Below are 72089 nucleotides of genomic sequence, written 5' to 3' on the forward strand. Positions count from 1 at the left end.
CCATGTGTTCAACACATGAGCCTTTGACAGACACACTCCAACTCCACCAAACCATGGCACAAGTATGCATGGTAATGTACAATGTTTCTTTTATGTTTGTGTTTAAGTAGTTAGCTTTTAAGTGTTAACTAATTATTTTTGAGTAGCTACGTGCCCTTCCTTTAAATATGAGTTCTAGTGAAACCATGGTAGCTTCTTTTCATAAATGTTAAACATTCTCCTTATAATTTAAATTTTTGATAGACTATTTTTCTATAATAAACGTAGTCCCTCTTGTAAGTCTTTGGAGTGGATGTACATCATATTATTCTAAAAATAATAGTTTATTTTAGTCTAAAATGTATTCAAAATTGAAAAACAGACAGATGTGGATATTATTTTAATAAAATCATAGAACCTTTATGGAAGTATAATTGGTAAACCCCAAATTACTGCATGGGTATGCAGATTGTGTAGTAAGATGGAAAGGAGAAAAATTAAACAGGCTATGAGCAGTCTAACAGTCTCTAACTTTTCCTTGCTTTCAGTCTCTCCCCTCTAAAGGCACAAAGTAAGTCCTCAAATGTTCTGCCATTTTCTCAGTCTGATACATCAGCCCTGCCCAAATGACTGATGTCTCCATGAGAACTGACCCCAAGGACACATGGGGTCTCCCTCCTTGCTAAGCTGAGTCCTCAGTGTCCTGGGCTCCACTGTGACTGGTGAAATTTGTGCTTTTCTCAACTCTGTACTGCTTTTAAAACTGGCCCAAAAATCGCTATTTTTTTCTTCTCAGTGGATTTCCATGCCTTGCTCCCACTTTCCATCCTCAAATGCCACAGAAAGCCCTGGCCTTCTGCTTTGTTAAGCATTTCATCATGTCATATGTCTTCGTTTTGACCTGGTCAATGCCAGCTCTGTCTAGAACCAGAGCTTTTCAATCCAAAATCTCTATTAGGGATCATTCATTGTATCTTCATACATAAAATCAACCATCTTCATGAGAGATAAATTATGTTATGCCTATAAAAGATAATTCTTTATACATTACAATCAATTATTTGTAGGTGAAGAAATATGCTTTCTTATATTTACCATCAATTTTGTATATAATTAAAAATGACTAGTGAAGAGATGAAACTCTTCCAACTAGCCTACATTTACCTTAAATGGTCAGCTTTATAGACATCTTGAAACTTCCATAACTACTTACTGAAATAACTGTCATAGAGCCAAGCAACAGCAAATGATTTAGGTATTTACTCACTTAATTTTGTTCTTCATATTATTCCATTCATGTACCATTCTAAAACCATTGCTGAAGTATAAATATGCATAAAGTACACATGTGCTGTTCTTCTTTCTGTGGGAAGCTGTTAACTCTTGGACTAGAATAAATATTTACCTTACCTTCACCTATGGGCAAGTCTGCCCCTATGCTCACCCCCACACCAAGAATGGCACCTCCTTCTTTTCTCTATATCCAGTACCAGGTGTAGCATCTCACACAGAATAGCCAATCACCATGTACCGTTCAACTCATTGCAATGATCATTCCATCATTAAGAAGTTCACTACTATGAATAAAAGCCCAGTATTCCTATTCAAAGAAAAAGTAATAGTGATCAATTCTGCATTTTTTAGTGGAAACTGAGAACATGATCAATCCTTGCACTTTTGGTCAAAGCAGACATTGAATATTTTGACCAGTGCCAATACCTTATCATATTATTCATAACAGGTATGTGTTCTACATGGTGTTTCTATTTGTCTGAGTTCTCCTACAGCTGTAGTTGTGCATATATGTTGAGAAGAAGAGTATCAACTTTTAAATGCCAGCTATTAGGATTATTCAAAGAAGGCACACAGGACTTCCCAGAAAGCTCTCTTTAATCCTGGTCTCACTGCTTCATCAATGTGACTCTGTATGAAGATATGTGATTTTTAACCAAGCGGTAGTTTCTTTTTAAGCCAACTAAATAGCTATTGGGAAGATTTTCTTCTGTCTTCATTAGGATATTTTCCCAGCAATTATCAGCAATGAGTGAGAAAGAGATGAAACTCAACAAGTCAATTTTGAAAAATATTAGCAACTTAATTGCAGACATTTTAAAAATGTAGAAACTATTTAGATATTTGAGGATTTACTGATTTTCTTAGAGATAGCAGAATAAGTGATGTTGTATAATTCATATAGTGTAGACATTAATTTTAGAGGTCAGTTGGAAATACTAAGATATCTGAATTTCAGGGAGTACAAATGGTAAGTCATCTCAACATGAAGAGAGCACTGAAGGAAGAAAAATTAGATTTGCCCAGGTAGAATGTAAATTAACATTTTCTAGTTTATAAAAATCACCTGAACCACTAAGAACATACTCAATCCATTTTCTTAAGAGGAAAAGAACATTTATATCCAGATATTTAATCGTGTTGAAAAGTTATCTCTTCTGTAAAAGCCAATCAGGTATTTGGAATTATTACAACATTAATTTTCCTCACAATTATGTTTCTAAAATCACTGTGAAGGGGGAATATCCCCAGGGACTAACTCACAAATTTATGACATTGATATTAACTTAATGAAATTTTGACAGTGCCTTGAAAATACAACCCTTCACACTATTCATCAGTACTAACAAATATGAAAGTTACTTTTATTCTGTGTTGAAAACTTAGCACGCAGTAAATAAAATATATCCCAAGGAAGGAATAAAATGAGTCCCTAGCTCAACTACTTGTAACAGTTCCACAAATACTAGTAAATTTCTCATTGTTTCAGAGGGCAATATTTGAGTACATCTTCAATAGTACCGCTCATTATTTTAATAATGCAGTACAAATATTGTGATACTGACCATATTAGCATATGAAACTAGGCAACCATAAAAACAGAGGAAATGCTCAAAGCTGGTTTCTACTTTGGAACACAGAGAATAGAGAATAGCTCTTTCACTTTAAGAACCTAATTTTTACAGAATTCATTTGCTTTATAAACCTACTCTTATTTCACAGTACTTTGTATTATCTCCCTTATGCAATAAGTTTTCCTCATTTTGTCTAAATTGATAATTGGAATAGAGAATTAGCACATTTTTACATGCTTCTTCAAATAAGAGGAACAGCTATTCTTTTATTATACATATATGTATAAATGAATATCTAAATATTTCTAAGTTCAAGAATATGAAAAGTGCATCAAAGCACAATCTTTCCAAAGATTTACAAAGATATGAGAAGGGGATCAGGAACTAGTGAAAAGGTCAGGTAGAGATGAATCAGCTTGAGTTGTAACACACTTGTACATGGAAGCAATGCTAGGAATCTCTCCGTATAGCTATACTTATCTCAACTAGCAAAAACGCTTTGTCTCTCTTATTGCTTATGTCTTCTCTTCAAAAAATTGGAGAAAAGTGCAGAACAGGTTCTGCCTGGAAGTGAGGGGGTGTAGGAGGGGAGAGGAAAGGGGCAGGACTGGGGGGGAGAAATGACCCAAACAATGTATGCACATGTGAATAAATAAATTAATAAATTTTAAAAAGAGAAACTGAATGTAAATACAAAAACAAAAGATTGACAAAGAATATTTAAGATATTTAGTGAGTACACTAAATCTATCTTTAGTATAAATTCCTGAAAAAAATTGTAGCATTCATTTTCCTTGGAACACAAAAGTGGATGCATTACATAAGTTGAAAATGAACGTAATGTGCCAAAAATGAAAAAATTGTGTTTTATACTATCATACTATGGTTTGGATTTAAAGATCCAGGAAATCTATCTTAAATGCCTATTTTAAAATGTATCTATAATATATTAAATAGGATAGAGATATAATATGAAAATATTTACAAGTGAAGTCTTATTTTCTTGGTGATTTTGAAACTCATTTGAGTCACTTTCAGTTATCCTAACATATATCGAAAGAAAATCAACCAAAAGTTTAAGAAAAAGGTCTGAGGGCTAGGGAAACTAAGAGAATACTCTCAGTTCTGGGCTGAAGGCCTGAGCATATGGTGGGGAAGGGCGTCACTGGTGCAAGAACCAGTCCTAAGGCTGGAGAACTTGGAGTTTTCCTACCCAAGGGCAGGAGAAGGTGGTGGCGCCAGCTTCAGAAGAGGGAACTGTGCTGGAAATGCTGTTTTCTATGCCTGAAACTGTTTCCCTGGTACTGAACTTAACTGTTCTCTTCTCTTCCCAATGTCACCTACAGAAGCAAGGTCTGAACCCTTGACTAGACAGACCTGCCCTACTAACACTACCAGACTAACACTAACATCTACCAGAGTCACATTCTTCTTGCTCTGATATTAACTCTTTATGGTCTTTCTCCTTTCTTTACACTGTTAGCATTTGGAAAAACAGTCTTTGCCTATCTTGTCCACTGTAATTTTCCAGAGACTGCAACATGGTTCAATACAGGGTAGGAATAAATGGACAAATGCGTACATAATTGAATGAAAGTGAATTGAGATTAATTTGTCTAGCTTACAGATACCTAAAACCACAAAAAAATCCAATATTATTTAAAAGCCTCTTTTAGACACTTCTTTTAAATTATTATTATTATCAATATTATTACTATCTTTCTTCATGGTACGAGGGATTGAACACAGGACTTGTACTTGCTAGGCAAAGCTCTGCCACTTGAGTCACAGCCCTGTTCTTTGTATCTTTCTTTTGTGATAGTGTCTCACTATCATTGCCCATATGCCGTAAGCTTCTTACCCCTTCTCCTCTTCCTGCACAGCTGGGATTATAGGTTTAAATTATTATTTTTTTAGCTTATAATTATGCTGTAAATATATGTGCTAGATTCTGAAGACATAAAAATATGAATAATGTTCTTCTTTCACTTACAGTACTTAAATTCAACACAGAATTTGTTATCTGCATATCAGCATAACCTTAGGAAGAATGTATTCAACAGGGATTACATTTGAATATGCTAAGTGATATCAAAAATACAAACATGTCATTTGATTAGAAATCTGGAGGAAATTTCATTTGAGGTAGACATTAAAAGTCATTAATACTTTAACTGATAGCAATGGAAGGAAAAGGAGTAAGACTATAAGTACTGGTCATGAGGAAATATGAGAAATTATGGTGCACATTTCAGAAGTGAGTGAATTGGTTTTGCCTCACAATAATCATAGTTAATTTTTATGGAATGGTTACTGTGTACCATATAATTTCATAATTTCATATAATATGAAAACAACTATATCTAAAACAATAATTATTAGTATAATTATTTTATAGATGAAGCTGAAGAGCAGGGATTGATTCACCTACAGAAAGACACACAACTATAAATCTGGAAAACTGAGGGTTTAAAACCCATGTGCTTTGGTTTCAGAGGACTATTGAAAAATAAACTGGAAATAATTAAAAGTAATAAACTGGAAAAGAAAGTAGAAACATATTAGAGAAGTATCCTTGAATGTAAGATGCAAACTTGTTTCTTAGGCTGGAAAAGAAATTGACCACATTTTTGAAGAAGGTTATATAGAAACAGCATAAACTGAGATCAGTTATATGTTTCATTCACATGTGCAATTTACACAAACGTAAATGCAATCAGAGACTTGAAGGAAATACTATTGGACGCTAATAGCACTTATAAGTAGGCATATAAAGTAGGGAAAATTGTAGATGTTTTAGTACTTTCTGGATCTTCCTGAATTTTTGTCTTTTTTTTTTTTTTTTTTTTTTGGTGCTGGGGATTGAACCTAAGGTTCCTTGCCACTGAGTCCCACCTGCACCCCTCAACTGCATTTTTATAATTTCAGCATAAAAAAATTAATAATCAGAAAATCAAAATTTCTATTTTGCAACTTGTGCTTAGAGGTGAGGGTCGTCTTCAAGGCAGTGGAAGAATGCGATGGCCTCCGAGCAGCTTCGGAACTCAAATAAGAAACAGCAAGCTTCAAAGAGCAGGTCAGACCAGGTAAAGTCGCCTTGCTAAGTTGGCAGGCACAGGTTCCTGTTAGCCTGTGAAAACACCTACTTTGTTTCATGTGCCATACCAGAAGCTGAGCTCTTTTTTATTTATGAACATATTTTCGGTTTTGTAAATGAAGTTGGGGGAAATTTATAAAACCACTTGTGTGTGTGGTTCTGGATATTGAACTCAGGGTTTTGTGTTCGCGAAACAAGCACTGTATCACTTGAGACACACTCAGAGTCCTTTTGCTTTTAGTTTGTTTTCAAATATGGACTCTAGCTGTTGCCAGGGCCAGCCTCTGACCATGATCCTCCTACCACCTGATTACTGTGTAACCACACCTGGCCCTAGGATACCAATTTTTGGACCTATATGTTTTTTGAGAATGAATTTATTGTGGATACAAAGGTATCTACTTTGAAGCATAGTTTGTTTCATCTCCAAACGTCCTTAGTATCTCAATCTGTAGAGTTCACAATGACAACCAATCTATCTTGGGCCATTAGCACTAAATAAGCTGTAAAGTCTTCTGAGTCTTTTTTGTGATCCAAAAGTTGTACAGGTTGCAAGATTACTAGATGGCAAGGAAGCTATGCTGACAAGTGCAGAAAGTGTTTCATAGAGAAAAAAAAATCTCATGTTTTGCAAGCTGTCTTTTGCTCAGACCTACATTATATGCTTTCATTGTTCTCACCACCAAGTGATGAAAGTATGTTGATGCCTTTTTCTCCTTTAAGAAATACATTCCCATCTGAGTTATGTTTGTCACAAATATTTGGACACACAGCTGTCTCTCTGCAGTAGTTCTGCATACTCATACATTGAAGAATGCATTCCAGTAAACATTCTTTATAAGCCAAAAGTACAGTCTGCAACTTTGTTCCTTATTTGAGCCTTCTTAAATTTAAGGAATTATTGCTTCTGATATGACTAATGGAAAACAGAAATTCAAATATGACTTTGAATTCATAACCTGAAGCTGAGGAACATTGTCACTTTAGCACCCTAAAATTTGAAATACTCTTTATCAATTGCTATTAGAAGAAGAGTTATTCTATCATGAACAATACTGGGTTGTAGGTGAGGGGAAAGGCACAGATGTTCTGTCACAAAGGGTGAGGGGAAATAAAAATATATTGATGCTTTGATGCTTTTAAGTGGTAAGGAACACTTTTAAAGAGGGGTGATTGTCAAGCTTAATTCCACCTGTGGTAAATACAATGCAATGCCCTGTGAACTTCAGTAAGCAGAAGCTCCATTAAAATGTGTGATAAAGGCTTTCCAGCATAGACTGGAGTGAGGTGGGAAACACTGTAATTTAAACTTTTAAAATTTGTGTAATGCAATATGATGGAGTAAAAGTAGCTAGGATATCAAGGTGGTTTCCATATTAAAATATGGCTGTCTTTTTAGAAGTAGGGAATTAGTTGAAAGAATAGAGAGAACTCAAATGATGCACAATTGAATGGAAACCAAGTTTGGGAAGTGGACAGATTACAGGCTCTCCCTGGGATGGGGAGGATTGGTACCAGTGGGAGGGGAGACACGGTAGGGAAAGGGGGTAGGAGGGTAAGTACAGTGCAAAAATATGTACACATGTACATAAGTGAAAAAATGATACCTGTTGATACTGTTCTAGGAATGGAAAGAGAGGGGGATAAAGGAGAATGGTGGAGGGGTGAATGCAAGTATGATATATTTGATACATTATAAGAAACTTTGTAAATGCCACAATGTACCCTCACCCATCACTAAAAAAATGAAAAAAAAAATCCAGAGGAACTAGAGAAGCTGTCAGGAGCCTCAGAGCCACACTACCTGGATCCTCTTCCTACTCCTCTTTCTAGGGCTCAGGCCCTCCATGCTACCTGCTGAACATTCAAACTCTTCTCTTTCCCTGCTCAGCTCACACTCACATTACTTTTTAAATTTTTTTCTTTGTTGAATCAGTGTCTTGCTATGTAGCCCCAGCTTACCTGGAACATAAGATCTTCCTAAGTCAGTGTCCAGAGTGCTAAGATTAGAAGTGTCTGCCATGGTGCCCAGATTTCATGATACATTTTTAACAGTAATTGTTTTGTGTCTTCTTTCTTCTCTTCACCCCAATGATGTTGTGAGAGATATATACATGAGGGAACACAGTCCACACAATGCCAGTCTCACATGTGACAATGAGGTCAAGTTCAAGGAGTTCCTAAGGTTCAATAGTTCCACATCTGACAAGGGACTGATAACCAGAATATACAGAGAGCCCAAAAAACTAAACTTTCCAAAAAAATCAATGATCCAATGAAGAAATGGGTTCATGAATTGAACAAAGCTTTTTCAAAAGAAGATGTCCAAATAGGTGAAAATCATATGAAAAAAAATGCTCGCACCATTGGCCATAAAGGAAATGCAAATCAAAATCACCTTAAGATTTCACCTCACCCCTGTTAGAATAGCTATCATCAAGAACCCAAGCAACAACAAATGTTGGTGAGGCTGTGGGGAAAAAGGAACCCTGTTGGTAGGAATGTAAGTTAGTACAACCACTGTGGAAAACTGTATGGAGGCTCCTCAAAAAACTAAACATAGATCAGCCTTATGATCCAGCAATCCCACTTCTAGGGATATACCGAAAGAAATGCGACTCAGGTTACTCCAGAGGCACCTGTACAGCTATGTTTATTGCAGCACTATTCACAATAGCCAAATTATGGAAACAGCCAAGATGCCCCACTACTGATGAATGGGCTAAGAAAATGTGGTATTTATGCACAATGTAGTTTTATTCAGACACAAAGAAGAATAAAATTTTGTCATTTCCAGTAAATGGATGGAATTGGAGAACATAATCTTAAGTGAAGTTAGCCAGGTTCAGAAGACCAGAGACAACATGTTTTCTCTCATATGTGGAATATAGACCCAAAACAAATACAGCAATATCATGAAAAACAGGTCACACTAAGGGGAGGTTACATTTGAGAGGGGGAGGGTAAAGAAGGAAGTTAAAAAGGTAAATATGTTTGATGTACTCTGTATGCAGGAAGAACTATAGAATTTTTAAATCAGTTGAAACCACCATAAGAAAGGGAAGAAAGGATAGAAAGAAGAAAAATAGAGGGGATAAACCAAGTCCAGCTATAATATATACATACATGGAAATGCCACAAGGAAATCCCCTGTGTAGCTATCTTAAACAAGCAAAAACGTCATTTTTTTTTCTTTTATAAAATTGGAGAACAGGAGGGCATAACAGGTCCTGCCTTGGGGGTGAGTATTATCATTGGGGGGTAGAAAGGGTGTGGGAGGGTGAATATAGTGCAATTACTGTGTATACCTGTATATAAATGGAAAAATGATATGTGTTGAAACTTTTCCAGGAATGGGGGGAGTGGGAATAAAGGAGAATGGTGGAGGGGGGTAAATTCAAGTATGATATATTATAAAAACTTTTGTAAATGCCACAATGTACCCCCACCCAGCACAATGATAAATAATAAAAAAAATAGTTCCTTTGAAGGGCTCATAACACTCACCAACACCTGTCATAATGACAGTATAGTTAACTTCAGGGAAGGGTACACAGATTAAAATCAGCCACAGAAAGTGTTGCATAGAATTCTGGAGAAGTACTAAACCCAAGGCTCCCTTTGTCATCTCCCCAGGGAAGGATGCATTCCCCAGTACTGATGTGTGACAACAGGGACATGTGTCACTCACCAAGGAAATGTGTCACTCACCAACGAAGCATTAAGACAGATAGTACATAATAAGACATTACATGTTCACAATGGCTAGAATGGCACAGCATCAATACACAAAAGGCATTATCCACTTTTTGGTTTTTGACAGTATTGGGGTTTGAACTCAAGGCCTCATGCTTACTATGTAGGTGCTCTATCACTTGAGCCATATCCACAGCCCTTTTTGCCTTTATTTTTCAGATTGGGTCTCATGTTTTTTGCCTGAACTGTTCTGGACTTCAATCTCCTCATTATACTTACCACTAGAATTGCAATGCACAGCCCCACGCCCAGCTTATTGATTGAGGGGGTCTCCCTTACTTTTTTCCTGAACAGCCTCAAATTTCAATCCAATCCTCCTGATCTTAGCTTCCCAAGCAGCTGAGATTACATTAGTGAGCCGTTCTTTCTTTTTGGTATTTTTAACAGTGTCTGCTCTACTGTTTTACAAATTACAAAGTGCCTTTTACTCATATTAGTTACACAGGATCCAAGGACAGCTGAGGTACACAAGCTTCACTTCAACAAGTTTTCTTGCCATGATATATATTAGTCTTTGTTTTAATAACTGGACTTTACACTGTGTTGGAGTTTCAAAGTGCTTGCATGAAAATCTCATTTTATCATTGCAACAGTTCTGTGAATGCCCATTTTGTGGCTGAAGTAAGTGAGGTCGAGAGCTTGAGTCATGCTGCCCCATCAGCAAATGCTAATGGCAGTTAGTCTTGGTAAGGTTATTATTAGGTTGGACCATTTGCAATTGCCACTTTAATATGTAAAAAAACAGTTGAATATCAGCAATTCTCTGTCTTTCAAGATGTATTTATATCTTGAAATAATTAAGTGACAGCACAACACAAAATAAAAAATAATCAATTTCAAAATGAATGATAAACATAATAAGTGCTATGGACAGTCAATAATTACATCAAATCAGAAGAAGCCTAAGAAAGATAGATATCAGTCTTTTCTCCATGTGTATGTCTCTTCTTGACTTTTTCTTCATGGCAGAGCTACCATTTCTGTAGTGTCTTCAGGCAGGTGAATGTTTCCCCTGGAAGATCCTTCTGGAACTCCAGGTACTCTATATAGTGCATTGAAACCAACATCTCCCTATCCATACCTTCAGCCTATCTTCTGTTCCCTCAGTAGAAACTCTAGATTCCTGTGAGCCATGCTTTGCTCTGTCTTTTCCTAAGTTGAAGACCATGCCCAAATGGAGCTCCTTTAAAACATTAGCACTTCAGGTTGTTCTTTGAAAATGCCTGCAGCGTTCAAATTAAGATGTACTTTACCTCAAAAACCAGTAAAGTCATAAGGTTACCTCTTCAACGTAGTACAAATGTGTGAAAGAGAACACCCACATCCTAACCATACAACTCAAAAAGTTTTCTCAAAGCTAGTACACTCTCGGAAACAGCACCTGAGAAGAAAACAAAATGTTAGCAACAAGAAGACTGGACAAGCCTATCCCCAGAAACCATCCTCCTTTAGGTCATTACTATCCCAATCTCTCCCCATGGAGAAATTTTGCCTTTTTTTGAACTTTATATTAAGGGGAATAAAGAGTATGCACTTTTGGGGTACAGTTGTTTTTGCTCATCAGGTTGATGAAATTTATTCCCAAATACACATATTGGAGAAGTACATTCATTTTTATTGCTTTATAGTAGTTCACTGAATGAACACATTGGTTGTGTCTAATTTATGGGTCTTGAGAACCCTGCTGCTCCTAGCATTCCTGAGCATATCTTCTGCACACGTACACTGTTCCCATTGCTGCTCTTGGGTTTCTAACAGTACTGGTGGATATGATAGCTACTGACATAGAAAAGGCCAAGAATACCTCTAAAGTGTACAATAATTTAATTATTCTTTACCAACAGCAAGTCAGTTTTATCACACTAATATCAGATACTCCTGTGGGAGTAGAGTAACACTTCATTTTAACTTGAAGTTCACGAGAATGAATGCGGTGGGATCACCTCATAGTTTGGCCATTTTCATGTCATCTTTTCAAATGCCAATTAAAGTGTTTCCTCCATTTTTTTTTGGCAGTACTGGGGTTTGAACTCAGGGCCTCAAACAGGCTAAGCAAGTGCTCTACCACTTTAGCCTTGCCTCCAGCCCTTTCTTCCTTTTATTGAGAAAGAGTCTTGCTATGTATGCCACGCTGGCCTCTAACTCATGATCTTCCTGCCTCAGCTCCAGAGGGCTGGGGCTATAGATGTACACCAACACACTCATCAAAATGTTTCCTCCATTTTTTTAAATCTAGGCTGTTGGTTCATGCTGTAATCCCAGCTCCTCAAGAGACAAAAATCAGTTACTCTATGGTTTTTTGAAGTCTCCTTTTGATAAGTTGGATTCATTAATTTTTGCAGAGTCTGGTATACCAAACAAACTTTTCATTTTAATTAAAAGGATGTGTGTTTTAGAAATCTTTATGTATCTTGTGTGTAATTTTCTAGATGCTTGTGATTATTAGTTTCAATAATTAAGCAAACATCCATCTACTTATTTCTTGCATATGGTATTAGACAAGGGTCAAGACTCAGAATGACCTAGTAAGACATAAGAAGACTTTGCTCACTATTCTTAGTCTCAATTTTATCATAAAATAACTATAAAATGTTATTATTTGATACACATATGCTATTCCAAATAAATATTAGAATCGACTTAGAAGTTTTCAAAGAAAAAAACCACCATACTGCATATCCTTGCTAGAACTTTCATGAATACTGTCTTATGCCCAGTAAATATGGAGATAATTAACATCTTTATAATACTTACTCTTTTAACCTATGTACAATAATTTATCTCACAACGTTCTACAGGAATTTTGTGCCACAATTTTCCCTATAAGTTGTTGATTCTTTGATATTTTATATTTCTTGGTAATATTACAATAAATAGTATCATATTTTAAATCATTTCCATTGGTTTATTACTGGTATAGAAAAATGAAGCTTATTTTTATACATTAAATGCATATTCAGTGACTTTAGAAATTCACTTAGTAAGTCAAGTGAGTAGCAACTTAAAATTCTTTCTATACACATCATACCATCTGAAAATAATCCTATTTTTATTTAATTTTAGAAAAATTATGCAGTTCTCTTGCCAGTTGACCTGGATCACATCTCCAGCTGTGGTAATTCTGAGCATTTTTGTCTCTTCCCCAGTTCAACTTGGAGAAAACTGTTAGTAGTCTAATATTACATGTAATATAATGTAATTCATTGCATTATAATCTTCCTAGTTTACTGAAATATTTTGCCTGTTTTAACTAAGTTGGGAGTGCATTCGCGCCTATTTGCCATTCTGTTTTTTTTCTCTTTATGGCTAACTTTCTCTTTCTCCCTTTCCCCTCTCTCTTCCTTCCCTTCCCTTGTACTGCCCTTACTTGGCATCTATTATACTTTGTCTGCCTTAATTAGTCAATATGGTAGCTTGAATTGATGGGGTCTCGAGAGTAAAAGTTCACCTCACTTCCATATACCCATTTTTGTGCTGATATAGTTTCCTTTACTTACAGATCCCCTGAGCTAAGTGTTGAGTATTACTAGGATTTTTTTCCAAGAGTTCTTTGGGGGGTTTTCTGTCTGTGTTAAATGAGATTGAGCTGTATTTTGTATTTGATAATGTTCTGGAGAGTTTGAAAGCATCTCATAAAGTGAATTTGGAAGGATTCTTCTTCTGTTACCATTTAAAAAATATATAAGATTCATGATATTTATTTCCAAAATATTGAGGATAATTCAACAATAAAGTCAGTTGAGCTTACATTTGGTTATTTCTATGAAGATTTTTAGTTACTAATTTAATTTAATAGAAATGAGTTGTCTGTATTTTCTATTTCTTCTTTTGTCAGTTTTAGTATGTTGTGATTTTTAAGCAATATCCCTACTTTATGTAAGCAAACTTATTAACATAGTTGTCAACATGAAATTTTATCATACTAATACTGTTTATTAATAGTATAATATATTAATATGTTTTCCTGTTATTTTAATGCTTTCATAATCTTGTTGATAACCCTCTTTTTTATTCTGACACTGATAATTTGTGACTTTTTTATTGAATAGTCTATAAATCATTTTGTCAATTTATTAGATTTTAAAAAATGAGCATGGCTCTTCTAAGTATCTTCTTTTGTGTACTACTTTAGAATATTGCAATTTATGCTTTTAACTAAGTTTTTCTTCTTTCCTTGGATTTAATTTGTTGTTCATTCTGTAATTTTTTGAGAAACTTTGATAATCAATTTTTAGCCTTTCTTCTTCTTAGCATGTGTATTTAATGACAAATATTTTCCTCGATAGAATGGCTTCATTCTATTCTGCAAGTTTAATATCTTGTGATGATTGTTATTATTACAGTATAGGTAGCTCCAAATTTTCATTTTGATTCTTTCCTAACTTTGAGCTGCTTAAAAGTCACCAAATATTTGTATACTTCTTTAGGTGACTTTTTGTTATTGAGTTGTAGTTCAGTTCTATTCTTGTCAGAGAGCTCGCACCATAGAATTTGTAAGCTTGTGGGTTACATAACAATTCCTGCTTATTTGGGCCAATGTTGTCATCAGATTTTGGAAAGATTCCACCTTCTTTTGAAAAGATGATGTGCCTTGCAATTGTCAACTGTACTGTTCTATGTACATTGATGAGGGTCCTCTCTTTAATTGTGCCATTGATGGCCTCTCTGTCTTTGCTGATTTGTATTTGTCATTCTGTCAGTTAATTAAAACAACATACTAAAATATCCCATCATGTTTACAGATCATCCATTTGTCCTTTTTGTTATTTGAAGTTTTCTTTTATACATTTTTAGTGTATAAAAAGTATAAGTCTGTGTCTTCTTGGTGAGTTAAGCCATGAATTACCAGTAATGTTTCTTGCTTTAAAGTTAATCAGTTTCTTGTCAGTATATCTAAGTAGTCTGATCAGATTTCTTATGGATAGTGGTACTCTAGTGTAGATTTGACATCTTTAAAGTATAAAACAGCATAATGTCATTGCTTTTAAACCAGTCGGACAAGATTTGCTTTAACTTCAAATTTTTTAGTTAATTTAATCACGTATTTCAGTTTTGTCTGCTATCTTAGTAGTTTTATATTTGGTTCATCTCTTTTATGCTCTTTTTTTCTTGACTCGTGCCTTTTAGTTTTTGATTAACCATGGATTTATTTCTTATTATTCTTTCATCTCTTTCTATAAATTATTAATTACGTAGTTCCTTATCTTTTTTTTTTTGTGGTATTGGGATTTGAACTCAAGGTTTCATACGTGCTAGGCAGGTGCTCTACTGCATGAGCCAAACCTCCAGTCCTTTTTGCTCTTGTTGTTTTGGAGATGAGGTCTTACCTCATTTTTTTTGCCCAAGATGATGCAAACCATGATCCTTCTATTTTACAGTTTCCTCTGTGGCTAGGATGATAGGCACACACCACCACACTCAGCTATTGGTTGAGATAGGGGTCTCTTGAACTTTTTACCAGTACTGGCCCTGAACCACTGTCTTCCAGATCTCAGCCTCCCAAGTAGCTACGATTATAGTGGTGATTCACTGGTGCCCAGCTGACCTTGTCATTTTGTTAGTTATACTTAAGATATCAGCATGCATTTTTGAAATATTATAGAATATCTTAAATTGATCTTTTTTACAATTTTAGGACAATACAAAAATATTTTAAATACATTAATGCAATTTATTCTTTCCTGTCATCAGGGTTTTTTGATAATTCATTTTAATTATATATGTATAATAAACCACATGAGCTAGTTTTCACAGCAAATATTTATTTAGATTTACTGTAAGTTTTAAATTTTGAATTTCTTTTTATATTTCTGTTTTCATCTGAGATGCTCTCCTGCTTCAAGAATTTCTTACGCTTTATAGGTCTGTTTTTTCATTCATTTTTCTTTTTCTAAAAATGATTTTACTTCATGTTCATTTTTAGGGATATTATAGTTGACAATAGGATTCTGTACATTATTTTGTAATTTTAAAGAATATCATCCTATCATCTTCTACATGTAGTTTTTGAATTCAGACAACAACCATTATTCTCATTGTTACTTTTTGAAGGTGATCTTTCTTTTCCCTCTTTTGGCTGCTTTTCATATATATTTGGGATTTAAAGTTTTACCATGATTTGTATTCCTTGCAATCTTGTTTAAGGCTTTCATACTCTGAGAATCTATTTTTAAATTATTTAATTGGTTTTGAAAGTTTTCTTAAACCATCCCTTAACAATAACTCTTCTCTATTTACCTCTCTATTTCTCTTAGGACTCCCATTGCATGTATATTTTCAAGCTCCATAAGTTTCTTATTCTCATTTCAACATTTTTCATTGCTTTTCTTCTCTCTGTTCTAGACTAGTAATCTCTACTAACCTACAATGCAGTTAGTTAATCCTAGTCAGAAGTGTTTCGTCTTCAGTTAACCATATTTATTGTTACTGATTTTGTTGTTTTATTTAGCAAGTTTACATTTGTTTTTCTGTATGTGTTTCATTTTTGTTTTGAAATTTCCCAGCTAATAATACATTTTTGTATTAATCACCATATTTTGTCATCAATTTCTGATAACACTAGCATTTAGATTATCTGTTCATTTATTCCTATTGTTTGTTTTTCCTTTCTTTTGGTCCTTTCTCTAGTGATGTTTAATGAAAACTTGATGTTAAATATAGCAAAGGATTGGAATTATATTTTCTTCTACTGTAAAGCATTTATTTTGCTTCTTGATTATGTAAGAGTAGGTATAATTTACATTAATCAAATTTGAGGTTGGGCTAATTCAATTGAGTGAATTTTAGTCTTTTTGAGTACTAGTTCATTTTTTCTCTCTTTTTACTAGTGCATCATGTTTGTACAAATGGTTTTATTTCCATCCTTGCATATAATATACTTTGTTCAAATTCACCCCTTCTTTTTTATTCCCTGTATCCCATTTTTAAACAATTTTAATAGGTTTAAATATTCTGTTTTCATAATTCATATGAAGTAATTAGGTCATATTCATTCCCCTTCACCCTTCTCGTTTCACCATTCCCCATCTGGCTGGTTCCCACCCCTAAACCTTCCCCTCATTTTATACTTATGTCATTCACCTTTTCTTAGGTCTGGATTCTGCATATGAGAGAGAATATGGGATATTTGTCTTTTTCAGTGTGACTTACTTCTCTTCACATGATAATTTCCAGTTCCATTCATTTTCCTGCAAATGAGATCATTTCATTCTTTTTTGGCTGAATAATACTCCAATGTGTACATTTACCACATTTTCTTTATCCATTCATCAGTTGATGAAAACTTAAGCTTATTCCAAAATTTGGCTATTGTATAGTGTTACAATGAGCATGGGTGTGCAGGTGTCTCTATTATGCTAACATTCCTTCAGCTGTATACCCAGGAGTGATATACATCATATGGGAGTAATGTTTTTAGTTTTTGGAGAAACTTCCATACTTTTTTCCGTAGTGGCTCACTAATTTACATTCCCACCAACAGTGTATCAAGATTCCTTCATCCACATTCTTGTAAACATCTGTTGCTTGTGTTATTGATGATGATAATTATAACTGGAAAGAGGTGAAATCTCAATGTTGAGTTGGTTTAGATTTCCTTTATGACCAATGCTGTTGAGAATTTCTTCATGTCTTTATTAGCTCTTTGCACTTCTTCCAGTTCAATGCATTTGCCCATTTCTTCATTGAGTTGCTTATTTTTGGGAGTTTAGATTTTTTAACTTCCTGTAAATTCTGGTTATTAATCCCTTGTCAGATGAGTAACTAGCAAAGATTTTCTCTTACTCTGTAGGCTGTATCTTCAGCCTAGTAACAGTTTCCTTTACTGTGCAGAAGCTTTTTAATTTGATGTACTCCCATTTATCAATTCTTACTCTCCTTTGCTGTGCTCTTAGTGTTCTATTCTAGAAGTTGCTGCCTATACCTATGTGTTCAGCATTTTTCTTCTTCTTTCTAATTCTCTTCTTATTCTTATTATTTCCAGTAGCTTCAAAGTTTTAAGTCTTACATTAATATATCTGATCCACTTTGAATTTATGTTACTAGAGATTGAGAGACAGAGATCTACTGGATATTGAGTTTTCTGAGTATCATTTGTTGCATGGGCTGTCTTTTCTCCAAGGCATATTTTGGACACCATTGTCAAAAATAAAATAGCTGTAGGCATTTGAATTTATCATGGGTCTTCTAATCTGTTCCATTCATCTTAGAGTCTGTTTGTTTCTTTCTTTTTTGCCAGTATCATGATGTTTTTATTGCTATGACTATGTAATATAGTTTAAAATCAGGTATTATAATACCTTCAGTGTATTTTTTTGTTCTGGATTACTTTGGCTATTTTTGTTCTTTTGTGCTTCCATATGAACTTTAGGATTGATTTTTCTACCTCTGAAGAATGTCATTGTAATTTTGACGGAGATTGCATTGAACATATAGATTATTTTTTGTTGTAGAACCAATTTCATGATGTTGATTCTGCCAATCCATGAGCATGGGATATCTTTCCACCTTCTGATGTCATCTTTGATTTCTTCCTCCAGTAATTTAGAGTCACCATTATAGAGATCTTTCACTTCCTGCCTTAAATTTTTTCCTAGATATTTTTTAGGCTATTGTAAAGGAGATTGCTTTCTTGATTGATCAGTCTGTTCATTGTCAGTGTACAGAAAAGGTACTGGTTTTATATATTGATTTTATTTCCTCCTACTTTGTTTTAAGTGTTCATAAGATCTAGAGTTTTTTGATGGAGGTTTTAGGACATTTTGGGTATAAGATTATATCATCTGCAAATAGGGATAATTTGACTTCTTCCTTGCCTATTTCAATTCCTTTTATTTCTTTCTTCTATTTTATTGTTCTGGTAGGAATTTCAGTGCTATATTTAGTAAGAGTGGGAAGAGTGGACACCTTTGTCCTGTTGCTAACTTTAGAAGAAATGGTTTCAGTTTTTCCCCACTTAGTATGATGTTGGCTGTAAGATTGCCATATATAGCCTTTATAATTTTGACATACATTCCTTCTTTTCCTAGTTTCTTCAGGGCTTGTATCAAAAAAGAATGTTGAATTTTATCAAAGATTTTTCTGCCTCTATTGAAATGATCATGTGGCTTGTGTTCTTGATTCTGTTTATAGGTTGTATTGAATTTATTAATTTGTATGTGTTGAACTACCCATTCATATCTAGAATCAAATCTGTTTGATCATGGCATATGATCTTTTTAATACGCTGGTGAATTTGGTTTGCAAGTATTTTATTGAGAATTCTTGCATCTCTATTCATCAGGGAAATTGGACTATAACTTTCTTTTTTTGAAGTATCTTTACTTTGTTTTAGTATTAGGGTAATATTGGCTTCATAGAATGTGTTTGGTAACATTCCTTCCTTTTGTATTTTTTTGAATACTTTGAGAAATGTTGGTGTTAGTTCCTCTTTAAAGGTGTGATAGAATTCAGCAATGAATCCATCCTGACTTGGACTTTTCGTTGTTGGAGGTTTTTTATTACTGTGTCAATCTCATTGCTTGCTATAGAACTGTTTAAGCTGTTTATGTCCTCATGGTTCAATTTTAGTAGGTCATATGTTGAGAAATTCATTAATTTCTTCTCGATTTTACAATTTTTTTGAGTATAAATTTTCAAAATATTCCCATACTATCTTCTGAATTTTTTTGTTGTCCATTGTAACATCCTCTTTTTTAATCTCTGATTTTATTAATTTAGTCCTACTTATTTTTCTTTTGGTTACTTTGGCTAAAGGTTTGTTTATCTTGTTTACCATTTCAAGGAACCAACTTTTTGTTTCATTAATTAGTTTTATTGTTCTTCTGGTTCAATTTCATTGTTTTTCCTGTAATTTTTATAATTTCTTTTCATCTACTACTTTTGGAATTGGCTTGTTTTTATTTTTCTGAGTTTGAGGTGCATTATCAGGTTTTTTTAAATTTGTGATGTAGGCACTCATAGCTATATACTTCTCTCTTAACACTGACTTTTCTATATCCCACATGTTCTACTAAGTCATATTTTTATTTTCATTTTAATATAGAAATTTCTTAATTTCTTTTCTAATCTCTTCAATGATCCTTTGGTCATTCAAAAATATGCTGTTCAGTCTCCATGTACTCGAATGATTTTTGCTGCTGCTGCTTTCTAATTTTATTCCATTATGGTCTGCTAGGATACATGGGGACTATTTTGACTTTTTGGTATTTGTTAATATTTGCTTTTTGGCCTAAGATATGATATATTCTGGAAACTTTCAAAATTGCTAAGAAAAATGTGTGATCTGCTGTGGTAGGGTGGAATACTCTATAAGTGTCTGTTAAGTCCATTTCATCAATGGCATTAGTTCTAGGATATCTTTGCTAATTTTTGGTCTGGATGTTCTATTTATTGAGAAGAGAGATGTGTTGAGATCTCCAACTATGATTGTATTTGACCTCTCTATTCCTTATTATTAGAAGTGTTTGTTTTGTGATCTTGGGCACACCAACATGTAATGATATAGAATCATTAAGTCTTCCTGTTATATTGTCCCTTTAGTGGTATGCATTGACCTTCTTTATCTCTTCTGACTGATTATTGCTTAAAATTTGTTTTTTAAATATGAGACTAGCTAATCCTATATGTTTTGAATATCTTTTCCAACCTTTCATTTTTAGTTTGTATGTGGCTCTGGTTCTGAGGTGTATACTGCTTTTTGATCCCATAAGACAATCTGTGCCTTTTGATTAGAGATCTAAGTCCATTTATATTTAGGGTTATGATGGAAAATTTTTACTGATTCCTTCATTTGTATTGCTTTTTTTTTCCAGGTTGAATCTAGTATTGCTTAGTCTTTATTTTTACCATTATTCATCTTGGGTTCTTTATATAATTTTTTATTATGATATATTCATTATGCAGGGAAAGATTCATAGTGACAATTCTGCTTAAAATCATATTATACACTATTTCTACTTCCCCCATTGTCTCATCCCCTCAAACTCCTCTCCACCCCACTTAAAACAATTGAAAGAGGTTTCTTAGTTCTGTTTCATTATAGACATATGAAGTCCATCTACCATCACCTTAATCTCCTTCCTTCACCCTTCTCCCTCTCACTAGTACCTTGCCTCCACACACATACACACTGTATATATTTTACAATCCTGGTTTTCATTATTGGTATTTAAGTTGATGTTCAAAGGGTGTTGCTGCTTTACTGAGTTGAACGTGCTTGATACTCTCCTACTTCACATGGGTTCATCAAATCCCTTTTTTAAATTGATTTTTTCCTGGTCTCTTGAGTTTATTACTTTTTTTCTTTCTTCTGTGTAAAGTGTCCCTTTAAGTTATCTTCTGCAATGTAGGCTTGGTGGACATGAACTGCTTTAGCTTATTATACTCAACAGAAGTTTTTTGTTTCTCCATCAAAAGGGCAGCTTTGCTGGATATGGTGTTCTTGCTTGGCACAATTCTGTCTCAGAGACTGAATTACATTGCTCCATGCTTTCCTAGCTTTACGGTTTATAATGAGAGGTTTGAGGTTATTGTTGTGTTTACCTTTGTATGTGAGCTAATATTTTTCTCCTCAGCTTTCAGTATCTTTTCTTTGTTCTTTAATCTTTGCATTTTGATTTTGATATGATGTGGAGTTTGTCTTTTCTGGTTATGTCTATTTGGAGGTTGAAATGCCGCCAGAACGTGGACATATATATCATTACCTAGATTTGGGAAATTTTCTACTAAGAGTTCATTGAATAGATTCCCTATGCCTTTAGTTTGTGTATCAGCTTCCTCTTCTACCCTGTGAAAACATAAGTTTGGTCTTTTGATTATGTCCCAGAGTTCTTGTGTGTTGTAATTGTGGATGTTCATTTGTTATTTGTTATTGTCTGAGTGCAGTATTTCCTCCATCTTGTCCTCCATCTCTGATATTCTCTATTCTGCCTGATCTTGTCTGCTGATAATGCTATTCAGAGTGATTTTTTTTTTGATTTATTAAGGCTTTCATTTCTAACATTTTTACTTTTTCATAATTTCCATTTTTTATGAATTCCTTTCCATGTTCCTAACTTTCTTCTCTAGATCTTGAATTGATTTCCTAACTTCATTGAATGGTTTATTTGAATGCTCTTTGTGTTCACTGATCATTTTTTAACAGTAGTTTTCTCATTCTCTATCTGATATTTCAGCCAATTCATTAGCTTTGAACATAGTTGTTCAGATGTTGTGAGGTTTTGGTGAGGTGACAGTTCCTTGCTTTTTTCACATTTAATTTTCTACAATATGATCTACACATTTTTTTTCTTTTTTTATTGTTGTGTTGAGTGGGAGTATATTGTGGCACTTAAAAAAACTCTTACGATGTATCAAATATATCATACTTGAATTCACCCTCTCCTCCATTCTCCTTTATTTCTCATCCCCATTCCTGGAATAGCTTCAACAGATATCATTTTTACATTTATATACATGTGTACACAGTATTTGCACCATATTCACTCTCCTATACCCTTTCTCTGCTATCTCCCTCCTTCCACTAGTACTGACACACCACACCCTGGGACAGGACCTTTTCAGCCTTCCTGTTCTCTGATTTTGTAGAAGAGAAAAAAATTACATTTTTACTTGTTTGTGATAGCTACACAGGGAGTTTCTTTGGACATTTCCATGTATATATGTATTACAATGTGAATTGGTTCATCACTTCCATTTTTCTTTATTCTGCCTTAGTCCCTTTCTTATGGTGGGTTCAACCAGTTTAAAAATTCTATATTCATTCTTGTATAGATAGCACATCAACCATATTCACCTTCTTAACTACCTTCTTTTACCCTACCCCTCTTGTATTTGACCTCCCCTTAGTGTGACCTGTTTTTCATTATATTGCTCTATTTGTATTAGGTTTATGTTAAACATATGAGAGAAAACATGCTTCTCTTTTACCTCCTTGCACATAAGTTGGTGAACTTACTTCAGTAACAAGTCAAAAATGAAATAACATACCAAATATTTGAATAAGTAAGAAACAGTAAGAATACTTTATCTGTATAGGAAACAAAACTCTGGTTCCTATGGGATGATCTGGGAACTTAACACTGGTTCAACATATAAGAATTGGAAATTGAGTGAAATAAGGGGTGGGGTGGGGAAATGAAAGAAGTAGGAAGATAGGAAGAAGAAATAGAAAGTATAGGAAATAATAGTGTGAGAAAGTACTATATAGCTATTATAGAGAAATAGAAAATGGTTTGGGAAATAGTACAAAGAAAGAAATGTGACAAAAAGAAAACAAATTTTAAAAAATACAGTCTGTATTTCTCACTGAAGAGGAATGTGGTATTGAGTGGGCTCTGCCCAAGTGTCCAGCATTCTGCTCTTGTCTTTGCTCCACAGAGATCTGTCCCTGTGTTCCAGATGTGGGTAGTTTAGGATTCTTTTGCACAGTGATTTGCCCTCCTAGTTGCAGCTTGCTGCTGGTCTGCCATGGTTGTTGATAATTCTTATTGATGATATGATTGAATTATTTGTTTCTTTTGACTCTACCTTTGGGAAATTCATTGACTAATAAATGTTCACATTCCTCTTATTATGTATTTTGCTTTCTTCTTTACCTTTCTCTTTTTAGTTCTACTACTTATTGGTTTGTCTTACTGACTCTATGTTGGATTATTTAAATACTTCCCTACTATGATTACTTCTTGCCTCTAGAATTAGTCTTCCCTGCTTCATCTTATCTTCACTTTTCTTTCAGTCACCTTTCCTGAATTTGTAAGGTGGTTTCCCTTTACTTTGTGCTAACAGCCTCTGCTCAGAGTTCTTCTATGTAAAGTCTTCCTTTGTATGTAGCTGATTCCTAATACACAGATAATTTAAATTATAAAAGTTAACTTGTTCTTCTATATTATTATTTGCTGAGTGCAACTTCAGGCTATAACCTCTTGTTCTCCTTACCACTCACTCCTTCATCAACACATAGACAACTTGCACACACACACACACACATTTTTAACTTCAACTCTATGAGACAATCTTTTAATAAGGAACTAAAGGGTCATTAAACTTTAAATTATTTCATAAAAAATTTTGGCTTTGACATTATGGATTTAAGTTAACTATTTATTTTTTCATTTTCTTATACTTGTGACATTTATCTAAAAGATGTGCTTTAGAAGTCAGATGAAATAATAAATAATGCATTTTATTAGTAAATCCAATGAATAAATATGATGAGAAATTAATTTGTAAACAAAAACATTAAAAATTTTAATGATTTATTTATATGTCAATTGTCAAGTGTTTTTTTTCATATCGAAGTGAGGTTTTTCCATGTCTTCACTATATGTGGTGGGTGGAGGGTGAAAGGGCTGCAAATACATGTGTAAAAATAAAACCTAGACCTTGCATTCTGTGAGATGACAATTTATTTGAAGAGAAAAGGCATTAAATGAAAAAGGAAATGTCGAAATCTGGAATGGAATGACTGTTACAAGAAAAGTGCTCTGAGCAGAAAAAGTGTAGAAGATGAAGCCTTTTCCAGCTTGAATTATTCAAAAAGGCTTAGTGGAGGAGTGAAGGTTTGAGTAGGCTGTTTATGTGAGCAGGGAGCGGGGTGCCATAGAAGCAGAAGACGACTGAACACATTTTCAGCAGGAAAGAGCACAGTATGACTGGGACAGAATGATGTACAGTGTTATGAAAGCACATGGAGACTGGGGATGGGATTAAGATGCTGTTCAGAGCACAAGGTTTAAGAATCTGAACTTGATCCTATTGTTAGGCATAGCAGAATTACTGAAGAATGTTGGTCAGGGATTTGCAGTAAGGAGAAGGTAAGGAAGATGGATGACAGGAGAAAGACAGAGTGTGGAGGGGGCCATTGAACCCATGCAGTCAGCTGATTCTACACAGGGTAGCAGAGATTTGAAGATTAAGTATCAGGACTGTGTTTGGACATAGTACAGATTTACCCATTCCTTCACCTTTTCTCTCAAGATTTATTGTGTTCATATTTGTTGAACAGAAGTAACTCAAACTAATAATCAAAAATAAATCTGAAAAATCAACAGTTGAACCAAAACTATTCAGCCCAATATTCTGTGTCTAGCAAACATGCCAACAGTATTTTTAGAAGGGAAAAAAGAGAGAATGCCTGAATGGCTCTCTGTGAATATTGGGCATCAGAAACTTCAGGGATGTTTCTCTATGGAGGCTGGATATTCAGTGTGCAGATTCTTTCTTTTTTGAGGGAGTTTTATTCCCTTAAATGTGAATTGTAGATGGTCAAACATGCAAGCAGGAGCTACAATGTACATCCAGAGAGACTGCGTTCATAGGTATAACCTCCTTATGTCAAATAAAACATGTTGAGAATTGAATATTTAAAGAATTCCTAGTGTTATAAATCCAGTCTGCTGATTTCACAAGTTTCAGAAAATCAATTGGACCAAAGGGCTCTTGTCCAGATCAAAACTCAAGTCTGCTTCTGACTCCTTGGGACTATAAATAGCGATGCTATCCAGGCCTGCTTGGTATTCCACACATGCTAAGCAGCTAGGAGGCGGTTGAAGGTGCTGTCCACTAGCTTATGGTTAGTATGGATATTTTATCACCCTTTTGGACCTTTTTGCCTACTGTGAAAAAAAAAGTCAGACAGCATTTCATTATGTTAATGGGGCATGAGAGACCCAAATAAAAACCACTTGGTTCATACTGGGTACCTGTGAGAAGAGAGTATTTTTAAATATCTGTAGGTGGTTCACTAACACAAGTAATTGAGTTTCAACATATTTCTCCTTTGAGCCTTTCCACCGGGTGTTCTGTCACACTGTTAAGTAAGGGGGGAAGTAAGAAGTGTAACCTTTTAAGGAAGTATTGCCTTCCTTAGCCCACTGCTTCAAAAAGTACTTTGTTAACTTGCTTAACGCTCCCTTTTATAGCAATCTTTTTTTTTAACTCAAAAAAGAAGCAAATCCCATTTTTAGAGAAATAGGAAAGGTGTCAACACTCCCACTTAGAGTAAGTGACACAGATATCTCACAAAAGACCTGTGTGCTTGCTCAAGGCAGTGTGCTCGGTGGTGACCTGAGCACCCCTCAGTGTGCACTAGGAGGACAAATGGCTCTCCCGATGATTCTAAACATGTGTAAGTTGTAACCTTCTCTCCTGAAGGAGTCTCTTCCCTCCCTTTATTGTAATCAGATGCCTTTAGGAGCGGAGATATTTTACCTTTCATCTACATTAAGAATCGTTGGCATTAAGGGATGCATTTAAAATTAGGGATTTTTTCTGTCTTTTCCTGATTTTATAAGTCTATAGATGCTTGTCTTTAAAAATAAAATTAAAATGTAGAAATATGGATGGGCCTGTCAGTCCCAAAGACTACTCCAGTCTTTTTTTATTCCCCAGTACATGTTACGTCTCATATCTTCCAATGGGTAGGATAGCTACAAAAGGTAAGTCCCAAATGGGTGACACTTGTCACCATGGAATGAAATCACTTTTTACTTCAATGTGTAGAACATGAAATGCCAAAAGTTTCCAAGAGTAGCTGTGCACACTTCTGTGTGCATGGCATAAAAATGAGGAAATCGAGGTCCCCATGATCTACTTGACTCCTCAAGGCAGACAGTTTGCTCAGGATGGACAGAGATGAGAATGTGGCTTCTATGGTCAGTTGTTTGGGTTGTCACAGCCTAGGTGTCTGTGCCACACTGCTGGGTCCTATAGCACTATCCATTCCATTGGTTTAGCCTTCACACCAGACTGTCCAATTTCAATTATCAAAGCACTTGTCTGCATGGACAAAGGACTCACACCCATGGTGCAGTTAACATCAGTGGTGCTTGGGAAATACACTGAGAAATATGAACTTTACCATGTGTATTTGGAAGAAAGTATTCTATTGGCCCAAAAGGTTTGGAGAGAGATATTTCTGATAATGCACTGCAAAGAGTTCCATGTAACTCCATAGGATGGAAAAGAGATGTTTTAAATAAATCCAGCCTTTTCACTCACTTATTAATGTGTTCATTAATCCACTCACTCTATACATATTTATAGAGGTGTGGATACAATGCAGTTTAGGGTGTGCAGAGAGTAATAAAGCCGTCAAAACTCTGTGTCCTATGGAACTCGCATTGTAGTGAGGGGATGAGAGACAATAAATGAAACAGGGAAATTTTAGGGTTTGTTCAAGGGTGGAACATAATCCAGAGAGAAATAAAGTACAGAAGGAGGAGTAGGGGTGGGGGTGGGAGTGGGCAATGAGTACTTGGAAAATTTTAAAAGCACATGAAGAGACCATTGAGGGATATTATATGCCAGCAATCATGGGGAGCCCTTGTGTCATGTCAATTTCAAACCTACAAAATTAGTTTTCTTCTACCACAGCTTACAGACTAGGAGGTTCAGAGAGGTTTGGTGATTTGCTCCAGATCACAAAGCTAAGATGAACACATCAGAAATGTGTATACAGGATATAGACCAGGTAGCTTTCCAGTTAACACAGTACTGCTGATTTATATTCAGCAAGATCCTATTTATCACCAGAAGATTTGTTGTGTGTATGTCTGTCAGTGGAAGAGAGAATTGGCAATCTAATATGTTACAAAGCCAAAAGAATAATAGAGAACTCAGTGCTTTTCTTTTAATAGCAAAACAAAGCCACCAAATTTGATTTTCCCAATTCCTCTAAGAATAATATCAAGGGCGTCACTGCTGTTGCCTCTTGCCACTGAGGCACTGAGTAATCAAACATGGAGCACATCCTCCTGCTCAGGATCTCAGCATGCATAGAACCATCATGTTGGTCCCTTTGAAACAGAATATGTCCGTGCAAGGGGCGCGATGAACAAAAAGACATCTGTGTGAGATGAGCCCAGTAAGGAAACAGTCCATGAGTCACCATACTATTTTGCATTGTGAAGAATGTTCACATACGTTTCCCTGCCAGGTAGTTCTCCAAAAGTTCTGAAGTCCCCATGTGTGAATAACAATTTTGTGAGACTTAGTTCAGGGAGTCCTATCTTCTTTACATTCCATATGCTGAAAAATCACACTTTTGTGAAGACTATATCAGAGACATAGTGCTCTCTGGGATCCTTGGAGCAGGAACAGCCAATTTCTAGGCAACCAATCTTTCCTTATCACTTGAACTTGCCTCTGTCGCTGTGGCTCTTTCCTTTCATATGTGCATGTTCTCCATTAGATTATTAAGGAGATTAATTCACTATTTCATTCATTTTGTTGTTGTTGTTTGGATTGTTCTTTTGAAAGAAAACAAGATAAGTCTAGACTTTTCATTTCAACTGCAATTTACACGCCCTGGAACCGATGCCAGAGGCATGCATGGGTGCTGGGAGCTGCTGAATGAGCTGTTGAGGTAGCATGCTCTGTGGTGCCCTGTGAGGGTTGGTCTTCTGTAAGCTGACTGTGTTGTAGACCTAGTGCTTAGAGAGCAGATGTTCTGGGTCCTCTGTCAGAATGGCAATGACCCACGAGCACCCTTGAGGGCAGTGCTGGACCTGCTGTCACTATTCAAGTCACTTCCTGCAACATTTGGCAGGCAGTACCCAGGCAGCAGGGAATGGGTGAAATGGAAGGGGAACTGATCAAGCAGACTGCAATTGATATCTGATTGATGAGTGCAAGAAATTGTGAAAATGACCCCATTAAAAGTGGGTCTTGGGGAATGAAATTGTTCAATTGTATTTTGTATAAACATAAAAGCTTGGACATGATTGTACTTTTTGACAGTGAAAAACTATTTTCTATCTATCTATTGAAAGAAAAAATGCAAATACCATATATTTTCCTATCAAGGAAACTAAATGAAAGAAAAAAAGCTTTAAATTATTCACAGAGTAAATGAATTGAGAATCCTGAATTAGATTGAAATGTTTAAAGCATTAGCACGATTGGTCTTTCAACCTTACTTGTACATGTCCAGAAAAATAAAAATAAAAAATTTCTATGATCTCAAGGGGAATAAAGAAAAAAGCAAGCATTCTTAGTTGAAGAATAAAATGAATTTAATTCTTTTTTACCTCAAGAAATGCTCTTTTTAGCATCCAAGGTAAAAAAAAAATCCCACTATATTTTTGAGTCATATTTATTTTTATTCCTCATGTAAATATAGTAACGAATAGCCTCTACCCACAGTGTTACATTCTTCTTTGGGTCTGAGCCTGAATCAAATACTTGAAATCTCCCAAATTTGCTTTTCCTGTAGAATGTAGGATATCATTTAAGGTGCAAAAGGAGAATCCATCGTGATATTGATTATGTTGTGTTAGATTTGAGTCCTTCTATAAATGCGTAAAGGCTATAAACACCAACAATTCCCAGTGGTTTAACAAAATCATTCCTCCCCTGACCACATAATTGCTAAATTGTGCGTGTCAAATGGCTGCAGGATATTCTGTCCCTTTCCAGCAGGTTATCAAGGGAAACTTGCTGGAGAATGGTGTTGTTTATGTGTCCTTTAAGTTAGGACCTCAAAGGTCAAGAGTTGCCAAAAGCATTTTCACTGAGTAACTGCTCGCTTTCCCAAGCTCTCTAATGTGCCTCTCCAGTGATCCTTATCATTTATTGCTAAATATGTGTATTTAGTTTCTAAACCAAAGCCAACTTTTACACTCGGACTTTATTATGATTAATCATAATGATCAGTCATTTAATAATATATGTTTATTATATGTCAATACAACAAATTGACATGATAATATTGATTTATTTTTCTCACAATTATTTTTGAAGGCATTTAAAAATGTGTATTTTTTCAATTACTTAAATCTGAGTACAAACAATAATTAAGTTTCGAGTGTACAATAGTATTTAGTATGAGTATGATCTAAGAGCCCTTATTTGTAGTGGGATAGAAATGTCTCCCCTTAATGAGAGAGAGTGTTTTTGTCTGATTTCAGTGCTAACTCTGATTTCAGAGCAAAGAGGTTCTATTAATACACCGGGTGATGCTAAGGAGAGCTGGAAGTAAGCATTTCGCCTGCAGTTCAGAATCTCTGCTCTTCCTGCCTGTTTTCTATGAGTCATACCCCTGAGCCATTGCCATTGGTTGCTCTACTGCTTAAACTGCAATTACAAGATTAATCTTTAGTTTTGACAGTTAAAACAGTTGCAGCAATTAATTACTGAGGAATAATTTCTCATCCTGAAAGTACAGACCATGAAAACATGTTCATAAATATGCTGCAGTACTTAACTGTTTTCCTCAAAGTATAACCTAAGACATCTTTGCAATGACAAGTCTTAAAACTCACAAACTGCGTTTTCCTATAAGTAAAAGAATTAGGGAGAGGGATGATCTGATTTTTTCAAGTGAGATGTGAAAACATATTTGACATTGACATTGGATCAGAATTCCATGATTACATTGCATATGTAAACTTCACTTCAATCCTCTATGAGGGTTCCCCCCCATTCTCTCTGCTTAATTGTGATGATATCATTTCAAGAAATGTGGTTTCTGTATGTAAAAGCCAAAAGAACAAAAGAAAGCAAATGATGACCAGGACAGGACACTGTATTCAAAATACAGACAAAGCATGTAAGCAGCAGATGAAGTCTCAGACAACATCTGAAACAAATGAAAGGAAAACAGATTTGTCATCAAATCTTCATTTTTTTTCAAAAGTTTGATACACATTTCTTTGGGGAATCATTTGCAAATGATATATAAAATATGTGAAATACAATTGTAAACAGACATGCAATTTACCTAGGTTACAATCTGTTCCGTGATCTTTGTTCATTCTGAAGAAAAAAGACAGGGCACACCACTTGGAACAGGATTGTACCAAAATAAATCTAAGATTGAATTATTAGAACTGACATTATTAATATTTTTTTAATATTCCATGACTTTCTCATGATGCTTTGCATGCCACATCTTCAGCAAACTCCAGTGTCTTAATCATTTTAAGATTTGCGGTGTTCTCAATAGCTGTTTGCTGGTATGCAGGCACAATCTCTTTGAATGGCAATAAATATGCATGGCTAAAAAGAAAGCCATAGTCAGAAAATCATATGTCTAAAGTATTAACTGCTATATTCAGTGTTTCTTGCACTCTTGTTCACTGAACACATGTTGCCCTGGGGTCTGAAACTGAGCTACCCTTGGCCTTTTGTGGCACTTCAGTCTCTTTCTCTCTGCAAAGGCAAAGCACGGTGGGGGTGAGGTGAATGGGGAAGGATGGGAGCAGAAAGGGGCGGAGGGGAAGGTGCACAGGCAAGGCAAAGAAAGGCAAAGCTCCCCCTGGGTTGCTGTTGTAAGAGCATGGGAAAATGGAACACCATTGCCCCAGAGTGCCTCCTTCCACCCCACTTCACCCACCCGGCCACCAGTCACTGACCACAGCCAAGCTGCGGGCTGCTCTCACCCTTTGAGGTTGCACATGTACCAGAGTGCTGACTGACACCACAGTTTGAAACTGATTGTGCAACATTGTCCTCCACAAGCCATGCAGAAAGCTCAGCTGGCTGTGCTCAGGGCCAGGACTCACAACAGAGAGTGTTTCTTTCTAGGTGGTCAGCCATGGAGCACTGGTTCTGACAATTGTCATTGTGTATGTATCTTGCTACAGAATCACTGGAGTAGAAATGCAGGATGGGAGGCTTGCAGGGAGAATGAAAGGCAAAAGATCAGATAAATTTGCTTTTATTGTGTATCTTGGGCTTTGCAGGGATTTTCCCATGTAGGGAGACTCTAGTGTAAGTAGTGCAGTTTTTCAGTCCTTCCACTTACCGGTGCTGTATAATGTTCCAACTCAGCCAATTTTTATGGAGTTATTAAAAGGTATAGTTTAGATAAGCCATATGCTCATCTTATTTAAACAGAAAAGGGTTTTCAGGAAAAAAGAAGAGATTGCAGCTGGTAGCTACGGTAGTTTACTATTTTTGAACGGCTCTTTAGTATATGGTATTTTAATTCATCCCACAGATTCAAATTGGACTTTGACTGTGTACACTACGATATACTGTATGGAGTTCGGAGTAATGCTGCTTTGCTAAAATTGCCATGTAGATTGATGCTAAAGAGGCAGCTTTACCATTTCTAAAATCTTCTCAGGCATTTCATACAGAATGAAAATGCTGACAGGCTAGCTACCTCTGCAAACATGGGAGCTGTAAACGCATATAGTCTCCATCCTTCTACTTTCTAAGTACAGAATGGGTAATTAGTATTGCTCAGGCTGTTATAAAGATACACAGTATTCTCATTCTACCAAGAATGCTGATTATCAGGGGCTTGCAATCAGACCAGAAGAAACAGTGCTGTGGATAAAATTGGTACCCAAGTTTCAGCCATAGGCAATCGTATTTTTATTAAAGAAAATTTGAAATAAAGTGAGATAACCAGTCAGGGCTATGTTGAGACTAAAGAAATCTGGCTAAAAGACAATATCTAAATTGTCTGAATTTCTCTCTGATGACTTGCATTCATTATCTTTTCCATTTTGCACTGGAAACACAACTTTTTCTGTGCTGTGTGTCTGAATCTTGCAAACACATGGTGAAGAGGTCATTTTTACAGTGCATATTAGATGGGCCCAGCATATTATAGCTTCCCCACTGGCCCTTTGCGCCTCAGTTGGCCAGAATTCATTCTTCCTGGTAGTGGTGGTCACGTTGTGTCGGGTTTCCTTATTAATACTCTGCTAAGCCAAAGAAAACCTTTCTTAGGCTACTCCACCCCTGAAAGCAATTAACCTGTAACATGAGCTCTAACACTGCTGTGCACCGCAGAGGACCAACAAAGATTTGTTATTTGGCACAATGACAAGTTTTAATCCTCTCCCGATAGAAGTCTCCAGAGGATTTTTAGCAAATGGACATTACTGAACAGACATGTTCCAATTGCCCTGGTAGGATGCACTGGATTTATTCCAAACAGGGAAACTTCACCAAAGAGCTAGTGTATATTAACGACTGACCAGGAAACATCCACCATAAGCTCCATTTTACTAAAATTTTTCTTCTAAATAGAGTCTGAGAATGACCTAGTAAGAGTGCATACACAACCAGGAGTGAAAGCCTACCATCATGGGTTTTGTTGAAATACACAAGCTTTACTAATCTCAGTAGACATTATTGTTAAACACTTTTAATTAATTAATTTATTTATTTTTAAATTATTAACACTGGCCAGAACCATGCCATGGCTGAATCTGTGCATCCTGCCTTCTTTACAGTAATCCCTGGGCAGAGTATCTTTCACTCTTTTATTCATCAATCCCACAGACATTAATGGTACATCCACCCTATTTAAAGTTGGGCATTGCATCACACTGCATTCTTAAAAGATTTAAGTATATTTATAGTCATTTTCTTCTCTTTATTCCCCCCAACTGCATTTCATTAAAAAAAAAAAATGCTTTCCCTGCTTCTTATTCAGCATGACAAAATCTAACTTGTTCCACAAGAACCATGATCTATTTTTGATAGCTTCTTTATATTGCTAGATAGTAGTCACTCTGAGGACCTCCTGATTGGAAGATTATATGTGTTACTTAACCTAGTTAAATTAATATAGCAAAACTCCAACCGCAATGAGATCCCAATGTGTCACATAACAACTCATTTGACTCATAATTTCACACCAAGAAAAAATTCCCCCTTCTTCCTTCATCTCTCCTTAGCTTCTCCATCTTAATCTCCACACAAAAATCTTTCAATAATGAGTTAATAACTCTACTGCACTATATCACTATCTCTTAAGAGGAATTATAGGTTTAATTTTATTCCTATTTAACTCCTCAGCCAATAAAATATCTGATCAAGTTATTCCGAAGACTGGGTATTTTCTTTAATGATATATTTTGCTTCTAACTAAATTGCTTTACTTAGCAATTTGAGTTGCAAGTGAAATGCTGATTTGGTATTTCTCAGCATGGGAACAAGCTGACCGTCCGTGGGGCTAGGACCAGTGTCTGTATCACAGCCTTTCATTCGTGATAAGTTCTTTGATGGTGCATCTTTCATACAAAAAATAGCTTAAAATATAAAATAGGGAGATTACAAAGAGACCTAGTAGCTCTTAAGTAGGTAACTTTTAAGTGGGAACTGCAGGAGTTAATCACCAGCCTAAATTCTGTTGCTATTGATGAGTAGAAGAGGAATTAGCACTCAAGGCTTCTAGAGTAATCACGGGTCCTTTAGCTTCACTGTAATATAAAAGAGAAAATACATAAAAAGACAAGATTCACAGACATGCTTCTATAAAGGGATCAGGAAGGAAGAAAGAGATGGGAAGAAAATGCAGAAGTAAGACTTTAATGCACTGAATAAGGTAGGACATGAAGAGCCATGCGGCAGACGAGATAGAACATAGAAGGCGTTGTACAATGCATTCCACATCTTGGACATCACCTAAGCAAACATGTTATTGCTAACAAATGCTGCCCAGCATTTTCAGGTTCTGCATACCTATTCGTGCTTTGAAGCATGAAGTAACATTCCATTCCATGTCAAGTAGAAGTCTTCTTAGTTTGTCTAGCTTTGATTTGGGTGAAATCATGTGGTTGATTAGCTCTCTTTTCATTCTTAAATGGTGGCATTTAAGAATTTTGTTTATGGTGTCATTCCCTGGAATGACAAATCCCAGACACTGGAAATCTAAAAAGAAATCAAACAACAAGGTGCCTCCTTCTTTGGTGCTTCCACAGTGCTGTGTCACTACTCACCCCAAGTAAGGCACACTGGCTGTTCCACTTCATGATTTCTAAGGTATGTCCCAGACACCAGCTGACATGTTTATCCCCTTCTCCAAAGGCAAACAGACAGAAAAGTTTCACATCGTTCATGTTTTGAGCAACAGTTGCTGAAGCTACTGTGACATGCATGAAATGAGAAGAGCAGGCAGACCTGAGTGCTGAAACACCACTTTCCTGATTCTTCTGGCATATTTTGCCATGCAAGAGGCAGAATCAGGTCTTGTTGTACCAACAGTAGCTTCAGAAGGAGAAATGATTCAGCCATTAATACTTTGACAGAAACATTCTCTACAATAAGATTTATTTTAGGGACTAGAAAAAATATTTTACAACTCAAAGCTATTTTCAAAGAATAAAAAAAGAAATGGCATATTGAAATGTTTAATCAGTATTCAATATTATTTAAATATTTAGCTAGATGCAGAATTTTCTGGGGTAGAAATGGAAAGAGCTCACCAATTCTGAAAATAATAGAACATACATTTTTTGCTCTATTTGGGCAAACTATTTTGTCCAAATCTGGTCATTTCATTAATAGTTAATGATCCAGAGATACAAAGCCCTTTTAAATAAAGGTGGTCAATTAGAGAAAGAGGTACTCATCATTTTCCTCTTCCCTGGACCCCTATGGAGTGAGTGCATATGGCACCATGGAGCATATGGGGCACACACCTCCTCCTAGTTAGTTAATGGTAAAACTAACTCCTCAAGAGCTAAGCATGCGCTTTCTGACCAGGCATATGTGTGCATGCATTTTAATTCTCCCTCTGATTTACATGGCAGCTAGGATCATTGTATGTAATGATACAGTGTTAGCACCTTAGTATCACTAGACATGCCTTGCCAAACCCCTTAAAATTTCTTACATTTTCATCCTTAAATGAAAACTTATAGGCTCATTTTCCATAACTATCCAAGAGAGAAGTTGAAATGGTAATTCGGGGAGTACAGTTACGTCTAAGATAGAAGTGTAGTAGTCTCATGAGTCAGGATTTCACCTGAGTTTTGTTTGCTTTCCCGCTTTAAAATCATAATAACTGCTCATTACCCAGGGGCCAAGGGCCTTTCCTTTAAAAGACCAGATTTTTAAGCATTGTGGGTAAAATGTCACGAGGCATCACGCAGGGTACTCTGTATCCAACCAGGGCTATCATTTCCAACTCACTTTTCGAAATAAAGACTTTTCTAATGAATCAAGTCTTCATCTTCATTTTAAAAGACAGTATCAAGCTTTAGTAATCTGAAAAGTTTGGTTCATGTTTTAATTTCCTTATGGGTGTTCTTACAGGAAAAGGAAAGCTCAAGGATTTTTCTCTTCCTTTCCTTAATCTATTTTACATTCCTAATGCTATCTGTGAGTTTCAGATTTTGCTTCTCCTTTTTCTTAGGTTATTGATTCAGTATCAATAGCTAAAAATCCCATTGGGGGGAAAACCCAATATGGTCTTGCTTTAAATATGTCTAATTTCCAGATTGGCATTTTCATGATAACCAGAAACATCAATTATCTAGTCTATTGTCCACATATCCAGAGAAGAGATTTTAGAAATCCTGTAATGACCCCTTTTTCATCCAAAATAGAAAACTGAATAATGCTACACAAATTTATTGATTCTAACTTTATAGAATGCAAAATGAAATGATCTCCTTTATGTCTTACCTATGAATTACATTTAATATATTTAATTTTGAGCTCTGACTGCAGAGTTGAGTTGTGAGTAACACATATTCTGGGATGTGTTTGTACATAAGGACTTCGTTCATTTGGGGAGGCAGTGGGTACTCTCTTAGTATGAGAAGGAATGTAAATTGTCTACAGATGATTTCTGTTATGGGTTATAAGAAAAAATACCGTAGAGTAACATTTACTTTAAAGAGCAAAAGCTAACCAACTTTTGCTCATTTCAATACAATAAACAGTTACATTTCTCAGTTTAAATATTTGAAAATGAGATCTAGAACATATGTGCCCTTGTTCTGAATTCAAAAATTAGTAGTTGAAGTTTTTGTTTGCCATTAGTTCTCTGAAATCTGTGTTACAGAAAGCAGTAGATGTATGACATGCTCTATTAAAATATAATAAAATAGCACCCAGGGCACTTTGTTAAAAGTAGAATTAAAAATAATATTTTTGATGCCAAAGAACTGTATGATTGGGAGTTGACTTGGGAAATGTAGCTGGAATCAATGGGTTAATTGTTTTTAGAGCACTTATAAGTAAATATTATTAGCAAAGTATTTTAATTATTCTACTTTATGTGGCCCAAATGTAAGCATTTACTAATACAAACCAAGCACTCATTACAAATTTGCACAGAAAATGATAAAATATTATGTATGAAATGAAGCATTAGCATGGACCATTAAGTCCTCTATTTTCATTTAATTGAATTTGTCAGTAGTACCCTCTTTAACTGAAAACCAGTCATAACCACAAAATTAAATAATAATTAAAGAAACAACTATTGAAAGAGTTGCTTGGAAGCTAAGGTGCCATTTAACCAAAACATAGCAATTTAATGTAAATTGCAGGCCATGTAGACACAGTTCTGAGAATTATGCATCCCATGGTTCCGTATATGTTTGAGTTAGCAAGCGTTCTCAGCATTACAGATCAGATGTCCTGGTGGAAGAATCCGTCTAATTCAGAAAGAGTGAGAAATCACCAAAGGCCTGGTGCATTTCATTATGCTGTGATAAGTCAATAAATGTTCTTTGCAATAAGTCAACTTATTGCTCGACTGTCTGTGGTCTTGGCCTACTAACATTTGTAGCGACATATGGAACTATGAGTATATGTCTTCTTCATATTCCGGTTAAGCCACATACATGATTCAGCAAATCATGTATGTGATCATGAAATAAAATCTATGACTACAATGTATTTCATTATTCTAGGATATATAAATGTGGGATGTTCCTTGAGTGTCTTTTGTGTTAAACCTATATTAACCTTTCAAATACAATTTTGCTTTTAAACTACTGCTTTAAAAATTCTAATCTAAGACCTAGTGTAATTTATAAAACAAGACTGCATTGTGTGTGTACACACATGTGCATATGTATTTGTACACATATGTATGCATATATTTGTTTGAATAATTGCCCTTCTGCAAGGTCTCCAACCTTTCCAAGTTGTTTATTGCTCTACTTAGACACGCTCCGTGTTGCACAGCCAGCAGGGGGAGATAAGATTAAGGAAATAGCAAAATGAACTTCAAGGAAGCAAGTATTGTAGGAGGCAAACAAACAAACAAGCAGAAGACTTGTCACAGAACAGAATGCAGGTCTCTGATGTCTGTGGGGTAGGGTTAGCGTCTCAGAATAATCCTAGCAATCAACTGGACATTTGATAAACAATTCACCAGGGGACGTTAACGGTGTAGGTTTTAAGTCCTGTGCACAGATGACTCTTAGTCATGAGGCACCCTCTGTGATAATTTCCATTATGCAAACTGTACCTGAATTTATGTGCGTGGCTCTGTGAGTCAACTTACATAAGGTGAAAGTACAGCATTCTTACAAATGCTGTCATGCACACAGAGGAAAATGTCAACTTTGTTTAAAAATGTTACAGAATTACATCTGCTCACACAATTGAATACTGGTATGCAGCAATTTATAAATGATAAACACATGATAAGCTGTAGGATTCTGATGTTTTAAATATGGTTACTACAAATATCATTAAAATTAGATTTCTTTATATGTAAGTGACACAAATAACTGTGTGCGTAACTTCAATGCAATGTGTGTGCTTGACAGAGAATTCTGTTTCCCTGAAAACGGTGGTGGAGTTTGGGATTTGGAGGAAGTAATCTCATTTTCATATCTACCAACCTCGTTTTGATAAGCTTGGGTTAGCCAGGATGAGACTTAACTCAGCTTGTCTGGTACTTACGACTTTGACAAGCAAAACAGTGAATGTGTCTGCAGTTAGTGTGAACAAGAAGATTCCTCTCATAAAAGTGCAGACTGATGAGGAACATATATCGAATTACATTAAAATTGTCGCCAAGGAAAATAAGATAATTAAAACCATATCTTAGATTTGTAAGTTGACTTGTCATTGCAAAAATTTTCACATCTTTTATATCATTTGCTCAACCACTTCTTAAAAGGAAATTATTATACCCATTTTACAGATTGAAATATAGAATGTCCATAATCGTATTAAAAAATAAATCGTGAGTTCACAAATTATATGTATTTTGTTTCATTCTTTTAAAGCTGGTAAAAATCATTTTAAAATTTACATTGTTAAGCCTTAAAATCTGAGCTTTTGCCTGGATTTTGCTTCTTTCTGTGATACCTCCAACCAGCAGTGTGGATAAATGAACCTGCACATTTAAGTTGCCTCATTACACGTATGGTGGCAAATTTTTCCCCACTCTCACTTCAGACCTCCATGTGAAAATTGAGTTTCTAAAAAAACTGAACCAAATTTAAGGTGATTTAAAAATCTTTGTAATCCTGGCCCTTGAGGTGTGCACATGCAAGTGCATTGCCTAAACTCTAATGCAACTTTGTGTCATTTTCCAATTTTCGATGCATTTTATGTAATTAAGAAATAATTGGCAATAGTTGTGTATATTTGTTTACCTTATAGAATGTGACATTTCTATCTATTTAAATATTGAATAAAGCGACAACTAAGCTAAAACCCAGGGCCATAAAAACTTATTTTCTATTAGATTGAGAATACTAAAAATCTTTTCCCTTAGCAATTTTGAAATATGTCAACATTACCATTAACTGTGGTCACCATGCTGTGCCCTATAGATCACTAGAACCTAGTCCGCAGTCTAACTGAAACTTGGTACCTTTTTCCTCCACCAGCCTCTGGTAACCTCCTCTACACTCTTTTCTTCTCAGTTTAATGTTTTTAGCTTGCATATATGAGTGATATCATACTGAAATTTTCTTTCTGTGCCTGGCTTATTTCACTTAATATAGTATCTCCATCCATGTGGTCAAGAATGATAGAATTCCCTTCCTTTTGAAGGCTGTATACTATTCCATTGTGCAAATATTCCACATACCACATTTTCTTTATCCATTCTCCCACTGATGGACACTTAATTTTATTCCATATCTTGGTGTTGTGAATAGTGCTGAGATGAACATGGGAGTGCAGATGTCTCTTTGACATACTGATTTCAATTCATTTGGATATGTACCCAGAAATGGGACTGCTGGACCATATGGCAGTTCTATTTTTGGTTTTCAGTAGTCCCATTTTATTTTCTATCCATCTCATCCTTACTACCTTATTCTAATCTCAAAATATGGAGTTATTATAGAGAGTAGACCTCTAGTTCACACATGGGCTGTGAACACATTGTGATCCACCATAGGCGTTTGAGTTTGGAACCTATGTCAACTTCGCATAGGAGAGAGACTGCAAAAGACTTTTGCTAAAATATCTTTCTCTTACTAAAATATTTAATTCCCTAAATTCCTGAATATTTTATCATATGTAGATTAAACTGAGATTCGTAGAATTTACTGTGGAGATTTGGGCTATTTTTATATTTCAGAGTGCTGATTTTGTTTTATAATATGCTTATACTTCCCTCTAAATTTACAACAGTTTGTTTTTCTCCCCTAACCCTTTCCCTTACAAGCCTGTCCAGAATCCCCCTTTGTTTTGGGGAGATGGTTATGTCTCTCAACTAACTATAGCAACCAATTTTTAAAGTTGGAAAGGGAACATATGCCACAAACCCTCAATATCTGGGGATCTATGACTAGAACTCTTTTATGTAAATGTGGTCACATTGTAGTATCCAACAGAATAGAATGAGTGCTGTTAGGCTATAGTTTAACAGATCCTTTGAGGGGGTTGTATCAATATTTTATGTTTTCACCACGAGCAAGGGAATCTATTCAGCGCTGTCATTTAGAATGTGGGTTTAAAAGACTTTGAAACTTGCCAGATAAAATACAGATTCAGAGTGATGCACAGATAGGAGGCCACTCATTTGAAAAAGTATTTATTTCAGTGAGAAAGTCCGGATATGCAGAGATACCCCCAATCTGACAAATCTCAAGAGATTGGAGGAACAAACCATTTTTTCAGTCCCTGTCCCAACACTGGTTGGTATCAGAAAGTGAAGAAGAAAAGTACTCAGCTCCACCAAGTCACTCAGGGACCAGACTGATAGAAGCTCCCCCATCTGATGGGGTTGACATCTGAATCCAATGATAGGCTCTGCTCTCAAGTGCTTTGTCCAGAATGACACATGACATTTCTGTCATACATAATTAACCAAAACTGGCTACATAATCATGCTCCACTTTGAAGGAATACAGAGCGTAACGTACCATGTGCCTGAAAGACAGAAGGTAGGCTGGTGAACTTGTGACATCTCCCAGAGAAACCAGAAGATGTCACATGAATCATAAAGTACTTGGAATTTTAGGAAAATCACAAATATTTTTTGAATACTTTTGTAAGTATAGGTTAATTTTTGTAACCAATTTTTCTAGCTAGACTTTTGAAACTATTTCAAAAAATATTTGAATAATTAACTGAGAACCTTAAAAACCTGTAGTGTTAAATAATTAGTGGTTTTTTTTTTTTCTCTTCATGGGCCCTCATTTCAACAACTCTGATGTCACTCAAAATGTACATATACACACACTGCTGTCACACATTGTCATGAATGGTCCTCGGTATTCCTGTTTAAAATACAAATCAGTAGACTTTGGTTCCATCCGGCCCATTAGGTCCGCTTACATTTAGGTGATCCTGAGTCACATGAAATGTTGGCATTATCTAATCTCTGGGTGCTTTTGACAGAGTTGGTCTTGGTGTTGGTTCTTCTAAACTGCTTCCTGCCTCTGAGGGACACAGAGCACTCTGGATCTGCCAGTAAATAGTCCTCACTTTGGATTTCAGTGAAGGCCGAAATCCAGGGCATCTCAAAACCATGACTTAACTTTCACTTAATTAGAACAGTCTGTAACAAAGAAAACTAATATAGAGCAGAAGGGGAAGAGCGTTGCTAGAAAGGGGCTATGATGAAACAAGGGTAAAAAAAAGATACTGGACAGTGGACCATAGTTCAGGAACAGGATACAACGAAAGGTCCAAAGTTCTGAATGAGAAATGAATATAGTCTTGGGGCTCCTGTTGTGATTTCCAGTCTCCAAAAGTACTTGTTTTATTTTTATGTTTTTTTCTAAGTTTGACAACAAACTCATGCAGAACCCAACAAGGCACTAAAGAAGTTTTTAATTTACCTGTAGACCATTTGGCATAAACACCATCCATTTCATTGCAAAAATGCTAATACATTCATTTGTGAGGTATTTACCCCAATCCACCTGGACATGAAGCCAGTACTCAACTCCAACACATTCTGATCCCAGAACATCTCATCTCAATGATGGTTTCCAACAAGCAATTGTGTATCTGTAGACAAAACCCCATCTGGGTGAAAACTAAGTGATCTAGTTTTGAGTCCTTGCTATACTGCTGGCTAGCCACTATTTATTTATCATTTTGCCTTTCTGAACATCTTTTCAATTGGAAGGTGAAGAGTGTGTGCAGACTCAAAGACATCCAATACATTTTCCTTTGCAACTGTTCCCTGACTTGATTAATTTTTACATCATATCCTGTAAATTTCTCCACATTTATTGACTTATAGTATCCAGCTTTATCTCATTCTTTGAAGTAAAGCAGTATTCAAAAGGACAGACATGGACATAGCTCTGGGCTCTTTTCTATATGTCTGTCAACTGTGGCGTACTGAGTGTATTTAGGGATTTATAGTTCTAATCCCAGAGTGTCTACAAAGAAAAATATAGAAATGTAAAGCAATTGAAAATTGATTTAGACATAAAGTGAATAGACGAACTTTAACTTCGTATTTGCGAATAAGCACGTAGTTCTCCCAAATCATTTGGTTTTTATTTTGGCTTTTTAATATAGACCTCTACCAGAATTGTGGTTGAGACTAAAGAAAAGACTTTATGATGTTGCCTGTGTACTATGGAAAGTGATACTTTATTACAGATGCTGTGGTTGTGTGTCCCAAATTCCCAAATCAATGTCATTTCTGTTGGAAGTGGTCGATACTATTCACACAATAAAATAACTCATTTTATTATTTCCTGCATTATTCTTGTGTACATATTATAAGCTAGATTCACATCTTTTCTACTCATGAAAATTGTGATTTTAACACTTTCTAAATGGAACTTCATTGATTTCTAATTGTCTCTATAAGAAGTAGTGTGTGTGTGTGTTTCCATGTGTTCAGAACCTAACATTAGACATTTTCCATTAGTTTATATTAGGATGTCTTTTAAGAAATAAGCTTTTATATAACTTTTCTTTGCTAGGACAAAATTTTTTAGCCCCACACCTGGAACAACTTTTATTTCATGTGTAAAAATAAAACAATTCATTTCATTGAGAAGAACTATTAATTTATAATTCTACTTCAATTTCAGAGAACTTACTTGAAGTTGATGTGCATATCAGTTATGTATTAATACTTACCAAATCGACCCAAATCTTAGTGACTCAAGACAAGCAAGAGAAGGTTTGACTCCTTGTGACTCAGTGGCTGCGCAAGTTGCCCTCTCTGGCTTCCCTGAACTCAGTGGAGATCAAAGTCACTCCAGGTCCAGGCTGTCCTCATGTGTAGGTCTGTCAGCTCATACGAGTTATGGGCTGAGCAGTCCTGGGTCTTCTCCACAAAGCTGCTCTTTAGTAGGCTGCATGGGACTTCTTAGCATAAAGTGTGAGTGTTCAAACAAAAGCCACAAGGCCCATTAGAAAGCAGAAATTGTACGAAGGCAGTTTCATGACTTTCTGCTGCTCAAATAAGAGAAGAACAGTCAGCATTGATGAGGAAAAGCAAAGGAGAGACACTGCAAATGGGGCATGGGCACAAGGAGTTGTAAGTCAATGGAATTCAGTTCCATTAATGGATATTGCCATGGGTCACAGGACTACTAGGAGATCCTAAAGGTCTTCTTTGAATTAAAAATGTCTCATCCATCCCTTACTTTTCTGTTGAATGGCATGCTCTCTTTGCAACCAGTCTTCTCTCGCTTTATAACACAAAGTATACTTACAGCCCAATTTCATCCACGTTGTGCTGATGAGCTAAAGAAGGGAACACTCAAAAGATTATTGGTGAAGCCTCCTTGGTGTTCTTTCTCTCTAGTTGTAATTTCCTACTAAAAAGAGGCTGTGAAGTTAGAAACAGGTATTTGCACCTGTAAAGTCCACTGCTGTAAATTCAGGAAAGATAAAGAATGGTAATAGTTCTTTGAAAGATGTTGCTTAAGTGCAGTACTGTAAAGGAGCACATATTGCCACCAGGGGCCAGTCCCACACTAGCAAGGCGAGCAGAGCCCCTGAAATCCGACAGGGGGAGCCACCCCGCTGCAGCTAATCCCTGTGCTCCTGGCTTTTGCCATCAGAGTCAGCATGTTTATGTTGTTCTAGTTAACTGCTTACTAAATATAGTTACAATGGTAATACCACCCAGGGAAACAGTATAAAAAACCATTATGGTCTCAGAATATTACTTTTAGAATTTCAATGTGTATATTCTTTTCATTGCAGAGAACCAAGATTCAATGATCAATAAAAGACTCCTAAGCATAAAAATGTATAACATTAGAATCAACTTGTGGGAGAGAAAATAAAAATCCAGACCAAGTTGGAAAAAAGGAACAGTATAAAATTTCCGGCTGTTACAGAACACCTTGAGTGTGTGTGTGTGTGTGTGTGTACATACATTTTTAATGGATGGTGGTGGAAATCAAACCCTTATAGTGTTTAACTTTCATTGAATACATTTTGAAGGAGTGAAGCACCAGTTTTTTTTTAAATGTCAATATTTACAGTAGGCCAGCAATTAAATTCTTTAAAAATTCTACTCATTGTATATTAGAGGGCACATAGTTTGGCCAAATAGTTTAGGTGTTAAGTGAATAACAAAAAAGCAGGGAGGGGCAAAGAGGAATCCACTCTTAACTCACAGTCCTGTACCTTAGAGTGAAACTAGTACTCCTTTGAGTATTTGAAAGAGACTGATCAGCCCTGGGATGCAATTAATGTAATATCATTAATATTATAGGACATAACCAGATTTGATACTAGTACTCCCCAAGCATATCATGCAAGAGTACCCACTGATCATACTGGACTGTGCATTGGACTCAGAGGGACCCCTCAATTTAACACCAGTCATCACTAATGAGTATGGTGGCATTACAATGAAAACCAGGTTAGTATTTGGGTTTTTCTCAGCTTCCATTTTATGTGACCGAGGAGATTAACAGTTAATACTTCTGCAGTCATGGAATACCTTGAGGATAAAACACAAAATATTGGTACCTCCACAACTTACATTGCCCTTGGTCCCCACCCCACATAACTCCACATAAAAGTGCCTGTGGGCTCACGCACACACCAAAGTTTGCATATAATTTCAGGACTGCCTGATGTGCTGCTGCCCATGCTTCTACTGATCAAGTTGAAGAATATCAGCTTTAAAGGGAAAGAATCCAGTGTTCCACTGCCTTTGAAATCTCCATCACACTGTACATATCTAGATATTCAGAACTCAGCAAATATTTGTTGATGATGGTAGCTGATATTTGCCTCCCTTGACATTGCCTTTTGATACTCATTTTCAAACAAACTAAATTCAGAATGAAAAAGTCATATTAGAAGGGGGCGAATTCACACAACCCACTTTCAACCTAGTTCTCAAAGCATTCTGTAATAGACCAGCCTGACAGAGGCAACACCTAGCAGGCTGAAGCCTGTTCCATTTTGAACACACTACGAACAGATTCTTGGTTTTGTGCTTCAAAATATTCTTGTCTCAACTCCAGATCAGCCTTTCCACGAAGCATTCATTTTATGGAATTTATTATTTCACACAATCCTACTTTGAAGTAATTTAATATCATAATACAAACATGTGACTATAAGAAAGAAAATAACATATCTGGTATATATTTACTTTCCTTCTCCCCCTGTGCTTGCTTAAGTTCAGAGGCTACTTCTGTCTAATTTTATCCAGTAATACCTCCAAATTAACTTGTTTGTAGAAGCTGCTAGTTGATACACTTATATATTTAAAAGAAAAATGTTATATGATTTATGGACTTGTTATTAATATTTAAGTTTCCAATAGTATAGATATACAAATTGTTCTAAATGTTACATCCATTTTAATTTTTCAAGAGCTTGAGCATTATTAGGTATACAATTAATATAAAATAGCATATTTTATAGAAATACAGAGAGCAATTTTTTTCTATATTTTATGCATTGTTCACATGCAAACTCGACAATTAGCCAAATTCATAAAAATAATCTTTTTAAGTAGATCACACAAATATCTTAAAATCGTCATATTGTTACTCCATCCAAGAAATAATTGGTCCGTCATCATTTCCCTTTTTTAGAACTAGGGAGTCATCTAGAACTCTACATGTACTTATACGATAAGTAAAGGCTGCATCAAAACCTGTTTGTTAACTTAGTTGCAATTATATTCTGCTTATTTTAGCTGCCAACCTAAGAAAATCATAGATTAACTGCTGTGAAATGCAAAATAAAAGCTTACAAGGTAGCAAGAGCTCACATTTATTGAGTGCCTAACTTGTGCTAGGCAATGCTTTCATCTTTGCCCTCTTCTGTAATCCTCACATCAGTCCCTATGGGGAAGGTATGCTTATCCACCATGCTCACAGGGAACGACTGGCACTCAGGGAGTGTAGCTCCTCCGAAGCCACATAGTAAGATGCAGGTCTCAGATGCATTGTGGCATGGTTCTAGACCAGCGGATATTTAAATTTAAATAGTGAGTAATTAAAATTAGCAATTCAGATTCTCAGTTGCTCAAGCTGAACTTCCTATAGCTAGTGGCTACCATATTGGACAGCACAAATATAAAACATCTCAGCAATCACGGAAATGCCTCTTGGATAGCACTGGATTATGCTGCCTTAACAAGCCCTAGGAAAAAAAACTACAAGATTTCTTTAATCACAAATGACTTTAATCTATAAATGATACTCATAGTATTAAATTTCCTGATTATTCTTCCTGTTGATTACAATTAATACTTTGTCATAACAGTCATTACACAGGCAAAAAGTTTTCATTGACAAAAGCTAAGTGGCAAATATCACATTCTACACAGACACAAAATATCGCCTGAAATATCATGAAAATGTGCCAAAACAATTAACCAAATTAAAAGTGTTGCCAATTCCTGTCTCACCAAGAAAGATGGCTCCTAAGAAAGTGTGAAGGGATTATAAAAATTAGAATTAAAACATAAGACAATTAAAATTTCTTCTTGCTCACCTTTTAATACTTAAATAGTGGAAACACTGGTGATACGGCTCATAAATACTCTAGTTCCAAGATTTAAAAAATTTTGGCACTATATATATTTAAGTTAAAAATTAAACTCAGAGGGATAAATTTTGAAGCCTAATATCTAGAAATAGTAATTTATATAGCAAATTAAGAGTTTACAATAATTTCAAAAATATTCTCGATTTTACAAAAGAGCATTAGTTAGCTGAAACGCAACCTGGGAGGCAGAATAAAAAAGGCTTACCCACACTGGTACTAAAATACATTTCAAAATGAAGCAAGGGAACTAAAACTTTCAGAGGCCCTGTGATTTCTCTGTGAGGATGTAATACTAAACACTGTTAGGGAAATTCACTCCCTGTGCAACTTGCCTGATACTAACCTATCTTCAGAATTCTTGTTTTAAACCCAAATTAACTACTTCATGAGTTCTTTTTGAATATCTGTTACGATATGCAGTGCATGAAATGTTCCCAAATAACGCTTGCGAAATCAGCTTCTGTTGGGTTAGCAGATCTCGCAATGGATATTAAGTTAACACTCTCAGGACAGATGGCACGTTCTTCCTCCTTAGTAATAATGCAAACTCTGTGAGCTTCTTGCTACGTGGAGGGTTTAGGAAGAGAAATGTGTCCTGCTGGCTGGTAAACATTTTAATAAAAGACTCTACAAAAACACACAGGCAAAGATGTAGCAGGGAATATGTGATACCAACTGTGGAGACCTATGTCGGAATCGAGTCTAGTCTGGCTTCTCCTTACTCAGTGCAACTCAGACCTGCAGCCCCAGGTGACCCTGGAGACTCTGGCCAGGGTCTGAGAAGTTATTTTTAGTGACTTCTGTTGGATGTGGTCTAAGTCAGAAGGAGTGCTGCTGGAGACCAAGGAGATCTGAACAGCTCTGCCGCTGCTCTGGGGATTTACATTGAGTGCCCTTTTGTCACGGCTGTTTTTGCATAAATGTCAGGAGAGCCAAATTTAACATGTGGAGTTTTATTATAATCCAAAATACTTATATCATCAAGAGAAAAGTTCAAACTGATCATTATGTCTCTCTGCTGACTTCCAGAGGAAAACGCTTAAGGGAAACAACAACACCATAAGAATTGTTACATTCTGAAATTAAAAACATGAAGTCGAGTGTAGATATGGACCAAAGGATTTATTTTTAATATCTGAAAGGTGAAATTTTAAGTCCATTTCAGAAAGAATAATAAATGTTGCTATTCCTTAAAATATTACCCTAAATTTTTTGTTTATTTGGAAGTTCTGGCAAATTTTCTTACAAAATATCAACACATAAATGAGTATTGTGAAGGAATAATGATATCCAAGTCTCCAGTCAAAAATCCCAACTACCACTAACAAACACTGCCTCTACTCAGGGTAAATTAATGATTTGTAAATTCTGGCTTTTGCATTTTTATGTAATTATACTTCAGACCTAAGTGGAACAATAACAGAAGGTTATTTAATTTCTATCTCTGATTGTCATATCCAAATGTTAAAAAGCAAAATCATGTTCTTACATACTCTAAAATAGTATGATAACTGAACCACTCTCAAATAGCTTAATAATTTACAACATTGATTTATACCTTGGTATTCCTGGTACGATAAAATTAGGATTGCTGAATAAACTGAAATTTTCACCAGATTTATATTAGAGTTAATTCATTTGTCATTTTAAATTGCCTTCAAGGGAAATTAAGAATTTTTTTTAAGTTCATATTTACTCCAAAAATTTCAAGCTTATAAATTCAGTCTCACTTGAATCTCTAAATGTCTTAATTTGCTTTGTAGAGAAAGCATTTTTTTCTTTCATTCATATAATTCAAAACAGCTAAACAGACTCTATTTCAACAATTTAAATGATTCACATGTGAGAACAAATATGGAAAATCTAAGCCCCAAACAAAATTGCAGACTTAAATTATAATGATAATTTAAAATGTGTGTAATATAATTATAGTATAGGGTCTGCTATAATGAGCTCGGCAATACGCTATCTATATCCAATGTGTTAGGACGGTGATATTAGCTATGCCTTTCTCTGAGCGTTTTTTACACATTTCTGAATTACGATACCTGTGCCAGAATCAGTCTACCGTATCAAGGATTTTTTGGATGGAGACATGAATTTTTTAAATTGTCAAAACATGATAGAGCAAAGTTTCAGTTTCTACATAGGATCTACTAAAATATGAATATCAACTACGTATAAATTTTAAATGTGTAAAGATAGTCAGGTATTCATTTTGAAAAATCTCAAGAAGTTGAAGATATATTAATCTGTAATTGATAATAATGTTACCCAAAAAAAGCAAATTGGAAACACTTCATTGTGAAAATTAATGATTATAATGTCCTTCCACCTAAATACTTGATTGACTATTTTATACAAGCAATTTTCTTTTAAACATATAAAAAAAAAGTCAAACTATAATGCAGATGCTCTTTTGACAGTGACACATCTGTTGATTGTTAAACTAATCTCTATCATTGAATTGACAATTACCATTACTCCATGTAAAAGTTTAGTGCAACACACTTTTAGGTTAAGTCTACAGTAAATAGTTCTATGAGAAAACATGGGAGGAATTACCTTACTTATTGTTCAATAGAGAATTACTGCTTAAACAACAAAGTCATTAATTCTAGGTTAAGGAGCGAAGGCAAGGCAGTTACTGGCTTGAACGGTAATGGACATTCCTCTGTAAATTCAAGAAATGAAGAAGGCAGGATATTCAACTTCATATATCCAGCTAGTCATCCATCCATCCACCCAATCCATCTGTCCATTCATTAACAAAGAGCTACTGCAAATGAATAATTTCAATATATAAAGCCCAGTGCCAGAAAATCCAGAAGTTATGGATATAGCTGATTCCCTAGTGAGGACAGAAACTCTGGTGAAATACTGCCACATATAAATATATATGTATATATTTATTTGTATATGTGTATAAATATACATGTAATATTTGTATATATGCAATAATATATGCAAATATATATTCCATATATATATATAATATATTCCTATTGTGGCACTTAGAAAGTTGTGACAGATTCAAAATGGCAAAGCAGAACAGGATTCCATAGGGAAGTGGAGTTAAGTTTTGATAGAGAAGATTTGGGTAACCTTAGTAACAGGTTCCAGAGGCTGTCTGGTTATTCCATCTACTACTAGCACAGATTAAACATGTAGCTGTGGCTACATAAATATTGACCACACACTGCTGACAGAGAAAGGTTCCAAGGCTGAAGGAATAGCATGCCCCACACAGACTCCCGGAAGGATCTACAGGTGTGACTGTGGTGTGAGGTAGGTGGAGCACTGTAGGATAGAGTGCAAAACAAAACCACAGAAGGAAGGGAGAACATATGGTGAATCATATGGAAATTGTGAAAACTGATGAGATAACATCTCTTTTGCTTTGAACTCTGTTGAAAAGACAAATTATGTTTGGACACTGAGACATGAATCAATAAAAGATCAATGCAAAGACAGGAGAAGGAGGTCTTGAAATAATGTATATTTTACAATATCTTGTCCTTTTAGTTCAAAGAAATCTTCATTTTTTTTAGAAGTAATTGTAAAGAAATAAATTGCCCTCATAGGAGTGAGTAACATTTTCCTTATAGTTAGCAGCCTTTTAATAGTGGCTAGTTTCTGAATAAACAAATGCCTGGGGAAATGGTCTGTCTTTAGAACAATGTTACTCACCAGTCCTTCACTGTCAATGTTTTCTACTCCTTCAGGGTCCAGGCCTGGCTGCCAGGTGTGGCCCTGGACAGATGAGAGCACAGTCCTCTGCTGACCCCACCTCCGCCCCTTATTTCCAGGCTGTCTTTTATCTGGAGTCCTGTCTAAAAACTCCAAGAAGCCAGTGGCTGATCATGGGCTGCCTACCGTCCCGTCCCCTAGTCCTCCCCACTGTGGACTTCCTGGCTTACCCCTCCATGTGCCTCTTGACCCCGATTTGGGATTCTGATTCAAGCCTAGGTGACTCCTCCTCTCTCCTTGCTGATTGGGGCTGTAGTTTGGAGCTACCTGTCACCTTCCATTTATCCCGAATCAGAAATTCTGATTGAGACTTTCTGACATAGCCTGCATCTGGGATTCTGGCACTAGCTCTAGACTTGTGAAGCCTCTAGGATTTATTTATGTATTATTTTTGTCTTGTATGTCAGTTTTATTCCTAATAAAGATTGTCCCTGATTTCTAAAAACTCACAGCCTGGACAAAGACATGCATGCTACTGAGCTCCGCCACATGTAACTTTAATGCGCCTGCCATGCTAGGTGGAATTTGGCACTCTAGGCTCCCAAGGACAGCCTGTCTGTCACCGGGTAAGCAGGCCCAGTTACATTGCCAAGAGAGGCTTGGTGCGGGTCTTTAAAAATGCATTTTAAATGAAAGCAAGTGTTCCCAAAGGCAATTATCTGTTTTGTAGTATTTTAATACAATGATGTTTAAAAAAATTTTTACCAAGAAATCTGAGTGAATTCAGTCTTTTTTTTCTTAGCCTCTGTCTCCCTACAATTTTGTATTTTACACGCTGGGGAAAACTTACATATAGACACAGCATAGAATATTCCTTTCCAGCAGAAAATTCTTCCTAAAAGCCTGCTGCTACTTGTGGTGAGAAATATGTGAAATAACTCTTACAAAGTAATAGAAGTCAAATTATGCTAATTTTTACATAAATAGACACAAATTCATGGGAGTAATAAGATACAGTATGAATCATGCCCAGTCTTCAAGACTGCCCTTCTAGAAGATAAAAGAAATTTTTGTCTAGTGAAGAGACAGAAAAACCATATTGCTTATTGATGTATTTATCCACACTGAAGAGTCTCATCCACAAATAAAATCACCTGTCTTTCATTTTTCCAAGAATTCCAAGCAAAAATTAATTTACTATTCTATTAATAGTGTAAAATCTTGTGGGCTATATTTTGTGGATGTTGTTACTTTCTATGTAGAAAGAGTCTGTAACATATTATATAATTATATTATGTAAACTATATTACGTAAAATATCTTTGTGGACACATGGCCTCTACATAAAATAAGCCATATAGAGCATAGTTAATTTTATAACTTTATCCAGAGTTTTGCAGGGATTTGGTGATTTTCAGCAGAAAAATTTTGAACGCAACCATTTTTTTAAACATCAAGTTCTCCATAGCCAACTAGTTAACGGCTACCGTTGTGTCTTTAAATGTCAAATGACTCGTATGGCTCTTCTGAAATATATAAAGGGAGTTTCTTCTTTTCACATCAAACTGTCACATCTTAGAGAAAGTTTCACAGTTTCTAAATGCTGATCAATCCCATAAGTACAAGAACCGCCACCTCTGCTACCATCATGCTACGTCAATTATGATTGACTTGCTTGGGAAATAGTAGTTACTGCTAAACTAAGTCAAAGGTACACAGTGCATGAGCAGAATGCAAACAAATGTTTATCACATCGACTCTGGCCACCTTTCTGTTAATACTAGGGGTGCTAAGCATCTTCCTTCCTTCTTTCTCCCTTCCCTGCTTTCCTGCCTTGTTTGTTTCTTTTGTTCATTCTTTTGTTCTTTCATTTTCTTTCTGTCTTTTCGTCTCTTTTATTGTCACATTACCTCTAGTGTCTTTAGCTTAAGTCTTAGTTCATTCTGGTTCTTCAAATATAGGCTGTGCATAAACCCAGCACTGATGACAGCAAGGATAGAGAGGGCAGTAGAAAAGATGGTGGACATGGTTCACTTTGACCTTTGGTTGTCACGCTATTTTGTTGTTATTTGGGATGATGGAGTTCAGAGTGGCTACTAAAACTTCCAGAAGGACAAACAAGTAGAAGTAAATGCTGTGTCTGTTCTGGAAGTTGTTGAAAAAAAAAAAAAGCAAACATGAATAATTATTTGGGAAAAATTTTCTGGTTTACTGAGGTTTCCTACAGAATCATCTTTCTTTTTATAAGAAGCCCTCCCCTGATGCCATCTGTGTGTCTTCTGTCTAGCTGGTGACCCTGGTATCCTAAGCCACTTCAGAAGTGGGGACTTTGCCATCTCACATGCCCCCTAAGTGTCCTCCTCCCTTTGAAGAGGCCTGACCTGCTGAAGGGATGTGGGCAGCCTTACTGTGGGTGCCACTGGAAGCCAGCACATGGCCAAATGTTCCTGGTTCTGGAATTCCTGTAGACAAATTCTCAGTGTTGCTGGGTTGTGATTTATGTATTGTTTTTGGAATTGCAAAATCACTTTGATGCGAACTCCTGTTTCTGAAACCATTCCAGATGTGTTTGAAACTCCAGATTTATCAAACAAAAATTTTAAATAATAATAATAATGGTTAATATTAAAGAGAGACATCAGTCTTTTGAGCTTAGCAGACAATCATGGTTTGTCTTACGGACTTTTTTTGTTTGGGTGGAATTTGTTTGGCCAAGCATTTCCCTCTTAATTTTGAAACCCCTGAGTATTTCAGGGGAAAGTTAATCCATATGTTTCTGGTTCACTGCCTCTTAAACCATCAAAATGTTCTCTTCCAAAAGCTTTTTAGTGCTAAAAGAGGTTTATCAGACACTTACAAGTTCTTGAAAGTGGTTGTTTTTTTTTTTCCTACCTCAACTTGTAGATCCCAGTGGACATGAACTCAAACTCCAAGAGTTTGGTTCTAAATATAACATCAACAAAGCTGATCCGGGATGCAAAACCACACCACTGCAGCTAGAACTTTGAAAAGTCCTACACTATTGGAAGAACACATGTGTGCAATGGAATGTACAAATAAAAACACAACAAAAAGCAAAGTTTGAGGGACTGATGGTAAGCCTTCCACGGGATTGCTGTTGTGTAAATTTCTATTTGATTAGCTTTCCTTTACTTGTTAATTCCCTACCCACTTCTCCCCAGGCCCTTCGGCTGTATTGTATGCTGGGTAATTCCATTTTGTATACCAAAAAAAAGAATTTTTTTTTTAAAGTAAGTATTCTGATAATCTTGTCAGAGTGAAAAGGGTAAGGAAAAAAAGCATAAGAACTTATTGTCTAAAATGCATCTTGTAATTTCCATAATTCACTAAAAAAATTCATTCACTGCCAGTGTATTTGATTTAACAGCATCCAAAGTGTAAGGTTACATGCAGTAAATAGCTAATTGGGTTAATTTAATAGCAGGTTAAATCTTTCTTTTATTTTGTCTAAAAGGCACATTAAAATAGCACAATTTTCAAGTGGTCTTGGAAATCTAAAGTAGAGTTTCTTGATAAAAAAATACATAGCTTTCCCACTGCTGGGTTTACAGTGGGAGCTGCTGGCATGATTCCAGATCACTGCATGAAAATCTAGGCTGCCTGTGTAAGCGCAGAATTTAGTGTTGGGGCTTAAGGTTTTTTTTGGCATCTTGCCAAAGATGTTATGCATTTAGCTGGGAAAATTGCCTAGAAGTTAATTGAGAGGAAAACACTAATATACAACTCCCCCCCACAAGAAAAAAACCCTTGGATATGCATATGGTGCTGCTCATTGATAAGATTTGTATGTGTACAATAAAGACTCATAGGAAAGTTGCTTACTGATTATCTGCCTACCACCTATCTATCTGCTCCTTGAAGAAGGTCTGTAGTTTCTCCATGACCAGGATTTTCTCCCTGTTCATTAGAGGTCAAAGTCATTGAAGTCCCTTTAAAAAGGTGACTGACTAAAGAATAAATGGACTACTTAATGGATTCAGAAGTGTGTATTAATTCTACCTCTTAATCAAATTTTTGAAAGGACATTTTAATGCAGGATCTCAGTCTCTGCTCTCCAGATGAGATGGGTGGCATCTGCTCTGGATTCCCAGATGAAAGGACCCTCCTGGAGCTCAGCGCCCCTCTGGCCAAGCAGTTCTCAGGCTCACTGTCCTCAGGACAGGATGCAGGCAACCTTTCCTGTGAGGACCTCATGATCTTGCTATGTTGCCCATTGTCCCAGGATCTGAATGTTGTAATTCTTACTCCTGGTGACTGATCTGTTTGCTTCTTTCCTGAATTTTACTTCTAATGCTCCTCTTAACCTTTTGCCATCTGTGAAAGCCCACTCCTGTCCTTTGTTTACTTCACTAGAGACGGATGGTGGAGTGGCTCAAGTAATGGAGTGCCTGCCTAGCAAACATGAAGCTGTGAGTTCAAACCCTAGTACCACCAAAGAAAAAAAAGAATCATGAGAGAAAACCTGCAGATTTCCCAAGGAATTACCACTAAATGTCCTTCAAAATGAAAGTAAAGAAAGCTGCTTGTACACTTTTGTGTATTTTTCTCAGCAGATTGAAATTTATCTTTGAGAGCCCGTGAACACATCATGCCATAGTAGTAATTAAGCCACAGTTCCAGGAGTTTCAGTGCCCACCCACACCCTCCTTCTTTTCTCACGGGCATCTTAAGCCTTGGATAGAAAAATAACATTCTCTAAAACGTAGCCTGGCCTAAAGCTGGAAAACCCTGTTCTTAAATGACACAGTTCCCAGCAAGTGGGCTTCTTGGTCACTTTCAGAGCCTTTCTTTATGGTTCTTACTGTGGTCTTGGAGAAAGGGCTAGAAGGGGGAGGGCAGCAGACAGAGGAACAAAGCTGAGGGTCTGCATTGGCCTAGAAAGGGAGGAAAAAGTGATCCTTTAATTAAGATGAGTGTTCTTTTGTACCTGCACTGTATCCTTTTGATGTGTGGAGATAGAGAAGACACAGAGCAGGGCAGAAACAATGGGAGTTTGCTACTGTATGAATCCCTTCTCCTTATACTTAATCCTGTCCTTATTGGGGCCTTGGGTGGAAAGCTGATAATTTTGGTGAACCCTAAAAGGAAGGCAGTGGCTTGAATTCCTGCCACTATCCTGTTGATAATGAACGGGCCTAATGAATGCGAGTAAGTGGTAGGAGTCCGTGACCAGCTGCATCAGGGCAGGTAATACAGCTCAGATTTAATTGGGAGCAGGTATTGGAAGGCTGTATTACTTTAATTGGTGAGGGGTTTTCTAAATGGACAAATTGTGCCATACAATAGCACTTAAGCTGGGATTGTATGCATTCGTTAATCTGCTGAGGAATGAGGCAATTCTAAACAATTTTCTCAGTGAAACCAACTCCAGAAAGCTTGTCCCTTTTGTTCTCCCTTGGGAAAATGCAAGATTGAAACAGAAAATACCTCTACCAAGGCAATCATTTGCCACGTGTGGAAAGCGGATACAGCTGTAAACTATGAAAAAGGGATCTTTGTGGTACAATAAAGGATGGAAAAGGAGATAAAGCTTGGGATAAGAGTGGGCCTGTCACTGCATCGAAGGAGGAATAAAGTGATGGCATTTACAGTGACAGACGAGACTCTAAAGAGAACACAGGACAGTTTAAAGAGGGAAATTTGATATTTAAAAGAAAGGGCTGTGATAATTAAAAGTAGCATTACATTAAACTGTTACGCATACCATTAATGACAAAAGAAAACTGGTGTCTTTTAGAACGTTAATGATTCTTATGAAATCATTCTCGAAGACTTATACTTTAAAAAGTGTATTTGAACATAAATTTGGCCTCACAGGTTGTATTACTGATTTCCAGATTTCCTTTAATGTGAAATACAATGGAGTATAAAATTATGCTCCATTAATTGTGTGCCATTGTCCGTAAAAGAGCATTCAAGGGCTGAGCAGCTAGGAAAAGGATGGATGGGGACCAGCCATGTAATCATAACTACAAAATGCTCTCTTATGAAGACTAGATATGAAATGAGCCCATGAGATATTCACGGTCAGTCCATGCCATTGCCTTGTTCCCTTTGATAATTTATACTGGACAACATCCAATAGCATATCCATGGAACGGCATTTATGAAAAAAAAAATTTGCTTCCAGATTTGTGGCCCAGTGACGAGCTCTGATGGGTTGGCATGAGCTTAATGGCAGAGAAGCAACTGTACTTGAATTCTTAATAGAACCCTTACACTTGTATATTTCATTACAGGTGGGAAAACTGGAGAGATTGAATGTCCTGTGGAGTTCACCGGAGGTTTGACGTGGGAGGAGAAAAACTAGACAGAGCAGACTGGCAGTGTCGATCAGGCTTTCCCAAGATCCCCAGGTGGGTTTCATGTAGTGCCTAACGGGAAGAGCCAGACTGATTTAGCTTGCGCCACTTGCTGCAAAGGCCGAATTATCTTACCTTGGCTATTGTTCTCAACTCAACCCAAATCTACAAAGGTATAGTTTATGTAAAGAATTCCTTGGAAGGAAAGTGATTTTGATCTTCAGACATCTAGATTCTACATGTCGTACAGCACAGACATTGGCCTCAGTCTCTACAGTACAGACTATGATGAAAAATACCTTCAGTTTGAAATCACAGTGATTCTAAAAGCAAAGGGTAAAAACACTCTTTCTAGATGTCAGTGCATAGTGGCAAAATCTTGATTGAAACTCAGGAAAAGATGCCATAAAGTATGAGATAAAACCAAACATCAATTCACTTCCATTAAAGACATATTTATGGAAATTAGATAAGATAACCGCTGTCTTGGTTGGCACATTTAAGAGGATATTGTACTAAGGACAATTCACATTCATTACTGGGGCTCTATGTTAAACAAATTAAAGCCTATCAAATTCCTTGGAGGACAGAGGTGGGAGCAAAGTGGAAAATAAAGCTAGTATCCAAATGATACTCTCTTTGAAGAATTGTGACATAGGAATACTGCATTGCATATCCATACTGGAAAGTCATTCAAATTTTTAAGTTACAAGGGTATGTGTGTGTGTATGTGTGTGTGTGTGTTGAGCATGATAAAAGTTGGTGAAATGTGTATACACATGTATACACAAGTGTAACAAAAACTCAAAACCAGAATTATAGCAGATCTGAAACCTCCCTACTGAGAAAATATGAAAAGAGTGTTTCCACCAAACTGGAGAACATCATTTTAAGTGAAATTAGCTGGTTCAGAAAGCCAAAGGCTGCATGTTTTTTCTCATATATGGAATAGAGACCCAATACAAATACAAACAATATTACAAAAAATAGATAATGCTAGGGGGAGCTCACTAACAGAAGAAGGCAGGTAAAAGAAGGAAGTTAAGGTACATATGGTTGATGTACTTTCTCTATAATAATGAATATAGAATTTTTAAACCGGTTGAAATCACCATAAGAAGGGGACTAAGGTAGTAAAGAAAAAAATAGAAGGGATGAACCAATTTGGGTTATAATAAATATATTCATGGAAATGTCACAGTGAAAATTCCTGTATAGCTATCTTAAACAAACAAAAATATCTTTTTTTTTTTTCAAAAACAGAGAACAAGGTGAAACCAGTACTGACTGAGGGTAGATACCAGTGGGAGCGGGGAGGATATAAAGAAAGGATGTAGGAAGGTAAATGTGGTGGAAATATTACATACTCATATATGTAAATGGAAAAATGAAACCTGTTGAAACTATTCTCAGAAGGAAGGGAGGAGAGATAAAGGAGAATAGAAAAAAATGAATGTCTCCATGTGAAAGTCATATAAATTTTTGCTGGCAATAATTGAACATTGCCAATATTGACTTTAAAAGAATCTGCCCCAAGAATAATTTACACTCTGCAGGTAAATAATCAAGCGTCTTGATTCACAGGCATGCACACATATACACACCTGTACCCATTTATTGAGAACCTACTGTGAGTCATGTAATCCAGGTGGGTGACATTATGTATATATATATTTTTTTAACAACAACCAATTTGGCAACTGTCATTTCTATCCACAACATTCAATTAGGGTGTTGGTGGTCATAAATATCAACAAAGATATTTCAAGTATATTTGTAAGGTATATAGAAATAATTATACTCTTTCTGCTATTGAGTTATTCTAGTGAAGAATCAAAGTAGAGTTTTTATAGAACTTTGGAGATTTTAAGATGAAGCCCTTTATATTTAGATATCTTGAAATTCTGCAGCTCTCCATCATCTTCTTTTTTAAGACAAGATCTTGCTATATAGCTCAGTTTAGCTTCAAACTCTCCATCCTCCTGCTGCAGCTTTCTGAGTGTTCTATCATTCCATCATCCTTTAATCTGTACCTTATGACAATACTAATGGCTGCCAAATAACACCATCATCTCCTCAGGTACAAGACAACATTTAATGTAGGACAGGACATTTGAGCTTAAATATGATATTTAATACTTATCACTTATGCCATCTATCTACACAATAGAGAAACACACATGGTTAAAAGCAGAATACAAATATCCCAGACCTAAAGTGCAAAAATAGCCTAATGAAATTTACAAACAACTTCAGTAAATGAAATATATAGAGAAGAGGTTCAGATTTTAGGAAAAATATGGTTGGTACTTTCAGTGAGAATAATGCATGCAAGAATTCAGGAATCTCAATGGAGGAAATTTTTGCTCTTAATCTTTTCTAAATATCCCCATGTATAGATATGTATAGCCAATAAATTAAATCATAAAGTAGCAATATGAAATATTTTATTAAGCTAGGATATATGTATAAGAGAGAAATATCTTACTAAAAATGACTATATCTTTATCTGATATATTTTTTAAATGACATATTTATGTATCAGGATTGAATAAAGTCCTGAAATCTCACAAAGTGAATATTTACTGTTCGATTTTGAGATTATTCAACTATGTATGGAGCATATATAATTTTTATGATTTTTGTGAGATATAATTAATTCATCAAAAAAACAGAGGCCTTTTTATGGAAAATGCCCTTCAACTGTTCCAAATAAATATTGAAGACTGAGACATAAGATGGAAAAAAGTGGTTAAGAGTAAATGGAGAATTGCATATAAGATATCCTGCATAAAATGAAAGTTCTAAAATTCTTCCAGCTTCATAAAAAAGAACAAAGAAAATATGAACTCCACCATCCCATAGGAGAAGAAAATAAGCTTTTACTTTTGATAGAACTTGATATCGAAAGGTTTCTATGAGAAACAGAAACATTAATTCTATGTCACAGTCAGATATTTGGGCTGGAGTTCATGTAATTTAATTTTTTTTACTTCTAACAACACAAATTTATTATCAGTTTTTAGAATTGAGATGTTTTCTATGTGGAGATCTCAAGATGTATAGCCAAAAATATCTAAGTGAAGATCAGACAAAAACTACTTATAGGATTACTAGATATGTAGGCCATCCAGTACACCTAAGGAAAAGATAATACTGCCAAAAGAGCACTCCTGATTTAAAGGTACAGGCATATCAGCCTGGGAAACACCAACAGATGCAGCAATAGGAGACTCGATGTTTGCAAATGCCAAAATTAATATAATAATATATCAATGAGGTAACAATAATTATATATAAAATGATTAGATAAATAAAATTGAAATGGAAATTATAATGAAAGAACAGCAAGTTATGGGATAAGAGTAAGCAGAACTTTGAAAGAAAGGAAGAGAATCCCAACATTTTAGAACCTGAACTCAACTAATCAGAAAATGAGCACTGGCATCTTTAGTTCTAAGGAACGTCACCATATTTGTGTTTTTATAAAGGAAACCTGAAGTATCTTTGTGTGTGTATTTAATATAGTTGTTGATATTTAGAGAATGGTGACTATAAACAGCATTCAATAAGCATCGAGAACAACCAGCAATGATGAAGAGAAAAAATTACTGACCTGAAAGTGTTGAACTTGATTAAGGAGAAATTGGCCCTTTCCTGGAGGCCTCAGAGAATAACAAGGGAAAAGGAAAGAGTTTCTAGATATGTAAGAAACAGAAACATTTGGAGAGTGACCTCCACAGGGTGGCAGGTAGTACACTCCTATTCCTCAAACACAAACACAACGCACATGAACTAACAAACAAACCCAGAAGCTGTGCTAGCCAAATTTGTAGAGGTTCTGGGAAATAATTCAAGATTGACAGCAATTAAGAAAATGCTCAATCATGTCAAAGCTATCTTCAAAATGGTAAGAAAGTTTTGTGGTATGTTTACTCCTCGTTTCACAAGCCCCTCACTCACACAAGACAGCGTTGATCTTGATAAGTGGCAGATTGGTTACCAATTCTCCACACCAAAGTGGAGGAAGAAGAGCAGACCTTATTTGTAAATTATTGGGTATGTTCATTCTAACCTGGAAGGGTACTTAAAGGAGTGACTTGCTCATCTGTCTGAGTATAGGTAGGAAAATAATGAGCACTGCTTCTAAAGGAGACAGAAAATACACAGACACCTGGGGCAAGAGACTGTAGGTGGATACATACATTAAATCATCCAAATCCCTGAGGGAGACTCCCTGGGAATACAGAGAAAAGCCCTGACCAGGCCCCATAAGATGCATACTCAGCTGTTCTTGGAAGACTTTGTTCTCTCATCTCAACTTATAGTTAGGCTCACAAAAAGCTTAGATTAAACATACAGCAGCACTCTAGCAGCCTGTGAAGACTGAGAGGTGGTTGTCCTCTTGTTTGTCTGTTTATTTCAGTGCTTTTGCCTGTTTCAGCTCCTAAAATTGAAGAAAATCTCTATCAAATTACTAGCTGAATACAAGGTAGATGTACACAAATAGAGAGTGCCCATGCCAAAAAATACTCCACAAAACTTGTGTGGAAAGCCTAAAAAAAATGGACATTAACATATAATAGTAAAAAAGAACAGACAGAAAACCTTAAGAAATGGAGAAAATATGATTTGTAGAGTTACTACATTATAAAAAAATGCCAATTGTCAGTAACAACAAAAATTACAAGTAATACAAAGAAACAGGAAAATGGCTCACTTAAAGGAATAAAATAATTAACATAAACTGTCCATGAGGAAGCCCAGATACTTATTCACTAGCCTGAGATTATAAACACTGCCTTGCTTCCTAGAATAGATAAAGGAAAACACAGACAAAGAATGAAAGAAAACGTGGAACACAATATATGATCAAACAAAAAATAATACCAAGCAGAAATTCTAAAAACAATTACATTTTGTATAAGAAACTTTGAGCTGAAATGTTATATTGACCAAAATTAAAATTTTTTCCCAACAGAGACCAGTGACAGATTTGCAGAAGAATTAGTGAACTTGAAGACAGTACAAATGAAGTTTTTAAGTCTAAACAGCAGAAAAGATAAAATGAGTGAAGAGAAATGAATGCAATTTAGGACAATTTTGGGACCCCATCATGCTGACCACCATGACAGTACCAGATGGGGAAAAGAGAGAGAAAAGGGAACGAAGACAGTAATGGTAATGTGCTCTTCAAATATGAATAAAGACATGAATCTATAAGTCAAATAACCTCATCAAATTCCAAATTATATATTCCTAGAGAGACCAAGAGAGAGACATATTATAATCAAACTGTTGAAATTCAAAGACAATGACAGACTCTTACAAGCAGCAAGAGAGAATTGACTTGAGACACACAAAGGTTTCTCAATACAATTATCAGCCAATTGCTCATCAGAGACCTGGAGAAAGAAAGGCAGAGGAATAAAATATTTAAAGTTCTGAAAGAAAAATACCTGTCAATTCATAATTGTATATTTGTCAAAATTGTCCTTCAAATATTAGGGAGAAAACACAACATTTACAGCTAAATAGGAGTTGAGGGAATTCATTATCACTAGATCTATCCTACAAGTAATGCTAAAGGAAGTGCTTCAGCTCAAAATATAAAGGTATCAAGTAGTAATATGAAGCTGTATGAAGATGTAAACTTCTCTTGTAAAATAAATACACAGAAAAACAAAAAATCCACTATTATTTTAAGTTTGGTTTTCAACTCTACTTTTCATTTTCTATAGGGTTTAAATGACAAAAGCTCAAAAATAATTTTAAATCCATGTTATGTTCTCAATGAATAAATATCTAGTTTGGACATCAGTGATTTACAGGGAAGAAAGAATTTTATAGAACTAGAAATTATGTATATAACTGAGGATAAATTGATATAATTCAAATTATTTATAACTTTAGGATATTATATGAATGTTCATGAGAGCATCTGTAGAATAGACAGAAGGGAGAATTGTACCTATCATTACAAAAATCAGCTAACCACAAATGATGGCTAAAGTGGAGGTAATGAGAGACAGACCAGTTACAAGACATACATAAAACAAATAGTAAATGGCAGAACCCCCCATTATCAGTACTTATTCTTTATGTAGTCGATTAAGCTGTCCACTCAAAAACCATGGATTGGAAAAACAGATAAAAATACTGTCCAACTATCTGCTGTCTTCAAGAAAATCATTTTAGATTTGAGAAACAAATAATTCAAAAGTAAAAGGGTATAAAAAGATATTCCATGCAAACAGTAACAAAGGAAAAAATAGATTTTAATTTGAAACCATTATAAAAGGCAAATAAAGGCATTATGTAAGGGAAAACATCAATTTATCAATAATATATAAGTATCATAAACATAGATACACTAAATATCAGAGTGCCAATATATATGATGAAATACCAACAGGTTTGTAGGGAGAAATAGTCTCTTACAGAAATAATTAGGAACTTCAATAATGAATAGAGCAATGAAACGCAAAATCAATAAGTATTTAGAGGACTTGAAAACCACCATAAATCAATCGGATCTTACACACATACAGATCATTCCACCCAATAACAGCAGAAAACACGGTTTTCTCAAGTGTGATTGGAACATTCTCCAATATAGAACATAAGTTTGCCCATAAGAAAACATCATAAAAATTTAAGAAGATTGAAATCATATGAAGCACATTTTCTGATCACAAAAAATAGAATGAAACTAGAAACGTATTCTCAACAAAGATGCAGGTAAGTTCACAAATATGTGGATATTATATAAAACACCTTTACTTACAAATTCATTAAGAAAGAATAAGAGAAGTTTTAAAATATTTTGAGAAAAAAGAAAATACAGAAAGCCAAACATTAAGGGATGCAGCAAAAGCACTAATAATAGGGAAATTTATATCTGTAAATGTAGACATTATAAAAGAAAGGTGCTTTAAATCAATAACCTTAGAAATTAAGGAACTATGAAAAGAATTAATAGAAAGATGGAAAACATTCAATAATCTCAATTGATCTAGAGAAAGCTTGACAAAATTGGACACTGTTTCTCAATAAAAATAATTCTTGAGGAACTAGGAAGGGAAGAAAAATTCCTCCATGTGATACAGACCATACACAAAAACTTATGTATAAAATCAGCAGATTAAGGACTTTAATATCAGACCCAAAACCTTGCAGTTAGTACAAGAAAGATCAGTGAATACTCTGGAAGCAATAGGTATAGGCAAGGACTTCCTCAGTAGAAGTCCATCAGCCCAGCAACTAATAGAAAGGATGGACAAATGGGACTACATAAAATTAAAAACCTTCTGCTCAACAAAAGAAATGGTCTGTAAATTGGAGAGACCACCCACAGAGTGGGAGAAAATATTTGCTAGCTTTATATCAGATAAAGGACTGATAAACAGAATGTACAAAAACTCAAAAAACTAAACTCTCCCCAAATCAATGAACCAACAAAGGAGTGGGCAACTGAACTAAACAGACCTTTTTCTAAGGAAGAAATCCAAACGGCCAAAAACTACATGAAAAAATGCTCACCATACCTGACCATAAAGGAAATGCAAAGCAAAACCATACTAAGATTCCACCTCACCCTTGTTAGAATGGCCATCATTAAGAACACCATCACCAACAAATGCTGGTGAGGATGGGATGGGAGGAGGAACCCTCAAACCCTGCTGGAGGGAAAATAAGCTAGTACAACCACTTTGGAAAACAATATGGACACTCCTTAAAAAACTAAGCATAGATCTGCTATATAATCCAGCAATACGACTCCTAGGGGTATAATGGAAGGAAAGCAACCCAAAGGAAGCTATTACAAAAGCACCTGTACACCTATGTTTATTGCAACCCTATTTACAATAGCCAAACTATGGAAACAGCCAAGATGCCCCACTACTGATGAATGGATCAAGAAAATGTGAATGGAATTTTATTCAGCCACAAAGAAAAATGAAATTTTGTCATTCACAGTTAAGTGGATGGAACTAGACAACATCATCTTAAGCAAAGTTAGCCAGACTCAGAAGGCCAAAAATCACATGTTCTCCCTCATATGCAAATTATAGACCCAAAACAAATGCAGTAATATTATTGGACATAGGTCACACACGAAGAGGAGAACACGCACGGGAGAAATAGGGAAAAGAAAGGAAACCTAAAACTTGAGTGTGGTTGATATGCTCCCTGTTGAGGAGCGAATAAAGTAATCTAAAATTGGCAAAGGCCACTATGGGAAGAGGACCAGGAAGTAGTGAATGGGTCTGGTATAAATGAACCAATGTGGGTTGCAATACACAAGTGCATGGAAGCAATGCAATGAATCTCTCAATATAGCTATCTTTATCCCAAACTAGCAAAAATGATATGTCTTTCTTACTATAGCTATGTTTTCTCTTTAACAAAATCAGAGAAGAGGACAAAATAGTTTCTGCCTGGAAGTGGGGATGGGGGGGTTGGGGGGTGGTTGGGGGTGGGATGTGGCACAAACAATATAGACCCATGTAAGTAAATGTAAAAACAATAAAATAAAAGGATAAAAAAGAAAAAAATACATAATAAAACTATCAAAATAAATTTTAAAAATCATATTCAAATGTTATATATGAATACTTTTCCCTAAGGTTAGAAATAACTCGAGTGCTACTGTCATCATTTCTCCTCAGTACAATCCTGGAAGTTCTTTATTTTTTCTCTTTGTTCATATATTCATATGTACAAACATTGTTTTGGTCATTTCTCCCCCTTGCCTCCCCACCCTCTCCCTCTCCCCACCACCTCTCTCACTTCCAGGCAGAACCTGTTCTGCCCTTTTCTCCAATTTTGTTGAAGAGAAGACAAGAGCAATAATAAGAAAGCAAGCATTTTTGCTAGTTGAGATAAGGATAGCTATACAGAGAGATTCCTAGCATTGCTTCCATGCACAAGTGTATTACAACCTGAATTGATTCATCTCTACCTGACCTCTTCACTACTTTCCAGTCACCGTCCCATGTTGACCTCTGTCCCTTTAAAGTTACTGTATTAGCTCCTCTGCAGTGGAGACATCAAAGTTTTCAAGTAACGACTTTCAAGTTTTGGGTTTCCTACCTGTCCCCATAGCTCCATTATGTGCTCACCCTTTAGTGTGTGACCCAAGTTCAACAACATTACTGCCTTTGCCCAAGATCTAAAGTCTGATATGAGGGAGAACATGCGATTTTTTGGTCTTCTGAGCCTGGCTAACCTCGCAAATGATAAGATTGCATTCTTCTTCATGGCTGAGTAAAATTCCATTGGGTATAAATACCACATTTTCTTAATCCATTCATCAGTAGTGGGGTATCTTGGCTGTTTCCATAACTTGTCTATTGTGAATAGTGCTGCAATAAACATGGGTGCGCAGGTGCTTCTGGAGTAACCTGAGTCGCATTCCTTTGGGTATATCCTAGAAGTGGGATTGCTGGATCACATGGAAGATCTATATTTAGTTTTTTAAGAAGCCTCTGTATTGCTTTCCAAAGTGGTTGAACTAGGTTGCATTCCACCAGCAGTGTATGAGTGTTCCTTTTTCCCCACATCTTCACCAGCACCTGTTGTTGGTGGGGTTTTTGATGATGGTTATTCTAACAAGGGTGAGGTGGAATCTTAGTGTGGTTTGGATTTGCATCTCCTTTCTTTGGTGAGCATTTTCTCATGTGTTTTTTTGGCCATTTGAATTTCTTCTCTTGAGAAAGTTCTGTTTAGTTCAGTTGCCCATTTCTTTATTGGTTCATTGATTTTGGGAGAGTTTAGTTTTTTAAGTTCCCTGTATATTCAGGTTATTTGTCCTTTTTCTGATGTATAGCTGGCAAATATTTTCTCCAACTCTATGGGTGGTCTCTTTAGTTTAGAGTCCATTTATTTTGTTGTGCAGAAGCTTTTTAATTTTATGTAGTCCCATTTGTCCACCCTTTCTCTTCTTTGCTGAGCTGCTGGCGTTCTATTGAGGAAGTCCTTGCCTACACCTATTGCTTCCAGAGTATTCCCTGCTCTTTCCTGTACTAATTTCAGAGTTTTGGGTCTGATATTAAGGTCCTTAATCCACTTTGAGTTGGTACTAGCACAAGGTGATAGACATGGATCTAGTTTCAGTTTTTTGCAGGCAGATAACCACTGTTCCCAGTAGCATTTGTTAAAGAGGCTGTGTTTTCTCTATTGTATGTGTTTGGCACCTTTGTCAAAAATAAGGTGGGCATAGCTATGTGGATTCATATCTGCATTCTCTATTCTGTTCCACTGGTCTTCATATTTGTATTTGTGCCAGTACCATGCTGTTTTTATTGCTATTGCTTTGTAATATATTTTGAAGTCAGGTATTGCAATACCTCCAGCATTGCTCTTTTTCCTGAGTATTGGCTTGGCTATTCACAGTCTCTTGTGTTTCCAGATGAACGTTAAGGTAGATTTTTCAATCTCTGTGATGACTGTCATTGGGATTTTGATGGGAATTGCATTAAACATGTAGATTGCTTTTGGTAGTACAGCCATTTTTACTATGTTGATTCTATCAATCCATGAGCACGGGAGATATTTCCACCTTCTGTAGTCATTCTCGATCTCTTTCTTGAGGGGTTTGTAGTTCTCCTTGTAGAGGTCATTCACATCCTTTGTTAAGTTTACTCCTAGGTATTTGATTTTTTTTGAGGCTACTGTAAGTGGAATTGTTTCCATATATTCTTTCTCAATTTGTTGTTGGTGTATAGAAAAGCTAATGATTTTTGTAAGTTGATTTTGTATCCTGTCACCTTGCTGTAGCTGTTTATGGTGTCTAGGAGTTTTTGGGTAGAGGTTTTTGGGTCTTAAAGATATAGGATTATGTCATCTGCAAATAGGGATATTTTGACAGTTTCTTGACCTATTTGCATTCCTTTTATTTCTTCTTCTTGCCTAATTGCTCTGGCTAGGAATTCCAGTACTATGTTGAATAGGAGTGTGGATAGTGGGCACCCTTATTTCATTCCTGATTTTATGGGAAATAGTTTCAGTTTTTCTCCAGTAAGTATGATGTTGGTGACAGGTTTGTCATATATAGCCTTTACAATGTTGAGGTACATTCCTTCTATTCCTAGTTTTCTTAGAGCTTTTATCATGAAGTAGTGTTGGATCTTATCAAAGGCTTTTTCTGCATCTATTGAGATGATCAAGTGGTTTTTGTCTTTGATTCTATTAATGTGCTGTATTATATATTTATAGATTTGCATATGTTGAACCACCCCTGCATCCCTGGGATGAAGCTGACTTGGTCGTGGTAAATAATCTTTCTCATATGTTATTGAATTCGGTTTGCCATTATTTTGTTGAGGATTTTTGCATCAATGTTCATTAAGGAGATTGGCCTATAGTTCTTTTTGGAGGTGTCTTTATCTGGTTTTGGGATGAGTATAATTCTGGCTTCATAAAATGTGTTAGGCAGTGTTCCTCCCCTTTCTATTTTGTGGAAAACTTTAAGGAGGGTTGGTATTAGTTATTCTTTAAATATCTGATAGCATTAGGTCATTGATTTGAGATCTTTCTTTCCTTTTAATATTTGCACTCATGGCTATGAACTTTCTACTTAGGACTGCCTTTGCTGTGTCACATAGGTTCTGGTAGGTCGTGTTTTCATTTTCATTAACTACCAGGAACATTTTAATTTTCTCTTTTATTTCATTGATAACCCACTGATCATTGAGCGATGTGTTGTGCAGCTTCCAATTGTTTGCCTGTTTTCTACTGTTTTTTTGTTGTTGATTTCTAGTTTTAATGCATTGTGATCAGATAGAATGCATGAGATTATTTCTATTTCCTTATATTTGCTCAGGATTGCTTTAATTTTGGAGAAAGTTCCTCGGGCTGCTGAGAATAATGTGTATCATGTGGAAGTTAGATGAAATATTCTGTAGACATCATCTAGGTCCATTTCATCTATGGTGTGATTTAGTTCTAGAATTTTTTTCTTGATTTTTTTTTGGATGACCTATCAGTTGGTGATAGGGGGGTATTAAAGTCTCCCACTACCACTGTGTTGGAATCTATATGTGCTTTTATGTCCTTCAGAAAATTTTTGATGAAATTGGGTGCACTGATGTTGGGTGCACATAGGTTGATAATTGTTATTTCCTTTTGGTGTATTTCCCCTTTTATTAGTATGGAGTATCCTTCTTTATTTCATTTGATCAATGTAGGTTTGAAGTCTACTTTGTCAGAGATAATTATTGTTACTCCTGCCTGTTTTCAGGGACCATTAGCTTGGTACATCTTCTTCCAGCTTTTCACCGTAAGCCAGTGCTTGTTTCTTTCAATGAGATGGGTCTTCTGTAAACAGTAGATTGTTGGATCTTCCAATCCAGTTTGCCAGATGGTGTGTTTTGTTGGGAGTTAAGTCCATTCACATTCAGTGTTAATATTGTTAAGTGTGTGGTGACTCCTGTCATTTAGTTGTTTTTGTTGTTTGAGGGTTTGATTGTGTGCAGCTGAATTAATATTACTCTCTGATTCCTTGTCTTTTTTTCTCCTGTGGTTTGGTACTGCCTGTCCTCTCATGGTTTTGTTTGCTTTCCTTTCCTGTGTGCAGAATTCCTTGAAGAATCTTTTGTAGTGGTGGCCTGGTAGTCATATATTGTTTTAGTTTCTTTTATCATGGAAGACTTTTATTGCTCCATCTTTTTTGAATAATAGTTTGGCTGGGTAGAGTATCCTATGGTTGAAGTTGTTTTCATTTGGTGCCCAGAAGACCTCACTCCATGCTCTTCTTGCTTTTAAGGTTTCTGTTGAGAAATCTGCTGTGATTTTGATGGGTTTACCTTTGTATGTCATGCTTTTTCTCTCTTAAAGCCTTCAATATTCTTTCTCTACTTTCTGTGTTTGTTGTTTTAATGATAATATGTCCTGGGGTAGTTGTATTTTTGTCAGGTCTGTTTGGTGTCCTGGAGGCTTCCTGTACCTGAATGGGCAAAGCTTTCTCTAGGTTTGGGAAATTTTCTGTTATAATTTTTTTGAATATATTATGAATCCTTTTTGCTTGTACCTCTTCTCCTTCTTCAATGCCCATGATTCTCAGGTTTGGTCTTTTGATGGAGTCAGTGAGTTCTTGCATATTCCTTTTGCAGGTCTTGAGTTCTTTGACTAATAGCTCTTTAATTTTTCCTTTAACTTCCATTTTTATCTTCAGGTTCTGAGATTCTGTCTTCCGCTTGTTCTAGTCTGCAGGAGTGGCCTTCCATTGTGCTTTGTATTTCTGTTTCATTCTTTTTTCTGAGGTTTTCCATATCATGGGTCACTTCCTCTTCAATATTGTCTATTTTCATGTTTAATTCATTTATTTCTCTATTTATAGTGTTCTCTGTTTCACTTTGGTGTTTATTTAGGGTTCCTATGAGTTCATTTATTTATTTCCGTGTCTTCTCGTATTCTTTATTTTTGGTGTCTTGAAATTTCTTGAGTGCCTCTTGTATGTTTTAGTTAATCATGTCTAGTAACATCTCCATGAAATTCTCAGTGATTACTTGCAGAATTTCTTCTTTGAGGTTGTTTTTGTGGGCATTGTTGGGTTCCTTGGCATCATTTATCTTTGTTTTGTTGGAGTCTGGAACTGTATATCCATTTTCTTCATTTCCCTCTGAATCCTGTATTAAATTATTTTGGGGGGAAGAATGGTTTCCATCCCTTTTTCTTCTTCCCATCACTACACTTGGTACTGTGCAGCTATGTTCTTGATAGGTTAGTTGGTGGTATCAGTCATCTGTTTTCTCTCCCTTGGTTTAGTTTTGTTTTGTGGTTGTATTGTGTGTGTGTTATTTCTGTCCCTGGTCTAGATATAATTTAGTATTTGCTAATTAACAAAAACAAACAAGAAACAGAACAAACAAACAGACAAACAACAAACAAACAAAAAATTCCAGGTTCAGGAACAATAGAATTTCAGTCTTAGTTTGAGTTCTGGTGTTACTCCTCCAGCATCCAATCCTGGTGTTGGTATTTAAGCAGAAGCTCTGTTGTAGTCTCGCCAGGTGGTTGGGTAGTGTTTTTTTTTCTTCTGTCTTTTAGAGGCAGCTGCTTAGTCAACAACTCCTTCAGTGGGGCATGGCAGTTTAAGTTTGTATGTTATCCTCATCCTCAGGTTCCAGAATCAGCTCTGTAGCCCACCAGCTGTCCTGCTTTGTAGTTGGATTTTTACTGTTTTTGATTAGTGGGGGCTTGTTTCTTTGCCTCATCCCCTTTCTGTGGGGCAAGGTCAGTGATCCATCAGCTGGCTCCCTGCTGTCAGTGTGTTGTGATGGTTTGCTAATCATTTTTCAATTCTGCAGTGTTGTTTGAGCTTGGATGTTGCTCACTGGCTCAGGAGATCATCTTTGTGGACTGCTACTTGTTCTATTTCAGGCAGTGGCTTATCACCTGCCCACTGTCAACCCTTCTGCTTTTCTAGCCTTTGTTTACTGAAAGTTCATGTGGAGATCAGTTCCTTGCCTTCCCCACTTCTCCGGTGCACATCTGGCAACTCCATCCCTCTGCTGTGTGTTAGTTTTCAGTTCCTTGTTTACTGTTCAGTTTTTTTTTTTAGCACGGGGGGGTTCAGTCTGCCCAGGGGGCTATGCTGGTTTATCCTAGGGGTAGCAGGGGAAAAACCATGTGATGCTTGGTGCTCACCTGTTTGGTCTGCCGAATGTCTCCCAAGTGGGTTTGGAGCCAGTGTCTGGTGGTGCAGCAGCCCTCCTGTTTTCTCAGTGTAATGTGGTGTGGAGAAGCTTTCCACAGGCTAGGAGTTCAGGATGTCAAAGTTTTGATTCTCTTTGCTGCTTTATTTCTGCCAAGTGTGGCTCCAGTGTCTCAGCAAGGTTTTGGAGTCTCAGAGCTCATGCTGTCTGCTTCTGCACCCTAGTTGCCATTACTGGAAGTTCTATTGAAAGCAAAAGAAAAGAAAAAACATAAAAGACATCAAAATTGGAAGGGAAGAATTACACTTATCTCTCTAATACATAACAAAGCTGGGCCTGGTGGTACATCTATAATCCTCACTACTTAGGATACAGAGAGAGAAGGGTTGCAGTTCTTGTCTAAAACCAAACTAAAAAGTAAAATGACTATGGTCTTTGCCCAAGTGGTAGAGCCCTTAGCTAGCAAGCTGAAAACCCTAAGTTCAATTTCTACTACTGCAAGGGAAAAAAATCCAAAAAACCTCAAATCACGATGTTATATGCAAAAAAAATTGAAAACATTTCACAAGACACCATTGGAATTTAGTTATCAA

Source organism: Castor canadensis, chromosome 12 (assembly GCF_047511655.1).
Source record: "Castor canadensis chromosome 12, mCasCan1.hap1v2, whole genome shotgun sequence".
In the NCBI taxonomy this organism is placed as follows: Eukaryota; Metazoa; Chordata; class Mammalia; order Rodentia; family Castoridae; genus Castor; species Castor canadensis.